The 72089-nt window shown below is 47.5% G+C and overlaps 3 non-coding genes and 3 pseudogenes across 3 annotated transcripts; 1 reads left to right on the top strand and 5 right to left on the bottom strand.

Moving 5' to 3' along the window:
- Positions 1–14697: 14697 nt before the first annotated feature.
- On the bottom strand, positions 14698–15490 carry LOC149195324 (25S ribosomal RNA; annotated as a pseudogene; the record flags this gene model as incomplete).
- Positions 15491–16401: 911 nt separating this feature from the next.
- Positions 16402–16555, bottom strand: LOC149195325 (5.8S ribosomal RNA). The gene has a single exon (XR_016255281.1). It is a non-coding gene; the product is annotated as a 5.8S ribosomal RNA (ribosomal RNA).
- Positions 16556–27619: 11064 nt separating this feature from the next.
- On the top strand, positions 27620–51758 carry LOC149195326 (uncharacterized; annotated as a pseudogene).
- On the bottom strand, positions 50746–53889 carry LOC149195327 (25S ribosomal RNA; annotated as a pseudogene).
- Positions 53890–54136: 247 nt separating this feature from the next.
- Positions 54137–54290, bottom strand: LOC149195328 (5.8S ribosomal RNA). Its single transcript, XR_016255325.1, has one exon. It is a non-coding gene; the product is annotated as a 5.8S ribosomal RNA (ribosomal RNA).
- Positions 54291–58035: 3745 nt separating this feature from the next.
- On the bottom strand, positions 58036–59848 carry LOC149195329 (18S ribosomal RNA). Its single transcript, XR_016255433.1, has one exon. It is a non-coding gene; the product is annotated as an 18S ribosomal RNA (ribosomal RNA).
- Between the last annotated feature and the right edge of the window lie 12241 nt (positions 59849–72089).

Consider the following 72089-nt stretch of genomic DNA (forward strand, 5'->3'; position numbering starts at 1 on the left):
TCGTAACAAACTTGGAAGCGACGGTGCTGTATGCACAAGTACTAGCTCTTGTCGCAGCTGTCACTTGGTCAGCTGGCACAAGACCGCTAGGGCTCAAGCCAACTTCTATATGCTCTCAGAAGAATCTTTCTAAATGATGGATGAAGACTACCTCAAAGGAAATTAACCTACTTTGCAATAATGAACTGAAAGCCAACAAAACAGGGAAACCCTAGTAAACCCTAATCTGACTAGTCTAATATCTATGATGCTATGGTGGGAGTGAAAACTTCTAGAAATGATGCCATTACTTCAAGTGATATGAGATGCATGAATTTAAGCTACTTCTACTGAAAAAGAACATTGTTTTTGTATTTTTGCTTAAGTGGTTTGCAGTTATTATGATTTTGTTTCTTATTAGGGTTTGACTGCGCAGGGGTAGTTCAAAGGGAAAGAAAGCTTGGGAAAGGTCAGGAGGGCTAGGAGAGGTTCCAGAGGATCCAAAACATCATTCCATAGAATTCCACAATGTTCAGGTGCTCGACAACCGAGGTTACAGGTTTCTACAGGATGTCTGCAGGGGATCCTACAGGAAGCTTGGGATTTCTACAGGAAGTCTGCTAACTTCTACAGGATGTTCTGTGGTTGGAGTTTTGGGTATTGGAGGAGTGGAGGAGTGGTATAGGTGGATAGGTAGGATGGGAAGGGGGCTTATGATGGCTCAGGGACAGAGATATGAGATGAGGAAAGAGTGCTTGCAGCTAGTTAGTGAATGGAAGGTTGGAAGCAATGAAAAGTCCAAAAATATGGAGCTACATGAATAGTGGAAGTGTTGGAAGGCAAACGATCTGAACAGAGGTTGGGTAGGTGGCTTTAGGCATGGTTGAGAAGAAGAAGAAGATAACAGAGTGATGCAACGCAGTGTAAAGGAAACAAATCTGCACAAAACCGAGAATTCATCAACTTATCCTAACTGTGTTATTAAATCAACGAACAACAATGTATACTTCAGAGAAAAATCGTGCATGGAGTTGGAACGAGGAAATACTACTCAAGATCAGAATGCATGGATGGATCTACAATTGAAATGACTGTGTTGCAGCTGGAATGAAAGTGTATGACTGTGTTTTTGGTGGCTGGTACGGTCTACACCCCCAATCTCTAAACAGAGATGGCAGTGAGTGCACTATCAGCCTTTTCTTGGAGCTCTAATGAATGTTGATCCTTCTACTCTAATCTAAGCAACTAAAAGCACTTGAACCATAAACTAATCCTACTCAATCACATAAAAGAAATCAAATCAGCAGACTGTAATCTCTAAATGCATGTCAAAACAGAGGAATAAAATGCTGAAAAGAAAGACAAGTAACAATACAAAGAAGAGGAGGTCTATTGCTCTCAGGTTGGGCCCTAACCTGAGAGCTATAGCTCCCTTAGAAACTCAGAATTGAATCAAAAGCTGCCTGTCTTTATTGAATAATCATGAGTCTAATGACATGCCAAAACTGGCTTACAAAGAGCAAAAAACCGAGCTGTAGCTCGTGCTTAGAAATTGCAACAGTAGTTCAAAAGTTCAAAAAGCTCCTATCAAAGGCCACGGCCTTAATATTTATACATGATGAGGATCAAGCTGGCTTCCTCAATTAATGGAGCTCGGTTGTCCAACTAAAAGTTAAACTGCTATAACTGCTATTCCTGTAGAACCTATTGGCTACCTTTAAGCTCGGCGGGGAGAGTTGTTGGAGCTCGGAGTTAGGGTGGAGATCACTAGGGAGGTTATTTAAGGTTGTAGAGAACCTCCCTATAAACCTGCAATGCCACCTTTACTGTCTCCTTGTCTCCTTCTGCGTGGTCTTTGCTCCCTTTAATGCCAAAAAACCTGAAATCATCATGTATTAGCCACATAGATATAATGCCTGCCCTTCTTCCTACAAATAACATGAATATACCAAGAAATGAATGCATAAGTGATAAAAGATGAAGGGTTGAGCAAGGTAAGTAGGAAAAATGAGCCCAATTTGTTACCAAAAATTAGGGCTCATCATCACCCCCCAGCTAAAATATTTGCTCATCCTTGAGCAATTTTGCCCCAACTCCTTGTCCTTGGCCGAGAACTAGGCTCCATAATACGCTATTTCTTCCCTACTCTTGGTGGCTCTGCCTGTTCTGCCCTTGGTGGTGATGAGGGTGCCGCTCCTTCCCTCTTCTCTGCTTCCTTGACCTTGAGCCGGGCTTTTGAAGGTGATTGGTCTATCCTTCTTTTCCAAGTAGTTGCTTTTGGGCTCCCCTTCTCGTAGGTGACCGATATCTTCGAGGGGGGGCCTCTCACTGGGTGAAGTAGGGGCATCCCCTGTAGTGACTTGGCTGCTGGATGGGGGCTGTGGCTTGCCCGTCTTTATTCTCGAACTTCTTCGAACTTCAGAGTACAGAGGGGTCTCCCTCTTCCTCTTTTCTTTTGGCTTAGGTGGCGTGCTGAGGCCAGCCAGTACAACTGCTGCCTCTCTTTCATGAATATCAACCTTCTTCTCCTTGGGGTTCACCTTTCCAAGGCTTCCTGTAGAAGACCCTGTTTTAGCCAATTCCGGGCTTCCTGTAGAATCCCTTGTTTTGGTAATTTTCGGGCTTCCTGTAGAAGCCCCTTTTTCAATAATTTTCGGGCTTCCTGTAGAAGACCCTTTTTCTATTTTCGGGCTTCCTGTAGAAGCCTGTTTCTGCTTTCCTGTAGACACAGGTGTCACCACCTTGGCTTGCTTTGCTGCATGGGTTTTGCTTTTTGGTTTGGTTGCGGGTGCTGATGAGGTACTTGTGCTGATGTGGACCTTCTCAGCTTTGTCCGTTCTGCTCTGCAACCTTTTCTCTCTTGCTGACAAAATGGGTGTGTCACCTTTTTCCTCAGCATCCTTTTTCTCGTGCTTCCTCTTTTGTTCTTTCTTTTGCACTGTGGTAGGGGTCTTCTGGCCTGTTTCTTTCTTTTCCGCGGCCACTGCTTCTTTTTCCTCACTGCTTGAGGAACCACTTTCCTCGGTCATCATCCTTATGTCTCCATATCTTGTCAAATTTCTGAATGATTCCCATGAGAGGGGAACCTTATATGAATGAAGCGCATCCTCCACGAGAAGTTTGATCAATCCATGGTGGGCTACCTGATCTGGTATGCCTTCTTTTAACTTTATGGCACACTCCATTAGAGACTGTAGCAAGAAATAAGGAATGCTCAGTTTTTTTTCTACAGGAAGATCAATCCGGTGTCTCAATTCAGTGAGCAACCTGAAGTGATACGTGTACACGATGCTAAAACGGCCTTCACATGTTATATACTTCATAATTTGCAGGCTAACTTCATTCCATGGTGGCAGCAAGCTGGTTCTTCACACCCCATTTTTGTCCTCCGTGAATTCCTCCTCAGGTGGAAAGAATTCTTTCTTTGCCTGTTGGCTCAACTTCCTTTCTTCCTTATCCCATGGCAAGCCCATTGGAAGTTCAGTAATTCGACTGATATATTGCGGGGTGAGCTTGAGGCTTAGGCCCCTGAAGTTCACGGTGGCCAGTGTTTTGGATTTCGGCCTCAAGGCTTGTAAAAATTCTTCTGCCACTTCGTCGTCATGACCCTGCAACTTGTCACAAAAGGATATCCATTGTGCCCGTGTGAAGAGCTCCACCACCTCCTGGTTTTCTCTTAATTTTGATGAATCAGTGGGTTCCCATCTAATAAACCCACCCGGCATGATAAAAACTGTTGCTAGAGGTGGCGAATGTGGAAGAAGTTTAGCTTATTGGGACAGAGCGTTGAATTACGCCTCCATCATGCAAATAATCCACAAAACTTATCCCTGAGGACCTTAACACAGTTTAATTCACTGACATCCTGTAGAACGACAGTCTATGCACAGCAGACAACACTTTCAACCATTTCCTACAACCAGACTGTAGACGACGATCCTACCACCTTTAAAAACCAATTGCATGGAGAGTTCAGGGTTACCTTTTTATCTGCCACCTTTTTACGTGAGGAACCCGCCTTCCTATAGAAACAGCTTTCCTGTAGGAGCAGATTTCCTGTAGAAGCAGCGCGTGATTCCTGGGGAAGAATACAGTTGGTCTGTGCTCTCAGTGGTGCTTCTCAGCCGTTTTGATAGCCAAAGGCTCGGAGTTTCGAACTGCAGAGAGATCTGAATGTTCACTCGAGGTTCAAACGGCGAATGATAAATGCATGCGGCCAATCTAGCCGATTAGATTTGAATCGGCAGGATCCGTGGCGTGGGGGTGAGCTGTCCCCGCCGGACCGTTGGATGACGTCGTTCCATCATTTGACTGCGCGTTCACTTACTACCGCATCATCCCTCCAACAGATCCGCCGTCGTTTCTTCTGCTAAATCAGTTTTTTTCCGACAGGGATTGTTCTCACGTGTGTGCTGATCATTCCTTTTGTCACGGCCGCCACCCAAACATCTGACTTGACCATTAACCGGTCGACGTGGCCAGTCAACTGGCCATACAGCCACTCAACCCATTCACTTTACACTTTGCAAACAATTCAAAGTAAAATTCATGCGATCTGACGGAAGAAAGGGTCGAGACACTTACCTGCACGGCTGCAACACGATTTTTCGGGTTTTGGACGATGATGAATGGATCTACCTGCTGCTGGTGAATTTGCACAGGCCCGGAGGTTCACGTTTATAGGCTGCTGACAATGGAGTTGATGCTTGGCTGCATGCGTCCGCATTCATTGCATATGGCCAGCGCTGTGAATAGTATACACTCTAGCGGGCTCAACTATTACAGGACTCCCGCGGGATGTCTTGTAATAGTTCTTCCTCCTTGGGTGCATGCTGCACGATGAAGGATCTGGCCTCTCGATCACGCTCCTAGGGCTTCTGGATGACTAGGACGGATATGGTACGAGATCTCAGAGTTTTTCATTTAGAAATTGATTTTTCTTGAGAACTCATCGATCTGCTTTGCTGGTGTAGGTAACTTCGTTGCATGTCGACAAGGATGGCAGGACGAGTTGACAACAATGTGCAAGGGAGATAACAATAGCTTGCATGCATCCAAATCGATCCTTAGTCATTAGATCTCCTCATAAAATGGATTCTGGGCCGTCCTGAACTTCTACAGGAAGTTTCCTGTAGAAATACAGAGCTTCCTGTAGAAAGGTTGCGTTTCCTATAGAGATTCTGCACCTTCCTGTAGAAAATTTGCATCTTCCTATAGAAGATCTGTGTCTTCTTGTAGAAGATCTGCGTCTTCCTGTAGAAAATCTGTGTCTTCCTGTAGAAGACTCAAGCTCTAATAAAATTGCACATACCTTGGAGAAAATGAGTATTCTTGGAGGAGGTGCTGGTGAGGTCTCCTGACAGCATGATAAGGATCCTTGGCTTTGAGTTGAGAGGCTTCCTCTCCTCCATAGAACACCTGCAACCTGCATGCAATTTTACATTATGAATCTGTTGACCTTGTTTTTTTCTTCTTTTTTTTCTCTTTTTTTCTTCTTCTTTTTTTTTTTTTTTTTGAAAGATAACAGGGGCGCCTCATTGAGGTTTTCACCCTTGCCATCTGCCTTAAGCGCCTCAGAGAGGTTTTCACTCAAGGATCTTTTTTCAAATCTCTTTCCTTTTTTTTTTTTTTTTTTTGAAAGACAATAGGGGCGCCTCAATGAGGTTTTCACCCCTACCACCTACCTTGGGCGCCTTAGAAAGGTTTTCACCCAAGGATCTTTATTATTTTTTCTTTTTTTTTTTAGATCTTTCAGGGTATGCCCAAAGGAGAGGCAGAACCCTTCTCTATGACCAATACTGATTTCTCCATAGTTTTGATGAACTCTTGTCTTGAGAGAGGCTTCCTGTAGATCTTCAATCGATGCCCATTGACAAGCATGGGGATGGCTTCCTCATCAATGGTCCGAATAAGCACAGATCCATTGTCATGACATTTTTCCACTGCATATGGTCCTAGCCATCTGGTTCTCAGCTTTCCCTTGAAATCTTTGTATCTGGAGTCATACAAAAAAGCCCAATCTCCCGGCTGGAATTGCTTGTCATGGAGATGTTGGTCATGCCACACCTTTCTCTGAAGTTGAACCACTTCTGAGTGAAGGAGGGCCTGCATTCGGTGCTCATCCAGTCCATTCAGCTGCAATAACCTTTCTTGTTGTGCATGGCTGAGATCTAGATCTAGCTGAGCTGCCATCCTCAAGGTGTTGTATTCAAACTCAATGGACATCAAAGCTTTCTTCCCATAGACCAGCTCATAAGGTGTGAAGCTGGTGGTGGTCTTCCAGGTGGTGTTGTAAGCCCATGTGGCCTCAACCAGGCGATCTGCCCAGTCCTTTCTGCTGCTGCTCACCACCTTAGTCAAGATCCCTTCAAATGCTCTATTGGTGACTTCCACCTGCCCATTTGCTTGAGGGTGATAGGGGGTGGAAGTCCTATGCTTGATCTTGTGGTGAGCTAGTAAGTCTTCAACCAGGTTGGATGTGAACTGGCTCCCTTGATCAGTGACTAGCTCTCTTGGGTAGCCAAACTTGTAGAAGATGTTTTCTCTTAAGAACTCAGCCACCTTTTCTTCTGTTGCTGCTTTGATTGCTTTAGTCTCTGCCCACTTTGTCAGGTAGTCAGTACACACAATGATGTAAGACCTTTGCCTCGAAGGAGGGTTGATTGGACCCACAAAGTCCATGCCGCACTTCTCAAATGGCTCAAGAGTCACTTGAGGGTGGAGAGGCATCTCATCCCTTTGAGTCGGTTTCCCCATTATTTGATATTGGTCACATTGGCTGATATATCTTCTGACATCTTGATGAAGTGTGGGCCAATAGTAGCCTGCCTGCAGGATCTTGAAGGCAGTTCTCTTTGCTGCAAAATGTCCTCCACAAGGGCCATCATGTTAGGTGAGGAGGATATCAAAGACTTCCTCCTCCCTTACACAATGCCTTAAGATCTGATCAGGGCCAAGCTTGAACAGATTTCCCCCGATCCAAGTAAATGAGGCACTTTTTCTGATGATTCTGCTCTTCTCTCTTGAAGATAGGTGCGGAGGGAACTGTGCTAAAACAAGGTAGTTTGCTATATCAGCAAACCATGGAGAGAGTGCTGAGATAGAAAACAGATGTTCATCGGGCATCTGGTCATCCACTGTTCCATCCTCATCTGCAGACAAATCCAATCTAGATAAAAAGTCAGCAACAACATTTTCTTTATCTGGTTTGTCAACAATGGTCAAATCAAACTGCTGCAACAAAAGTAACCATCTAATAATACGAGCATTCACATCTGGTTTATTCATTAAATATCTAATTGCAGCATGGTCTGTATGTACAAATGTTTGATAGCCAGTGATATAGTGTCGGAACTTGTTCAGTGCATGGACCACAGCCAAAAACTCTTTCTCAGTCACAGTGTAATTCAGCTCAGCTTTGGACAAGTTTTTACTAACAAAGTAAATGGCTGTTAGGCCCCTATACTACTAGTGTAACCCCTTATTGCTATTAATATAACCCACTTATTATATTGATGTACCCATGTAGTGCCCATATTGTTACTATTATGCCACATAGAAGCCCACCATTGTTACTGTTGTGCCCTACAATATTATTGTTATGTAGGCTTTGATTGTATTGGGACCACTTAGACTCCTATATATAGAAAGGAGGTATTTTCATTTGTATCATCCAAGAATTGTTCATTTATGTAATTTAAAGGAGGTTTCCCCCTTGAAGAGGCTGAATTCTAAGGTGTGGATCTCTCTTTTCTATCTTTTTGTGATCTGGTTTCATAACATTCTTGTCCCCTACACTAGTAGTATAGGGGACAAGAATTTTATATAGAAGCATCAAGAACTACTCAAGCGTTGAGGACAACGCTTTTTGAAGGAGAGGGGCATGTTAGGCCCCTATACTACTAGTGTAACCCCTTATTGTTATTAGTATAACCCACTTATTATATTGATGTACCCATGTAGTGCCCATATTGTTACTATTATGCCACATAGAAGCCCACCATTGTTACTGTTGTGCCCTACAATATTATTGTTATGTAGGCTTTGATTGTATTGGGACCACTTAGACTCCTATATATAGAAAGGAGGTATTTTCATTTGTATCATCCAAGAATTGTTCATTTATGTAATGTAAAGGAGGTTGCCACCTCGAAGAGGCTGAATTCTAAGGCGTGGATCTCTCTTTTCTATCTTTTTGTGAGCTGGTTTCATAACAATGGCATATGGAAGTTTTTGTTCAACTTGTCCTAAAGCTGCACCTATGGCTTTGTTTGAGGCATTAGTGTGGATGTGGAAAGGTAGGGCCCAGTTTGGACCTCTCAAGATTGGGGCTGACACCAACTTGTCCTTTAATTCACTCAAAGCCCTCTGACATTCATTAGTCCACTTAAACTCCACATCTTTTTCCAACAGGCCAAACAATGGCGAGGCTAGCTTGCTGAAGTCCTTAATGAATCTCCTGTAATACCCTGCTAATCCTAAGAAACTCCGAACATCCCTTACCTTTTGAGGAGGTGGAACCTTCTTGATGAGAGCAATTTTGTTAGGATCCACCTGTAACCCTTGGCAAGAAATGGTATGGCCTAACACGGTCCCTTCAGTCATCAGAAATTCACATTTTTCAGGACTAAGGGACAGGTTCATCTCAATGCATTTGGTTAGGACTTTTCCCAGATTGGACAATGCTTCCTGGAAGTTGGCCCCATAAGGAGTGAAGTCATCAATATAGATTTCCACTGCATCATGGACCAGCTCCGAGAAGATGCTCAAGACAGCTCTCTGGAAGGTAGCAGGAGCATTGCATAGCCCAAAGGGAAGAACTCGGTAGGAAAAGGTACCCCAAGGGCAAGTGAAGGTGGTCTTATCTTGGTCTTCCGGGCTGATTTGAATCTGGTTGTACCCGCTAAACCCATCCAGGAAAGAGAAGAACTTCTTTCCTGCCAGTCCATCCAACACTTGATCTATGAAAGGTAGAGGGAAATGGTATTTCTTGGTAGCTTTGTTCAGTTCTCGGTAGTCGACACAGATTCTCCACTTCCCATTCTTCTTGGGAACCAATACTAGAGGGGACACCCATTCACTATCTGAGATGGGGTAAATGAATTCGGCATCCAACAGTTTTTGCAATTCTTCCTTGATAATGTCTTAAGGGCTGGATTCATTCTCCTCTGAGGTTGCCTAACCGGTTTACAACCCTCTTTGATGTATATGTGATGGGTACAGACCAAGGGATGGACTCCTTTCATCTCCTTATAGCTCCAAGCAAAAGCATCTAGGTGACTGGCCAACAGGCTATACAGCTCCTTTTCCTGGGAAAGAGATAGGGAGGAGCTGATCTTTAATGTTCTCTCAGGGCCGAAATCCACATTCTTGACTCTAGGAGTGACAGGGTTGGTCGTACAAAGATCCACTAAGGTGCTGGCTTGGGCATCCTCCACCAATTTCTCTAAGGAGAGTGCACTGGAAGGCGGATTCTAGATCAAGGTCTCAATCAAGTCATCCTCGGTTGGGGGGTCTCTTCTGGTGGTATCTAGGGTGCACAAAGGTGCTGAGTATACTTCATCCTCTTCTCCTTCCTCCAACCAAAGTGGTAAGTCATGCTCTAAGGAAGGTTGGGCAGGAAGATATAGGACTAGCTGCTTGGACATAGGACCATTTTTTATGGTCATATTTCCTGCACGACAACTTATGTAAGCATCTGCAGTGGCTAACCAAGGCCTTCCCAAAATAAGAGGATATCCAGTAAGCTTTGCCTTGGGTTGCAGAACCAAGAAATCTGCAGGGTATTCCCAAGAGTCAACAGAGACCAAGACATCCTCCACAATCCCTTCGGGAGTCACAGTGGAGCGATCTGCAAGTTGCAGCACTGTCGAGGTCTTCCTCAAGGAACCCTGAAGATTGAGTTTGAGCATGGTATCCCTGGTCATCACATTAATGGCGGCCCCCAAATCAATCAAAGTGTGAGGTATGATGATGCCATTGATGTGGACATCTACTACAGGACTCCCAAGATCTAGATACTTTGGGCAGATGACTTGTCCTAACATAAGGTCAGACAATTGTCTTAAGACATTGATGGTTGAAGCATCTCTCTTTCGCCTGCCCGGGTGTTTGAAACACTTTTCCTTAACCAGTTTTTTGTATATTGGCACATCCTTGATGGCTTGGAGAAGTGGTATTTTTACACACAACTGCTTGAGCTCACCCAGAAGCTCATCCTCCTCTGGGTTGGGTTGTTTGGTGGCTATTAGTCTCTCAGGAAAGGGTGGAATAGCCTTTGGTTCACTTTCTTGTTTATCTTCCTCATCCTCTGGGGGAGGAGGTTGGCAATCTGGAAGAGTCTTGCCAGATCAAAGATTGATCTCCTGGATCTCCACAGCATAAGTAGGGCATGATGTTTCCCCAGTGTATACCTGCTGGGCCTATCTATTGTTGGGGTTCGGGTTCGGTTGAGCAGGTATTTGAGGTTGCCTTGGAGGAGCAGGAGGTAATGGTTGAGGTTGAACGGGTGGTGGAGGAAAAATGGCAGGAGGAGTGTTGTATTGGGGCCTCCACCCCGACTGAGGTGCATTCCACTGAGGCTGTGGCTGGGCATGTGAGTGATAAGAATGAGTAGTGGGTTGGGTAGGGTACTGAGGTGGATAAGACCATGGAGGAGGCATAGACCAGGAAGGATGAGCAGGCGGACCCCAGGAAGGCATAAGAGTCGATTGGTTGGGGCTGTAATAAGCTTGAGGTGCCCCTTGCATCCCCTGCTGGTAAGGTCTAGGTCCTTGTGGCCTCCTTTGGTTGAGGTAATAGAGAGGTTCAGTGGGAGCTTCTGTCCCTTGGTACATGGCTTTAAATCCAGGTAAGGTTGGACATTAGTTTGTGGGATGGTCCTCCTCACAAACGAAACACACTTCAAGTGAATGCAATGGACATTCGTTCTTAGGGTGTCTCCTGGTACATCTAGGACAGAAGATAGCCAAGGCTCTCTCAGCTTCTTCCTTCTTCTGCTGGATCCTGAATGTGTCCAGCTGCATGGAAATGGTCTATCTCACCTCACTCTTAAGATCTTCCAATTGATTTGCAAACTCATGTTTGGAGAAAGGGACACCAGTTGAGAGGAGGTTTCCTCTACCTTGTTTCCGAGCTGCCCTGGAGTGGTTTCTAAACACAGTCTTGATATCCTCATAAGGCAGTTGGTAAATGTCCCCCCCAGCTAACATGTGAAGGGTATCTAAGAGGTCTTCAGGGACTCCTCGGAGCAGGACCAACTTGAGGGATTCAGGGTCAAGTGTGCACCTGGGCCGCTTATAGCTAAGTTGGAACCTCTCCTCATAATCCTCTAAGGACTCCTCATTTCCCATGGTCATCTGAAAGATTTCTCCCTTGGTTTCCTTGGACCTACAGTAATCCCTGTACTTGGTATTGAAAGCTTGCTGCATCTGAGCCCAAGTGGTGATACTATTCCCAGGTAAGCCCATGAACCAGCGTAATGCTGCATCCTTAAGAGTTGAAGGGAAGAGTTTCAGCTTCTGCTCATCTTCAGTATAGTCATAGGTTCTACAAAGGACAGCAAACTCAAACAGGAAGGTATCAGGATCTTCAGTAGTCAGTCCATGGAAGTGAGGTAAAGCGGAGGGGCTAATGTTCTTCATTTTCATCTCTCCATTGGTCTCTCGGATGGGGAAGGCACCTTCTATTCTCTCATCTTCTCTTCTATTGTCAACCATAGCTTCAGATGGGATGGTCTCTAATTCTTCTTCTGCTATAGGATCTTCGTATATCTCAGGAGGTTCACCTATAGGTTCTTCTGGATCACTGGCACCGAAGAAGAGAGAAGGGTGACTCAGTGATGTGGTGGGGGTGTTGGGTAAGAATTTGTCGGTTTTATCTCGATTCCTACGAGGCATGAAATGGAAAGGCTTTTTTTTTTATTGCTTTTGCTTTTTTTTTCTGTGGTACCTGCAAAACTAAAACAGATTGATCTACAACTAACTATAAAGATGCAGAATTAAACTGAAAGAAGGAAAGAACTAATCTACTTCGCTCAAATGAAATTGCAGAAATGAAATGCTAGTCTACGCTTGCAGAAATGAAATGCTAATCTATGAAAGCAGGAAATGTCTATGCTACTTTTGCAGAATGGAAATGAAATAAACTACTTAGCAGAAGGCAAGAGTAAGAAAATAGAAGAAAAGCAACAATTACTAATACTCTGACGCTTCCCCAGCAACAGCGCCAAAAAGATGGTGGGCTCCAGTATTGTAGCAATAATGCTACAACTCCTGGAGCTTCCTATCTATAATTTTATCAACCCGGTAGTTCGTAACAAACTTGGAAGCGATGGTGTTGTATGCACAAGTACTAGCTCTTGTCGCAGCTGTCACTTGGTCAGATGGCACAAGTCCACTAGGGCTCAAGCCAACTTCTATATGCTCTCAGAAGAAGCTTTCTAAATGATGGATGAAGACTACCTCAAAGGAAATTAACCTACTTTGCAATAATGAACTGAAATCCAACAAAACAGGGAAACCCTAGTAAACCCTAATCTGACTAGTCTAATCTATATGATGCTATGGTGGGAGTGCAAACTTCTAGAAATTATGCCATTACTTCAAGTGATATGAGATGCATGAATTTAAGCTACTTCTACTGAAAAGAACATTGTTTTTTTATTTTTGCTTAAGTGGTTTGGAGTTATTATGATTTTGTTTCTTATTGGGGTTTGACTGCGCAGGGGTAGTTCGAAGGGAAAGAAAGCTTGGGAAAGGTCAGGAGTGCTAGGAGAGGTTCCTGAGGATCCAAAACATCATTCCATAGAAGTCCACAACGTTCAGGTGCTTGGCAACCGAGGTTACAGGTTTCTACAGGATGTCTGCAGGGGATCCTATAGGAAGCTTGGGATTTCTACAGGAAGTCTGCTAACTTCTACAGGATGTTCTGTGGTTGGAGTTTTGGGTGTTGGAGGAGTGGTATAGATGGATAGGTAGGATGGGAAGGGGGCTTATGATGGCTCAGGGATAGAGATATGAGATGAGGAAAGAGTGCTTGCAGCTAGTTAGTGAATGGAAGGGTGGAAGCAATGAAAAGTCCAAAAAGATGGAGCTACATGAACAGTGGAAGTTTTGGAAGGCAAACGATCTGAACAAAGGTTGGGTAGGTGGCTTTAGGCGCAGTTGAGAAGAAGAAGAAGATAACAGAGTGATGCAACGCAGTGTAAAGGAAACAAATCTGCACAAAACCGAGAATTCATCAACTTATCCTAATTGTGTTATTAAATCAACGAACAACAATGTATACTTCAGAGAAAAATCGTGCATGGAGTTGGAACGAGGAAATACTGCTCAAGATCAGAATGCATGGATGGATCTACAATTGAAATGACTGTGTTGCAGCTGGAATGAAAGTGTATGACTACGTTTTTGGTGGCTGGTACGGTCTACACCCCCAATCTCTAAACAGAGATGGCAGTGAGTGCACTATCAGCCTTTTCTTGGAGCTCTAATGAATGTTGATCCTTCTACTCTAATCTAAGCAACTAAAAGCACTTGAACCATAAACTAATCCTACTCAATCACATAAGAGAAATCAAATCAGCGGACTGTAATCTCTAAATGCATGTCAAAACAGAGGAATAAAATGCTGAAAAGAAAGACAAGTAACAATACAAAGAAGAGGAGGTCTATTGCTCTCAGGTTGGGCCCTAACCTGAGAGCTATAACTCCCTTAGAAACTCAGAATTGAATCAAAAGCTGCCTGTCTTTATTGAATAATCATGAGTCTAATGACATGCCAAAACTAGCTTACAAAGAGCAAAAAACCGAGTTGTAGCTCGTGCTTAGAAATTGCAACAGTAGTTCATAAGTTCAAAAAGCTCCTATCAAAGGCCACGGCCTTAATATTTATACATGATGAGGATCAAGCTGGCTTCCTCAATTAATGGAGCTCGGCTGTCCAACTAAAAGTTAAACTGCTGTTCCTGTAGAACCTGTTGGCTGCCTTTAAGCTCGGTGGGGAGAGCTGTTGGAGCTCAGAGTTAGGGTGGAGATCACGAGGGAGGTTATTTAAGGCTGTAGACAACCTCCCTATAAACCTGCAATGCCACCTTTGTTGTCTCCTTGTCTCCTTCTGCTTGGTCTTTGCTCCCTTTAATGCCAAAAAATCTGAAATCATCATGTATTAGCCACATAGATATAATGCCTGCCCTTCTTCCTACAAATAACACGAATATACCAAGAAATGAATGCATAAGTGATAAAAGATGAAGGGTTGAGCAAGGTAAGTAGGCCAAATGAGCCCAATTTGTTACCAAAAATTGGGGCTCATCAACTGGAGCGCTGACATCGCATCTTAATAACGGAGAAGGTTGTGTCAGAGTGACTCAATACAAACATAGGATGCGATGGCTCATGAAATTCGACCAGCGCGGAAAACACGTGTGCTTCCGCGCTGGCAGTGCATTTGTTACACTATGAGGCGCCAGTCAGCGCGGTTATTTTAATAACAGTCGCGATGATGGAAAAAACTTTGGAAAAGTGGGTCATTTGGCCAGACTAGAGAGCATGAGCATGATGGATTTGATTTCATGACACAGTAGGGAGACTGACAGAGAGACAGTGACAAATTACTGTGTAACACTTAGGATCGACTAACCCATGTCCAAGTGCTGTTCACATGGAACCTTTCCCCACTTTAGTCTTCAAAGTTCTCATTTGAATATTTGCTACTACCACCAAGATCTGCACCGGGGCCAATCCACCCAAGCTCACGCCTGAGGTTTCTCAGCAACCCTCGCGTCCTCCTACTCATCGGATCCAGGCAATTGCTCCGACAATCGAGTATAGGTTGCGCGCTTCAGTGCCATCCATTTTCGGGGCTAGTTGATTCGGCAGGTGAGTTGTTACACACTCCTTAGCGGATTTTGACTTCCATGACCACCGTCCTGCTGTCTTAATCAACCAACACCCTTTGTGGGATCTAGGTTAGTGCACAATTCGGCACCGCAACTCAACTTTTGGTTCATCCCACATCGCCAGTTCTGCTTACCAAAAATGGCCCACTTTGATCTCTCGATTCCACGGCACGGCTCAATGGAGCAGTCACACCCTCTTACGTATTTAAAGTTTGAGAATAGGTCGAGGGTGTTACGCCCCCGATGCCTCTAATAATTTGCTTTACCCGATAAAACTCGCGCGTGAGCTCCAGCTATCCTGAGGGAAACTTCAGAGGAAACCAGCTACTAGATGGTTCGATTAGTTTTTCGCCCCTATACCCAAGTCAGAAGAATGATTTGCATGTTAGTATCGCTACGAGCCTCCACCAGAGTTTCCTCTGGCTTTGCCCTGCTCAGGCATAGTTCACCATCTTTCAGGTCCCAACAGGTGTGCTCGCACTTGAACCCTTCGCATAAGCTCAAGGTCGGTCGACGATGCACCCCCCTAGAGAGGGGATCTCGCCCGTCAGCTTCCTTGCACCTCACAGGTTTTCAAACCCGCTGACTCGCACACATGTTAGACTCCTTGGTCTGTGTTTCAAGACGGGTCGAATGGAAAGCCTGCCAACCAACACCACGAGTGCGCAGGTGCACACAGCCCACCACAAGGGCGCACGCTTCGTTCCTCAACCACCGCAACGGCAAACCAACAGGCAGTAATCCGCCTGTGCTTGTGACGATGCAGTAGCCCGTGTTGGTTTGCACCTCAAGTCGAACGACGAACCAGCCTGAGCCATTCCACATCTGACCGAGACGCATCGACAGCCTCCATCCGCTTCTCTCTCGGCAATTTCAAGCACTCTTTAACTCTCTTTCCAATGTCCTTTTCATCTTTCTCTCGTGGTACTTTTTCGCTATCGGTCTCTCGCTTGTATTTAGCCTTGGACGGAGTTTACCACCCAATTAGGGCTGCATTCCCAAACAACCCGACTCGCCGACAATGCCTCGTGATGCGGCAGGGTCTCGAGCCGACGGGGCTGTCATCCTCTCAGGCACCCCCTTCCAAGGGACTTGGCCCAGGTCCGCCGCTAAGGACGCTTCTACAGACTACAATTCAGGCGGCGCCGCCGCCCGATTTTCATGTTGGGCTCTTCCCGTTTCGCTCGCTGCTACTAGGGGAATCCTTGTAAGTTTCTTTTCCTCTGCTTAATTATATGCTTAAACTCAGCGGGTGTTCTCCCCTGAGCTGAGGTCGCAAAGTTGGAGCTAAATCTGCCCTACCCCATGGGAGGACAAGGGAGAGCAAAGAAAGTTCCAGCGATGCCACACAAATCCCGCATCAGCTAACACCGACTGCCCATCCAAGGGGACAAGATCACCGCTCGCCGACGCACACCACGAAACATCGCTTGAGGTATTTCAGCCGACCGCGCCACATGGGGCACAGACGACCAGCTCCGTTGCTCCCTAGCATATTGCAGGGAGTGCGTTTGAATGGGATGCGACGCCCAGACAGAAGTGCCCTTGACCAAGGCCTCGGGTGCAAATTGCGTTCAAAAATTCGATGATTCACGGGATTCTGCAATTCAAACTAAGTATTGCATTTCGCTACGTTCTTCATCGTAACAAGAGCCGAGATATCCGTTGCCGAGAGTCGTTTCCACGTATTACCGAAAAATCACCACAAAACTGAATAGGGGCACCCCCCACAACAAATGTAAGGCCAAGAGGCCAAAGGAGGAAAAACGCACGAGAGAAAGAGAAACAAAAGTGTCTAACTCCCTCATGGGGGGAGGCTCGAACAGAGGACAATCTCCCCCCAGCCCCACGCCCTCGCAAAAAGGGGGGAAATGCGTGGGACAGCGATCGAGAAGGACTAGGGTGGCCACCCAGGGAGCTCGCACTACTTTTAGCCCTTCCCCGACACCAGGCCACAACAATTCCCCCTTTTCTCCGTAGAGCTAGGGACCGAAAGGAAGAGAACAGGGTAGAAAACAAAGCACAAACAAAGCACAAGCCTACCAAGCCCCGTGCCTTCGGCAAAAGGGGGGAATTGAAGGGGACGGCGATCAAGAAGGACGAGGGTGGCCACCCCAGGAGCTCGCACTGCATTTCGTCCTTCCAGAACACCAATCCACAACAATCCCACCTTTTCTCCGTAAAGCTAGGGGCCACGAGGAAGAAGGGAAGAGAACAACAAGAGAGAAAGGGATATATCAACCGCGGCTACCAGCTCACAAGGGGAGGAGGCTTCAAACAGAGAACAAGCTTCCCCAACCCCGTGCCTTCACCAAAAAGGGGGGAACTGCAAGCGACGATGATCGAGAAGGACTAGGGTGGCCACCCTGGGAACTCTCACTGCTTTTCATCCTTCCCGAACACCAATCCACAACAATCCCACCTTTTCTCCGTAAAGCTAGGGGCCGAAAGAAGGGAAGAAAACAACATGAAAGAAAGAGAGATATCAAACGCATCCACCGGCTCACAGGGGGAGGCTCAAACAGGGAACAAGCTTCCCCACCCCCGTGCCTTCGCAAAAAGGGGGGGAACTGCAGGGGACGGTGATCGAGAAGGACTAGGGTGGCCACCCTCGAAACTCGTACTGCTTTTTGTCCTTCCTGAACACACCAATCCACAACAATCCCACCTTTTCTCCGTAAAGCTAAGGGGCCAAAAGAAAGAAGGGAAGAAAACAACAGGAAAGCAAGAGATATCAAATGTGGCTACTGGCTCACAAGGGGAGGCTCAAACAAAGAACAAGCTTCCCAAACCCCGCGCCTTCGGAAAAATGGGGGAACTGTAGGGGACGACGATCGAGAAGGACTAGGGTGGCCACCCTTGTAACTCACACTGCTTTTCGTCCTTCCCTAACACCAATCCACAACAATCCCACCTCTCCTCCGTAAGGCTAGGGGAAAAAGGAAGAAGGGAAGAAAACAACACCAAAGAAACAAAGATCCCAAGAAAAGAGAGAAGCTCAACAGCACGCCGAGCAAGATGTCCGCTAACCAAAAAGAAATCAAACAAGGAACCCAATCAAAAAAGTATCCCACCTCTTCACACCCTCCCACATGTATTCAACACAACACCCTTTCCAGCTTTACAACATAGAAAACAACCAAGCAAATAAATCACAACCCAAAATTGACCAATAGAAAAGATGAGGGCCACGATGAGACCAGTGTCTGTAGCACGTCACTAAGAGGAAAATAGCCCCCCAACCCAGCGGCACAAGGCTTCAAATGACAAATAGACTACTGCCCATAACACAAACCCACCCCGCTATTGCACCCCTCTGTGTACAAAACACCCAACAACCTTTCCAACGAGAGAGTCAACGGGGGTCAAAGAATCAAACTCCAAGGAGGAGTTGTCACGGGCCGACACTCAACGCTGGAGAAAGCCGCGGGCCACAAATACATCGATGGTGCAAGGCCACTAGAGAGAGGGACGTTCGAAAAGCGCACACCACAAAATGAAGAAATGACGCAAGTCTCACAAAAAACCCACAATCCAAAGGGAGGAATAAAGACACAACCCGCTACTTCTTTTTCCCTCAGAAGGGGAGTGGAAAACGAGCTGCAAAAACGAGCACAAAGCCAACCTCGGGACACAACTTAGCATTTTTGATACAGGCTCGTTCGCCTAGGCACGCCCTCGCCCGAACGAGTACACACAGGCGCCCTCAAACGACCCGCCCGAACGAGTACACACGTGCGCCCTCAAACGACCCGCCCGAACGATTTTGCATCGGCGCCCGAACGACCAAAACGAAGCAACAAGGGAGAGCCGGGAAAACGAGCTGCACGAAGATGCACAAAGCTAACCTCGGGTCACAACTTAGCATTTTTTATACGGGCTCGTTCGCCTGGGCGTGCCCTCGCCCGAACGAGTTCACACAGACGCCCTCAAACGGCCCGCCCGAACGACCGAAACGAAGCGACAAGGGAGAGCCAGGCAAACGAGCTGCACAAATGTGCACAAAGCTAACCTCGGGTCACAACTTAGCATTTTGGATACGGGCTCGTTCACCCGGGCGTGCCCTCACTCGAACGAGTTCACACGGGCGCCCTCAAACAACCCGCCCGAACAATTTTGCATGGGTGCCCGAACGACCGAAACGAACCGACAAGCGAGAGCTCGGCAAACGAGCTACACGAACGTGCACAAAGCCAACCTCGGGTCACAACTTAGCATTTTTGATATGGGCTCGTTCGCTTGGGCCCACCCTCGCCCGAACGACCCGCCTGAACGACCTTGTCAAACGAGTTCACACGGGCGCCCTCAAACGACCCGCCCGAACGATTTTGCATGGGCGCCCGAACGATCGAAACGAAGCGACAAGTGAGAGCTGGGCAAACGAGCTGCACGAACGTGCACAAAGCCAACTGCGGGTCACAACTTAGCATTTTTGATATGGGCTGGTTTGCCCAGGCACGCCCTCGCCCGAACGAGTTCACAGGGGCGCCCTCAAACGACCCACCCGAACAATTTTGCATGGGCGCCCGAACGACCGAAACGAAGCGACAAGGGAGAGCCGGGCAAACGAGCTGCACGAATTTGCACAAAGCCAACCTCGGGTCACAACTTGGCATTTTTTATACAGGCTCGTTCGCCCGGGCGCGCCCTCGCCTGAACGACCCGCCCGAACGAGTTCACATGGGCGCCCTCAAACGACCCGCCCGAACGACCCTCCCGAACGAGTTCACACAGGCGCCCTCAAACAACCCACCCGAACGATTTTGCATGGGTGACCGAACGACCGAAGGAAGCGACAAGGGAGAGCCAGGCAAACGAGTTGCACGAACGTGCATAAAGCCAACCTCGGGTCACAACTTAGCATTTTTGATACGGGCTTGTTCTCCCGGGCGCGCCCTCGCCCGAACGACCCGCCTGAAAGACCCAGCGGAACGAGTTCACACAGGCACCCTCAAACGAACCTCCCGAACAACCCGCCTGAACGAGTTCACACGGGCGCCCTAAAACGACCCGCCCGAATGATTTTGCATGGGCGCCCGAACGACCGAAACGAAGCGACAAGGGAGAGCCGGGAAAATGAGCTGCACGAACGTGCACAAAGGCAACCTCGGGTCACAACTTAGCATTTTTTATACGGGTTGGTTCGCCCGGGCGCGCCCTCGCCCGAATGACCCGCCCGAACGAGTTCACACGGACGCCCTCAAATGATCTGCTTGAACGAGTTCACACGAGCGCTCTCAAATGACCCGCCTGAATGATTTTGCATGGGCGCCTGAACGACCGAAACGAAGCGACAAGGGAGAGCCAGGCAAATGAGCTGCACGAATGTGCACAAAGCCAACCTCGGGTCACAACTTAGCATTTTTGATACGGGCTCGTTCGCCCGGGCGCGCCCTCGCCTGAACGACCTGTCCGAACGAGTTCACACGAGCACCCTCAAATGACCCGCCCGAACGAGTTCACATGGGCGCCCTTAAACGACCCGCTCGAACGATTTTGCATAGGCGGCCGAACGACCGAAACGAAGTGACAAGGGAGAGCCGGGAAAATGAGCTGCACGAACATGCACAAAGCCAACCTCGGGTCACAACTTAGCATTTTTGATACGGGCTCGTTCGCCCGGGCGCACCCTCGCTCGAACGACCCGCCAGAACGAGTTCACATGGGCGCCCTCAAATGACCCGCCTGAACGACCCACCCGAACGACCCACCTGAACGACCTGCCCGAACGAGTTCACACAGGCGCCCTCAAATGACCTGCCCGAATGACTCGCCTGAACGATCCGCCCAAATGAGTTCACATGGGCGCCCTCAAACGACCTGCCCGAACGAGTTCACACGGGCGCCCTCTAACGACTCGCCCGAACAAGTTTACACGGGCGCCCTCAATCGACCCGCCCGAATGATTTTGCATGGGCGCTCGAACAATCGAAACGAAGTGACAAGGGAGATTCAGGCAAACGAGCTGCACGAACATGCACAAAGCCAACCTCGGGTCACAACTTAGCATTTTTGATACGGGCTCGTTCGCTCAAGCGCGCCCTCGCCCGAACGACCCGCCGGAACGAGTTTACACGGGCGCCCTCAAACGACCCGCCCGAACGAGTTCACACGGATGCCCTCAAATGACCCGCCCGAACGAGTTGACACGAATGCCCTTGCCCGACCCGCCCGAACGAGTTTGCACGGACGCCCTCGCCCGACCCGCCTGAACGAGTTTGCACGGACGCCCTCACTCGAATGACCCGCCCAAATGGGTTTGTACGGACGCCCTCGCCCGACCCGCCCGAATGAGTTTGCACGTTCGCCCTCGCCCGACCCACGCTCACGACTCGCCCGAACGCCCTCTCCCGACCCGCCCGAACAAATTTACATGGCAAACGACTTGCTCGAATCAGTGTTTACACGGAAAATGACCCACTCGAACGAGTTTACATGGGCTCCGACACACGACCAAAATGAAGTCACAAGGGAGATTCGGGCAAACAGGCAGCACGAATTTGCACAAAGCCCACCCCCGATCACAACTTAGCATTTTTTGTACGGCCACGTGTGCTCTGGGCACCGTCACACGACACGACACGACACGACACGACCCGACCCATTTGCACGGGCACCCACACACGACACGTCCCGACCCGCCTGAACGAAATTTTGGGGTTTCCGTGGGCACACGACCCGAACGAAATTTTGGGGTTTCCGTGGGCACACGACCCGAACGGAATTTTGGGGTTTTTGTGGGCGCACGACCCGAACGAAATTTTGGGGTTTCCGTGGGTGCACGACCCGAACGAAGGCACGGGGGAGCATCAGGCAAACAGGCCACACGAACGTGAAGAAGACACACGGGCGGTCACGACTTAGCATTTTTGGCACGGCCACATGTGCCTAGGCACCCACACACGGCACGACATGGCCCAACCGGCCTTGTGCGAGCCGACCCGACCCGCCCGAACGCATTTGCACGGGCACCCACACACGACACGACATGATCCGACCCGAACAAAATTTGGGGTTTCCTTGTATGCACAACCCGAACGAAATTTCGGGTTTCCATGGGTGCATGACCCGAACGAAGGCACAAGGCAGCGTCGGGAAAACGGGCCGCACGAACGTGTAGAAGGCACACGGGGGGTCATGACTTAGTATTTTTGGCACTGCCACGTGTGCCCGAGCAGCCATGCACGACACGACCAGACCCGCCCGAATGAAGGCACAACGAAGCGTTGGGCAAACGGATCGCGCGAACGTGCAGGAGGCACATAGGTGGTCACGCCCTAACATTTTTTGAAGGGCCACATGTTCCCGAGCACCCATGCACATCACGGCACGACCCGACCTGACTCGAATCACCCGAACGCATTTGCACAGGCACCCACACACGACACGACCTGACCCACCCGAACAGAATTTGGGGTTTCCATGTGTGCACAGCCCGAATGAAATTTGGGGTTTCCATGGGTGCACGACCCGAACGAAGCCCCGAGGGAGCGTCAGGAAAACGGGCCACACGAATGTGTAGAAGGCACACGGGCGGTGATGACTTGGAATTTTTGGCACGGCCATGTGTGCCGGGCACCCACACAAGGCACGGCACGACTCGACTCGCCCTGGGCGAGCCGACCCGAATCGCTCGAACAAAATTTGGGGTTTCCATGGGTGCACGACTCAAACAAAGAAGGCACACGGGCGGTCATGACTTAGCATTTTCGGCACGCCCACGTGTGCCCGCGCACCCCAACACACGGTACGACACGGGATGACCCGGCCAGCCCGAAGGAAATTTGGGGTTTGAACGGGCGCATGACCTGAACAAAGGCACGAGGGTAGGAATATCTTTGACTCTAATACATAAATATACCTGGGGTAACATGCCCTTAAGGTCTTCAACATTTTCTTTTGACTCTTTATAACACTTTAACATGTGATAGGCCTATTTCAATGAGCAAGAAACTCAATGACAAATATAATATATATATATATATATATATATATATATATTCTTGAAAAAATACAAATATCAAAAGTACATTTATGAGGACCGAACCCAGTTACACTTTCTTCAACACCCCCTCTTAACTAGGGAGGTATTCATAAATCATTACAAGGTGTTTGGCTATTTTTCAATCTTGAATAATTCACATAAGCAAAACTGGATTGGCAACCCATCTGTAATAGCATCATATTAGCCAACATTGTTCACAACAAGGCCTTGACTAACAACTTTATCTCTCATAAGACTAGAGCACAATGTTGGTGAGGCCAATGGCTTATAAACACCTTGGTCATTGTCTCTAAAGGTACATGCCCACCCAGGTGTTCCCTGAGTATGACCTTCCAGGAAAATTCTTGTCTTGGGTTCCCAGCCCTCAAAGAATGTCGCTCCTCTTGCCTACTCTTGTCTTGGGTGCCCTACACATCCTCAAAGAGAATCAGATGCCAAATGATTGCCCAACCTCCAGTTATTTCTTTCCAGGTGAAGACAAGAATGTTGTGTCTATCTCTTCCCCTCGATTGGGGAAGACATGCCCAAGTTTCCTCTGACAAGGAACTTGACCAAGCTCCTTTGTAGTTGGGAACTTATTAGAACTCCCTCTTAGATAGGGACTTGTCCATTCATCAACAACATCTTCTTCGTGGGTCCTTCAGTCGCTTGATCTCCTTCTTTCCTTCGATGTCATGAAGTCTTTGTTTGAACTTCTTCTTGGCAGGGTACCGGCCATCGATCACTTTCCCCCCTGGTTTGTCATGTCATTGCTCCCTTCATGGAAAGTGGCCTTCTTGATATATATGAGGTCCTTTTTGTCATCTAGCTACTCCTTTGTCACCTTGTCTATCCTTCATAACACTTATCACATGGATGCTTAGTTGTACTCGCTTGTTCCCGTACTTTGATTTAGTGGCCCTTCATGACTTCATCGTGATATTGCTCTTCATCATGACATATTTGTAGACTTGAATCGGTTATCTGCACCTTAATATATCCAAGGCCTTCGTAGGTGTCAAGGGTCCTTTATCTTTTTCTTCCTTTGTCAGAGTTGCCATGCCTTCTTTCGAGAGATGTTGAGGAATTTTGTCAAATAATTATTCCTTGTGACTGCGATGTTCTTCATTCGCTTCTTATTGGATTGATTGACCTTTACTCCACTGTAGCACATGCCTCCGAGCATGTCGTTGGCGAAAGAGATCCTTTTATTCTAGAATTTTTCCCATGACCCAATCAATATATATGATGACATGACTTAAACTTTGATGCATACGTACCTCATCGTGATTATGCTTTTATCATCGCGGCTTTATTTGATAGTTCTCCTTGATTGGTGTAGCCTTTCTTGCTTCATCTGCTCTAGCCTGTATATCATCCTCTCTTGAATCCCATAAATGGGACCCCCAATGAGACCTCTACCCCCTTTGAAAGAAGACTTTAAGCAAAGAGGTTGACTTAGTCATAGGAGGATCTTCCTTCTTTTGCTTCTTGTCGTCTTCTTTCACTTCTTGAGTTACATGAACTTCTTCCCTTTTTCTCTTGTTGTTGTTGTCCTTCTTAAGTTTAGGACAATCCCTTTTGTAGCGTCCATAATCTTGGCATCCAAACCGTTGGACTTTGGGCATGTAGTGGTCCCAACCAATTTGTTACTTTCCTTGCAAAAAGACACTGAGGTATACTCAGAAGGGGACATATACTTACTTGATAGAGTTTGAGATGACTTGATGGCTTGCCTTCCTTAGATCTTGATGTTGTTTAAGTTGCTTTCTTCAAATGGACTTGCTTGATGACTTGACTCGTAGTGCCTTTCATTCTTCAAGATGGTGTAGCTTGATGTAGGTCCCTCTTTGATTTGTTCTTCTTGTAGGTGCCTTTATACAAGGCGTTTCTTCTTGCTTTGTAGTCTTCCATGATGAATGATAGATGGTAGACCTTCTTGTCCTTGATGTGATTGAGACTTCTTGCCTTGACGCTTCAACCTTGCGGATGTTCTTGAGATTCCCTTTCCTTGATGTGTCACCTTAGCTCCGATACCGCGATGAACAATCTGGGGCAATGGATATAGCGGAATTCTTCTAGACTTGATAACAATTTGTGAAGCTCTTTTGCAATTTATCGTGTTATCTTAATCTTCTTCTCTTCTTATTAATGCATGTGTGTTTACTTTCATCAAACTGGTGCCAAAAACATAAGAACAAGAACACAAGATGTTGGCTATCTTCCAGGGAAAAACCTCTCTCTCTCTCTCAGAGGAAAACCCTTTCATAAGCTTCTTGTTGGTCATTGCGAAGCCCTAGACCCTTGACAATAATATCCCCCAAGCACAAGTCGAGTCCTTCCTCCTCTCTGCACTTTGTATCTTCGGCGCTTCGTTCCCCGACACTCTGTCCTTCTTTCAACTTTTGATAGTCCATGGTGGACTAGCTCTAGAAGAGACTCCAACCTTTGATCCTTAGCGAGATCCTTTACCAATGAAGAAACCTTCATTCTCTTGACCAATTGAGCCTTTTTCTTGATATGAGGTTGCAGGCTCGATGTACACCAAGTTTACTGCAGCTGGGGCGATTTCCATCACGACGAGACGTGGAAACCTCAAATTTCCCGCACTTGGGATGCTTTCGACAAGGCTGGACATGGAATCCCCGGGTTCCCCGCAATTTGGTGACCTTTGTCGAGGAGGGACTGGGAGACCCCATGTCATGCTCCTATCCTAGTGGTAGTATTTAAACCACGCATAAGCAGGTGTGGCACCATCATATTTTTTCCTTTTACCAATACTTGAGTACACGGTCTGTGCCTACTTCAACACTCAGTCAATTTTCCAATAAGTGTTCTTAACAATGCAGCGAAAATAAATTGCCATAAATTTATCTTCTTCAATTATTCTTTCAACCTGTCGTGTCGTGTGGTCGTTCTGCACTGGCCCGCGGCCTGCATGACACAACTCCACACCTGAACTGTGAACCTGTCTGCCGAACTTTCCCTTCCGCGGCGCCCAAACTCTGCCCGTCGGTGAGGTCCCTAGTGAGGGCGCATGGCCCACATGCAGTGTGGCCTACCTGCCCAGATGGTAACCTGCCCCACTCTGCCTGTCCGCGCTACCAAGCCCGACCCACCCTCTGTAATCCACCCACCGGTGCAACCCTCTTACCCGCGTCCTTCTCATCCTTCCGTTTTCGCCAAACTCCTTCCTTCGCACTTGTTCTATGATGTGGAAGTCTGAGTTCGATGTCCCTTCGTCGAACGCCATCCTCCTTACTTATACACATCCTTTCGCCCAAGGGCCGTGTCTCTTGAGGATAACAAGGGTCGGCTCCATCAACATGCATGCCCGGCTGACCTGCCACATAACCTCGACACGCCCCATTCCAACGAACCGCCGCGTCCCTTCGTGTGCACCGTCGCACCCATGGGTCGGCTCCAACACCTCGCCGATTACACCCGTCGCCGCATGTCGCACACCTGCCCGCATCTTGACTCGTCCGCACATGGTCACCTCTTTCATCCGGGCATGCAACAAGGGTCACGTGCACGCCTTCCGTCGGTGGCTCGCCCATCATGCAGGTATCAAGGGGCGTGCGCCATCCCCAACATGGCACGAGTGACATGGGAACCCCGCATGTCACGCCCCCAGGCCTATAGTACTCTTCCAGCCGTACTTGGCGAGGTGCGGCGCCTCCAAACACTTTCTTTTCACCAATACTTATGTTCATGGACTACGCCTAACCATTATTCTACTTAGTTTTTTTTTCGCAACCAAGTATTATTATGTTTCCTTTATGCCAATGAACACCCATACACATTCATTATCATCAACAATTATACATGAAGAACACAATTGCACAGTGTAAAGGGAGGGGCAACTCCGTGAACAATGAGTCTGCCTGAATACAATATATTATTCAACTATACAATGTTTACGAGGCTTTACAAGTATACTTGGGAAACACCAAGTTTCATACTTAGCCAATTTTACAAATAGGAAACACCTCCGCGTGCCAACCGAGTTCCTTGCCCGAGCTGGGCGGGCGCACCCTCATGCGAGCTGCCAACCGTACTCATTGACCGAACCTCATTTGCCACTGCACGATGGGCGGGCGACCTCACCCGAGTCACCCAGCGTTTCCTGTTGCACAATGGGCGGGCAACTTACCCGAGTCACCTGAGACACCTCCGCGTTTCTTCTTCCACGACGGGTGGGCGACCTACCCGAGACACCCCGTGTCACACTGAACGGCGAGTGCCTTCCTTACCCGTGCCCTCACCTGATAACCGAACCCTGTGCGTATCATGTGTGCTTGCCCAAGAGCGGGTGCATATATGCCCGCGCCTCTTTTGCGACCTGCTTTTTTCTTGATCACCGAATGCTCATGTTGGAATGTCCATCTTCGAATGAATGCCAAATGCTACAACGCCTTGCCATATTTATACGAGCGGTTGGGCGAGTTGCTGCCCAGGCCGAATCAACCACTACTTTCCAAAACGCCCTTACACGTCGCAAACTTGGCATCCGATTGGTCGGCAAACAATCCTTCGTTCAAGTCGCCCCAACATGTGAGTCAGCTCGTGGGTTATGCCAAACGCTCCCACGCTATAAACCAACCATCGCTCCACATCTAATGCGCATTATACTTATGTCCCTTCCCACATTTCGGTTGTAGAGTTCACACTTCGCACCGAAGGGGAGAAACCGAACCGCAGGTCCTTACGCCGCATTTCCCAGACTTGGGTAGCAATTTTTGTTGTGACGCGAAATGGAAACCCACTGTGTGTCCACTGACTTGGGTAGCAGTTTTCATCGCGCCGCGAAATGGACACCCCGAGTTCCCCAGACTTTGGCGGCTCTTCGTGGTCCCATGACATGGAAATCCAAAGTTCCACAGACTCTCGGGCGATTCAAGGTGTACTGCGACATGGAAACAGCGATTTCCCTAGACTTGGGCAGCGGTTTCGAAACACCCCAAGTTCCCGAGACTTCTGAGCTGGTTTGCATCATCATGGAAAACCCAAGTTCCTCGCATTTCCCTCGTGCCATAAAATGTGGAAACCCGTGGTTCCAACAAGGGCGCGACATGGAAACCCCAAGCTTCCCAGGCTTGGGCGCTAGGGCGCGACATGGAAAACCCCGAGTCCCCACAGGCATGGGTGTCGCTGGCTTCGGTCGTGGCGCGACATCGAAACCCCAAGTTTCCCCAGGCCTCGATGCCGGGGCGTGACATAGAAACCCACAATTTTCCCAGGCTTGGGCACCGCCGATTTCGGTCGTGGCGCGACTCGGAAACCCCAAGTTTCCTAAGGCTTGCACGCTGCCAGTTTCGGTCGGGGCGCGACATGGAAACCCAAGTTTCCCCCGGCTTGGGCACCGGGGCATGACATAGAAACCCCACGTTTCCCAGGCTTTGGCGCGACGTGTAAACCCCAAAAAATTTTGCGCCGGGTGGAAACCCCAAATCTTGGGTGCCGCACGGAAACCCCACATTTTGGGCGCCGCACAGAAACCCCAAATTTTGGGTGCCGCACGGCAACCCCAAATCTTGGGCACCGCACGAAAACCCCACATTTTGGGCGCCGCACGGAAACCCCAAATTTTGGGCGCTGCACGGAAACCCCGCGTTTTGGGCACCGCAAGGAAACCCTAAATTTTGGGCGCCGCATGGAAACCACACGTTTTGGGCGCCGCACGGAAACCCCAAATTTTGGGCACCGCACGGAAACCCCACATTTTGGGCGCCGCACGGAAACCCCAAATTTTTGGTGCCGCACGGAAACCCCATGTTTTGGGCACCACACGGAAACCCCACGTGTTTTGGGCGCTGCACGGAAACCCCAAATTTTGGGCGCCGCACGGAAACCCCAAATCCTGGGCATCGCACGAAAACCCCACATCTTGGGTGCCGTAGGCAAACACCAAATTTTGGGCGCCGCACGGAAACCCTAAATCCTGGGCACCGGACGGAAACCCCACCTCTTGGGTGCCGCATGGAAACCCCAAATTTTGGGCGCCGCATGGAAACCCCACATCTAGGGTGCCGCACGAAAACCCCACATTTTGGGCGCCGCATGGAAACCCCACATTTTGGGCACCGCACAGAAACCCCAAATCCTGGGTGCCACACGGAAACCCCACATCTTGGGCGCCGCACGGAAACCCCAAATTTTGGGCGCTGCATGGAAACCCCACATATAGGGCGTGTTAACACCCAGGTTGTTCCCTATGACTCCCAAGGGAATACGGCCGGGGTAACCACTAACCAATCTTTGGATCACAGTTTCTAGCCAAACTGTAATCAGAGAGGGCTCTCTCTTTCTGATTTGTCTCTGTTATGATGGTGTTTTTAGGCTAGCTATTATGCTCAGGTTTTGGTTTATGTTTTGGTTGAAGGATTTCTTTCAGGTCTTATGATATATTGTTTAAAGAGTAAAATACCATTGGGCAATGGAGTCTGGAGTTGTGAAATGATTTGATATGCAGGATTGGTGGTGTTCAAACTGCAGGGCCTATTGTGTATCTTAGACAAACAAAGTTAGGTTAAATGGTGATGTATGTCAACCAACAGAAAGCAATTAAGAATTTTCTATTAAGCTGGTGAGGCGAAAGTGAACACGCTGCACAGGAGCAAACTTGAATTCCTGTGACAAAGGCCACTGTGAAAGGTGTATTCTGAAAGTGCAGCAATTAAGAATTACACTTATCTAGATTATAGATGAAGAAAACATTCATTAACAACACAGATTGAACTCAGGGTACTCAGTGAATAAATACTGAAAGTTATTCTTTTTCCTTGTTGCTTAATATCGAAAATCAGATAACATGTATGGAATTTAACAAAACAAACAAATAACAGAGAGAGTTACAGAGACTTATTGTATGGTGAAATACACAGGAATCCAACAGTTATCAACAGACACCAGAACGCATTCAGCACTTCAGAAATCCGAGAAATTCCATCACTTTCTTTATTAAACTTCTGAAAGGATTACAACATAAGAATTTCTTCAGGAGAAATCAACAACAACCCTTGCAAGCTCATGCGAAGGGGACTTTATAGGAATGCTTATACAAAATATCTCAGGCATTGAGTCATCTGAGAGAGAAAATATCTTCATAAATTCATACAAAAAGTAGAAAAGAAGTTATTATAACTTTGAATGCAGCATAAATGCTCTTTATGTCTGTCAGAGGATAATTTGACCTTTGGAGGTCATTGAGTCGGTTGAGCCGCTTTGCTTTAATGCTGAATAATGTGTCTTTATTTCTTGCTGCGCTGTATTTTCTTGGCCCTGCCACCTGTAGTTTTCTATTTCTGCTTTGTTGGCCGATACATCTGCTGAGTTGGCTCAGCTTTAATCCACCATGCATGCTGATTTTGTCACATGTGCTCTGCATGACAACTGATATTTTTTAAGAAACAAAATTGGTGAGTGGCTCCCTGTTTACAAAATCTTCTGTATTGCATTTGTCCACCAGTCTTGCGTAGGGAGTTGATGCCTGAGAATGGCATCCATTGTCTCCTCTGTCTCTGTATACTTGAAGAAATTGGGAGCCACCCCAAACAGGTGATTGATCTCATTGATTATAAAAAACAGATTCTCTACTCTGTTATAGAGAGTCTGTCTTGTGGCTGGCCCTGTCTCCTCTGAGGTATTGGGCTTCTCGTTGATCTGACTGGTGGCAAATGTGTTGACCCTTTTAGCATATTGGTCATGTGTGAATAATCTCCCTGGGTTGTTCAGTAAGCCAAGGAGACCTCTGCTTTCTAACACCTGAAATTTTTCCAAAAACTTGTTCACCTCAGTCTGCATATCCTGGGTTCTTCTTTCCAATGTCTGCACTAAGTTTCTCAGTGTGAGAACCCTTTTGACCATTTGGATAGTCTCAGTTCTGTTTGTAATTCCCATGGTAGCTAACTGAGAACTTGTTTTATGGTTAAGTACATTGATCATTCTGGTGGCCACTTCAAGCATATTGCTCAATAAAGCTCTTGATCTGTGAACCTCCCTTTGTGCCTTTGGGATGAGCTCTAGTTGCTCATGGATAGTTTCAATATACTGCCATTGCTCATTGATAGATTGAAAAATGTTAGCCCACAGCACTATTTTAAGTTCAGCCACCACTTTATCTAACTTGAGCTCATTCTCTAGCTCTTTGATCTTGTCTTTAAGGGCTTTGATTTCCCTGCTCTTTTCTGCCACTTCTCTCTTTGATTTATCATGCCTGTCATTGATCTTGGCTAACTTTTCCCTGGTCTCATTTAACTCTGTCATTTGAGCCTCCAGGATTTGGATTTCATTCTTCAGCTTTTGCATATCCAGGCTTTGGGCCTGCTCTGTAGTAGTTGGCGCTGCTGAAGTAGATGTTGTTGTCTATTTAGTCTGTTAAGGAGGAGGAGCAGTGATAGGAGCAATTTCCTCAAGATTTATGATCTGAGGAGGAGGCTGAGAGGTCTGACCCTCTTCTCTTTGTTTTAATGCTGCTTGCAAGGCTGCTTGTGTAGCCTCAGATTCTCCCAATTTTTCTTGTGCCTGAACAAGCTGTTTATAAATGGAGATCAACAAATCTGTGGTGTCCTTCTCATGCCTTTGTTGGGCTACCTCATCTGTCTGAGGGTGAATGGTAGCTGGGATTTTGATTTTCTTCCTCATGGCAGCCATGTCAGCATCCCTCAGCTTCAAGACTTCCTATATTCCTGAAATATCTTTGGGATCATGCCCAATTTCAATGATTATGTCTTCCAGGGACCTTATTCTGTTGTCCTTCGCCTGGGATGACGCCTTCTCCAATTCCATTTGAGAGGCTGTGGCATTAAGGCTGCGTTTTAGTTTGTAATTTTCTAATGTTTCATCTGCCAAGGAGGCATACACCATCTCACCAGTCTGTTTGTGCAGTTCAATTTTGTCCATTGGGTGTATGTCTTTGGCCAGGACTTCCAGGTTGGTCCTGAGGTAATCCGAGGTAGATTGGGGATGCAGTGCTGTGGGCATAAAATGACTCATGATCATTTTGCCTTCACCTACATCAAAGGCAGACATAAGTCTTTGTTGATTGGTAGGAGCCATGTTTAGCAGGTGATTGTACAGCTGTATTTTGATAGGATCACTCCTCCTTTTGATGTCTATAAATTGTTGTTTGATGCTTACTTGTCCTTCTTTCTGTTGGTTGGAGGAGCTGACCTCCCCTCCCATAGTCCTATCCTGTTCCTGCTGGAAGGAACTTGCTGAAGCTTCTTTGTTGGGTGGGCCCATGCCCAATGCTTGTCTTATTGCTATGTCATCCTCCGAGAAGTCATTCAATCTTTGTCTTTTCTCTCCCTGGTTGATAGATGAAGTCAGAGGAGTCTCTCTATCCCTTTTTCTGCTTAAGTCCTCCTTCTGTGGAGTTTGGAGGACCGAGGCATCAGTGGTGACTTCTGGCCTAGGAGGCACTATGTTCTGAGCCTGTTGCTCAGTGGAAGTTGGAGTATCAATTACTCTTTCCTGCTGTAAGGGCTGCTGTCTGTCATGTTTCCCTTCTTCTTGCTGCAATCCTTGTTGTTGTTGTTGCTCTGCCTGCTGCTTTTCTTTATCTGCCTGCTCTTGAGTCACTGGAGGTGACTTCTTCTTCTCTTGATGTGGTTGCTCTGTCTCCATTTCCTTTTCTTTGCCTTTGCTGGTACTTTCAGTGGCCTTGGTAGTTTGTTGTTTGGCAGTTGAGGAGGATGCAGCTACTCCCGCTTGTGTGCTTGGAAGTGTGAATACCTGTGAACAAAGTTCAAGGTCAGCCATCTTCCTTAGATTCCTTAGTGCCCTCTTATTTAGCTCTTCTTGTGACATGGGCTCTTCTAAGGTCCCTCTCCTCCATTTGTCTTGGTTTGCATATTTTTCAATGTGAGGGATACTATGGTGATCATAGGCAGATAACTTATATTTGAGCCTCCTCATAGATATGAAATGATTAGGGTCATAGGGAGCCCATAGGAAACTGGTTTGCAGGCCAAGGGCCTCAAGCATTCTCTCTGCTTCCCTCCATCCTTGCTCCCTCTCGTTATAGATAAAATGGCCAAGTTGGCTTTTGACCTTCAACTGTGCTTTTTTGCCTTTTCCTGAAAAGTGAAGCACATCAACTCTGCCAAATTGCCTAAAGTACTCTAGGGCAAATAGCCTCATAGGCACATACTTAGGTAGTTTGAATGGAGGTAGATCACACCCATATATCCTGATGACAGTGTGGTTTTGGTAGAAGTACCAATCCCCAATGCTGTAAGCTTTGGACAGCTGAAGAATTCTCTGCATGTCATCAGTGAGTCTCGGAGGAGGTGAGCTCATTAGCATTGCCATAGCTGGATGGATGAACAGATCCATGAATTCACAGTAAGTGTATGGAGACTCAGGTCTAATGTGGAAGACAGAAGACCAATAGACCACTGATCTGGGATTGCCTTGGGCATCCATTCTTTTGATTGAAAAATGAAATTTCTCATGTTGATGGTACAAGATCAAATGGTAAATGTAGGAGGTGTATCTGAACATCCTATCTCTCCTCAAATTCATCAATTGCTCATGAATCTTGTCTGATATGTAGGTGGCATAGTCATAGCAGATTGGTGACTTGCCAGGAGCAAACATAAGCATCATTACCAGCACAGTTGCATCAATATGCTCAATTGAACTATATCCCAAGATGGGAGAAATCATATCTGCAAGGTCTCTGCCCAACTCATTGAGATATACATGAACAATTGGAGGGTACATCACAATGTCAGTTTTAATGTATAATTGATTAAATTTGATAATTTGAGCATCTGTCAATTTATCCCCTTGTTTAATCAGGTTCACTAGTGACAAAGGGACCAACTTCTTCTGAGGGTTGAAGCAAAGCATGTCTCTGATAGCTTGAGGGGTAACATAAAAAAGTACTGAACCAGATGGGTCAACAACAGCCCTCTGAGAAACATCATATTGTTCAGCACACAGGTGGATTAGTTCAGGGAACTGGTTGACCTGAGGGAGCTTGAAAATAGGGAGAAAAGAGTCCCATAAGCCCAATATATCTGTCCCATTTTCATGCTTGGCTTTCAACTCATTCAACAGATGAATGTGGAATTTGTTGCTCATAAGATTTTCTTCTGTAATTTGGTAATCCATATCTGCCAAGGTTTGCCATTTCAAGTTCTTTTGAGGGGCATTCAGAGGTTGAACATTTAGTACTACAGGTGTCTTCATTGCACAAGAGGATTATGAATTGAGTGCAAAGTGGTTTTGATTGAGCAGGACAGTACAGAGGAATGCCTCTTTTTCATGGAGGTGAATTTATCAGGAACAGAGAGTGGTTCTAGTAAATAGCAATTGAAATACTATTTGTAGTGCAACTAGGACAAATGTTTGGCCTCACTCTGTCTCTCTTCAGTAGTTAAATTCGGTTTGAATGAGCCTGCCGCGATTGCGCAGACAGAGCTTAGTTTTTTCAATGAAAAGCAGGTAAAACAAGGCTTGGCTATTAGTTTTCGAGTTCACAATTGTCAAAGGGGCAGGTGCAGGGATTTCTGCCGGTCAATTCAAGAGTTTTCTCTGTTCTAAGCTCTTTCGAGGGACATAACAGATAAAGCAGGTACGTGAAGGATTTATGGCGGAAAATACCTGGTGAGGAGTAGGCAATGGTCACGGATGACTGTGGAAATTGCGCCCCTCTGGTCTCCTGGTCGGGTTCTGCAGGTTGGTGGACTTCGGATGTGAAAATCGCATGCAGGAGCAACAAAGTCTTTTGTGAGAAAAATGTGAAAAAACATGAAATTTCACCATATAATTGGTTTTTTGGACTTTTGGCGCGTTTTTCTGGTGACATCAGCATGATGTCATAGGTGGGGTCAGGGCCGGCTGACGTCATAGGTGAGGTGGTGGGATCTGATTGGTCCACGGGGATGGTGAAGTGGCAGGACAGGTCAGCAGACGGTCGGGCGCAAGGGTTGACGTGACGGCATGGTGGCAGTGACGTGGGATGATGTGGAGGTGACGTAGCATAGGCAGAAAAGCCGAAACCGGAAACAGCCAGCGGTTTCATATCGCACCGCTTATGGTACGGGAGGGAATCTGTCAGACGTACCTCCGACGAGCTGTGGCGAGGACGCGTGGCTGCCGAGTGACGTAACCTTTTTACGGACATCGGACGATATCCGCCGGATGTGAGACCCACTCCGATATCAACGATGACCGTCGGATCTGGAGGGCTCGATCCAACGGCTGTCGGGGGAGTGACGTGACCGGTAGATACGGCGGGTAAACGGCGGACGTCGGAGCCGCTCCGATGTGATAAGAGCCGTTGGATGCTCAAGATCCGATCGGACGGCTGTCGGGGGGGATGACATGCACTGTGGATAGGGCCTGCGGGCGGAGGAATAAATATATATTTTTTAATGTCTTTTCAATATATCCCGAAAAATCGAATATATGCGCAAACTTTGGTTACGCAGCGGAAAGTGGGTTTTTTCGGGGTTTTTGGTAGTTTCAAAGGGGTTATGGGTAAAAAGGGGCTTGTATAGGGTTTTTCTTGGCAAATAATGGTTTAGTGAGTGGAATGACTTGAGGCAAGGGGGGAAGATGAGGTATAGGTTCATCCAAGTGGCCAGATGTCACTTTAATCCCTGACATAGGACTTATTGGCTATAATGCCAAGGGGAGGGGTATTTATACAAAATTTGGGGTTTATACACCATGGTGTTTAATATTAGTAGGGGAAAGGTGATATAGGGATTTACATAGTAAAGTTAGAGTTAATATGGATGGGGGGTGAATAGAGGGAGAAAACACTGAGTTTGTTTGTGAAACACTTGGTTTAAAGAGTAGATCAAAATGAAAAGATTTTTAGACAAGAGATGTGGCTTTTGAACGAACAAGAACCACCATGAAACCATGATCTTCTTCCATGAATCTCACCTGATGAGGGGATGTTAGTAATGAAATGGAAGGGGGAAGGAGGGAGGTTAGTCATGCTCCCTGTTGCAACTTGATGAAGATGAACACCTTGTCAATTGATTGACTTTGCTTTGGTAAACACAGTTAACACATCTGCAATGGTAAAGATACTCTTTCTGCAACCCCAACTACTTACCCAGCTACTTGCCTAGCATTTTTTATTCCTTCTTGGAGGGTGCATTTGGACTTGCAGACCCTTACTTGCCTTTTCTTTTCTTTGGCTTTCTTCTTTTGTTTTTCCTATCTACTTCTACCCTTATTTCTTCCAAGGTCCCAGATTAAGCTGTTGGGAGCCTTTTCTTCTCTACCTGGACTACTTGTCTGCCAAGATTAAACAGTTTGGACAGACTTTCTTCTCTAATCTACAACTGCAAATTTAAACCATGGAATGATCCAGATTAGACTGTTGGACCATCCATCAAAATTTTAAGTCCATACCAAGCTATAAACATAGATTGGATTCTCTTGGAAATATGTGATCTTTGAGTCATCAAAGCAGAGCATATTTGGTCCTTTCATAGCCAATCATGAAATATGAAACCTATTGGTATAGGTAGCTAATAGTGGCTCCACATGGGGATGGTTTTTCATTTGAAATACCAAGAACAGCAGGTCAGAATGCCTTGGCCTTTTACTACTTTTATGAACTTGCAGTTTTGCTGCCTTGAGATGCCAAAATTGTGTACTTGTCTTCTTGGTAAACCTCTGATTCTTTTCACCTTTTGCTGACAACTAATAACATTTGAGAAACTGCATTTTACAATTTTAACAGAAAGTAATATATACATTTGGGTATGTACAATGGAGGCTCATGCTGCACTTAGGGGTGGTATTCAAAATAGTGCTTCAGCATCCTGCCATTTACAGGACCTTCATCCAAGTCAGTTTCACTAAGACTTTTGAGGAAGTAAGTATTGTTTCCTTGCACTGCTTGGACAGCAAATGGTCCTCTCCATAAGGAATCAAATTTTCCATGTTTTCCTTTGTCCTCTCTCCTTGCATCCCACTTGAGGACTTTATCACCAACATTAAAATCTTCTGCTTTGGTTCTTCTGTCAAAGGCTTTCTTTAGTTTTTCTTGTAATACCTGAACTCTGCTGAAAACTTGATCTCTGGTTTGCTGCAGACATATGATTTGATTTATCCTTCTTTGCATATCATTTGGTTCAGCTTGGCTTTCTTGGAGAAGCTTCATAACAGGCACTCCTAAGGATGAGGGGAATTTGGCCTCTAATCCATAAACCAATTCATATGGGCTGGTCCCAATTGATCTCTTGGTTGTTAGTCTATCTGCCCATAAGGCATTCACAAGCTTCTTATGCCAATTCTTTTTGTTCTCTTCAAGTACCTTCTTTATAATATTTACAAGGATTTTGCTTGATGATTCAGCAAGGCCATTTCCTTGGGGATAGTACGCAGTAGAATGGCCCAAAGTAATATGAAATTTGTGGCAGAAGTTCACCATCTTCTTGGATCTGAAAGCAGCAGCATTATCCGTGATTATTTTGTCAGGACAGCCAAATCTAGCCAGTATGTTGTTTTCCAAGAACTGAATGATTACTGAATCATTTGCTTGTCTGCATGGGGCAGCTTCAATCCACTTATTAAAGTAGTCTGTGGCTGTTAAGATCCATCTATGTTGGCCTGAAGACGAGGGATGAATTTCCCCAATGAAGTCCAATCCCCATTGTTGAAAAGGCCTCTCTGTTGCAATAGGTCTTAAAGGAAGTGGCAGCAGTTGTCTCTTTCCCTCAAACACTTGGCATTTATGACATGATGTGATGAATTTCTTGACATCAGAGAACATGGTGGGCCATTAGTACCCAGCCCTTAGTATTTTATCCACAGTGGACTTCCAGTACAAGTGTCCAACACAGTCTCCTGCATGAAACTCTTGCATGATATTGTTAATTTCATTCTCAATTAAACAGTGCAGCAATATACCTTCATGGTTTTTCCAAAGCAAATTGCCATCCATCACACAAAATCTTGATGTTTTCATTTTTAAGAACCTACACTTAGTTTTGGACAGTCCTGGGGGAGCACACAGGTTTTGTAACACATAACAGATATCAGAATACCAGGGGGATTGTTCAAAGGATACCTTGATCTTTGGAGTCGCCAACTCTGTTTCACTGTCCAGCTGATTGATGTCTAAGGCTTGAAAATTTGTTTCTGTCATTAATTTGGCCAAGCCTTGCCCTTTTATTAGTTTTGTAGGTTTTATCTCAATGTCAAATTCCAAAATGCTGGCAATCCATTTTCCTCTTCTGCCTTCTAAATTCTCTTGGGTGAGAATGTCTTTGACAATAGGACTTGGCACATATGCTTTAACATGGGAATAAAGGATATAAATCCTAAAGTCTTTAATTGCTTTGACTAAAGCATAAGCTTGTTTTTCCATGATTTGATACTTCAAAGGTGCATCTCTGAGAGCTTTGCTAAAGAAAGCAATTGGCTTCTCATTTCCTTGGTCATCCTTTTGTAATAGAACAGCAGCAATAGTATGTTGGGAGGCAAAAGAGAAAATGATAAATTCTCTGTCAAACTGAGGATTGGTCAAGACTGGGGTTTGGGTAAGGGCCAATTTTATACCTTCAAATGCTTGATTGGCTTCAACAGTCCACTTCACTTTTGAATCCTTCTTCAGCATGTTATTTAATAATCTGATTAGCTCTGCTAGGTTTGGGATAAACCTTCTCAAGAAATTGATTTTTCCCAAGAATCCTTGTAATTCTTTGACATTCCTTGGGTGAGGCATTTGCAGGATAGCTTGTATCCTATCTGGATCAATTCTAATGCCATCTTTTGAGATGATGTGTCCTAAGAGCTTACCTTCTTCTAAACCAAAGAGGGACTTCTTAGGATTCAAGGAGATTCCATATTTTCTGCATTTTAGGAAGATCTGTCTTAGATGTTTTATATGTTCTTGGTCTGATTTTGAGAAAGGTGTTAGGTCATCTAGATAAATGACTAAAAATTCATGAATCTCTTTTGCAAAAGCAATGTCCATTGCTCTTTGAAATGTTTCCCCTGCATTTTTCAATCCAAAAGGCATCTTTACATATTTGAAAGTTCCCCATGGGGTTGTAAATGCTGTTTTGTCCTGATCATCAGGGTGAACTAAGATCTGGTTGAAACCTGAGAATCCATCCAGTAATGAGATCCTTGAGGCCCCTACCACCCTTTGAAGAATGTGATCCATCTTGGGTAAGGGGTAGTTGTCTTTTAAGGATACTTGGTTTAGATTCCTTAAGTCCACACACAGCCTAATCTCACCAGTCTTCTTTCTTGTAGGGACTAAGTTGGAGATCCATTCAGAGAATCTGATTGGTGCTATGATGCCTGCCTTGAACATTTTTTGTACCTCTTGTTCCATTGCTGGGAGAAGCATAGGATTGATTCTCCTCAGTTTTTGTTTAAAGGGCTTTTGATCTGCTTTGAGAGGGATAGTGTGTTGGATTACAGAGGTGTCATAGGACTTTAGGTCCTCATAGCTCCATGCAAAAACATCCTGGAACTCTTTGAAGAGGTCAATGTATTTTGGCTTTTGGTCAGGAGGTAAGGAAGCAGATAATTTAATTATCTTGGGTTTGTCAATTGTACCTATGTTACATTCTTCAATGGCTGCATTTAGGGGCTGCATTTTTGGTTTTCTGGGAATATCATTTGAATTGAAGATGTCCTCTAGTGGGGTTAGGCCTGTTGGTAGAAAATTGTCTTTTAGCTCAATGATTTCAGTTTCAGCATTGGACACTCCCTCTTCCCAGTCAACTTGTTGAACTTGCTGGATGTTTTCTATATTGAAAATAGTTGGATTCAACATTTGTTTTGCAGTTCTAGGTGATATTGGGTGAGTAATCTGTTGAAACTGTATTTGTGATGGACTTGCTCCATCAAGTATTTGTGATTGACTTGCTGTCTCAAGTATTTGTGATTGACTTGCTGTCTCAAGTATTTGTGATTGACTTGCTGTCTCATTGTCTATATTTAGTCCTGCAAATTCTTGCTGTAGAGTTAAAAAATGGTTTATTTGCTTGTCATCCTCAAATACTTGTCAATCATTGATGTTGTTTGGAATGGAGGGTCTGTGTTTTACCTCAGCTGTAAAACAATGGTGGGGCTCAAAGGGCAACTTGCAGGTGCTTGCAAAGGTGGCTAAACTATGAGCATGTAGATTTTGGGTTCTGGGAATCTTCGTAATTTGGAACTCAGAGAAAAAGTTTAGTACCTCAGCAACAGCAGACCTGTAAGTCCTTAGTCTTTTGTCATTGGTGACAAAGTTTCCTTTCACTTGTTGGATAACTAAATCTGAATCACCCATGATTGAAACCCTGGCAGCTTGTAAGAGTTTTGCCAACTTGAGTCCAAGTAAAAGAGCCTCATATTCTGCCATGTTATTAGTACATCTGAAATTCAATCTATAGGCTCTGCCTTCTGCATGACTATTTTCTTTATTGTGTACCCAAACTCCAGCTCCTGCCCCCAATTTTTTGACTGAGCCATCAAATTCAAGGAACCATAGAATATCTTGTTTGGAAGGGGATTTTATGATCTGTTCATGGGCTGGTAATGTAAGTAGCAATTGTGGTTTTTTTTCTAGCTTGTCTTCTAGGACAGTCTCCTTGTTTGATTGGATTTTCTTGACAACTAAGGCAGCAACACTATCTAATGTTTGATTGGCTGTTGTTTCATGAGTGATACTACTTTCATTTGCATCTTCCTCTTGTATGAATATCTTGGTTTCAACTTCACCTTTTGAGGGAGTATTGGTATCATTGAAGAGAATGTATGAGTCTATGTCTGAGTGGACAACATATATTGGAAAATTTTGAGGTTTTTCTTCACTGCTGACCATGTACTTCATTAGTGTTTCTCTGTACAGTCTTTTGGGTTGCCCAAACACAGAGATGGTGGCATATGACATGTCTAATTGTAGGGAACCTTGGAGTTTGGCCCCCCATGATCTTGATAGCAGCATCCCATACTTAGGTGGGATATCAGCAACCACCACATCCATTAGGATTGTCTTATTTGGGTATTGAACTAGAGACACACATAAGTCCTTTATGAGACCTAGACACTTGACTTGGCTGGAGTCAAATGAAAACGGATCCTTGTATGGTCTTGTTATGTCTAAATTCAACCTCTCCATGACTGCTTTTGGCATGAGATTGTGAGAGGCACCTAAGTCAAACATTGCATTATGTAATATTTTGTCATGAATATGTAAATAGACATAGAAAGGCAGTACCCCTGTGACTACTATTTTTCCATCCACTTCTGGGCCAAATAGGAGTTCTGGGGTGTCATCCAGCACATTGACATCATCTTTGTTGCTAGTGAGTTGAAGGGACCTTTTGATTTGCAATTTATAGATGTCATGCTTGGCTAGTTCCAAGAGAGGAATAGCTATTTTTATTTTGCCAATTTCTGTTTCAAGATCAAAAGGTTTTTCAGATTGGGTCTTGGGGTTATAGGTGACAGTTCTTTCCTTGTTCATTACATCTTCTTCTTGATTTTTGTTTTGACTTTGGGACTTGTCCTTTTTACTCATCTCTTGAGGAGTAATGTTTAAATTAGGATGAGAAGATGAAGTGTCCAGAGACTGCTGTCTGAAGGACAGTGGCTCAGTGATTTCTTCAACAATCACTTCTTCTGTTGGTGAATTTAGTTTGTCATTAGGTTGTGTGACTATAACTCTTTCAGGCTGCTGATTATCCTTTTTCTTTTCAGGCTGGTTAACATTCACAGTTCTGCTCCTTAGCTTGTATTTTTTATGGACTTCATAAACAGCAGTGTCATAGCCTTGTTTAAAGTCAAAGGATTCCCCTGATTTAGTTTGGAACAGTTTAATTTCCTCATCCTCATGATCTTCTTGTGTTAAGAAAACTTGACTTTCACCATCTAGCCCTATTAAATTAATCTCAGGATCTTCATTGGGCTCTGCTGAAGTGGAGGTTTCAGCATAATTTTCTTGGAAAGGGGGTCTTATTTCTTGATCAACACTGGTTTTGCCAATGCCTGGGTTTTGAGTTCTCCTAAAATTTGGATTCCTAGGAGGGTTGTTTTGTGGTGCTTCCCATGATGATTTTCTTTCAACCGATTCCACTCTATCACCTAATCTTTTCATTCCATTTAATATGGCATCAAGCTTTTGATCAAAGGCAGAGGGTTCCTCTTTGAAAACAGTCCTCTTTTCCAACCTTGCACTGTTTCTTTTGGCAATTAGGTTGGCTTCCACTGTGACAGCAACCCTTTGGGCCTCTTCCAGGGATTGACAGTCTCTTTCTTTCAACTGATAGGCCATGTCAGGGTCAAAACCATCAGGGAATTTGTACAAGGCTAAATCAGGAGGAGGCCTTAAATTTTGTGGAATGGAGTTATATACATTGTTAAATCTTGCACAATACTCCAAAACAGTCTCTTGGGGACCTCTTTTTATAGTATCATATTCCCCAAGTATGTGTAGAGGATCTTTCTTCTTCTCCCATCTACTAGTAAAGGCTTGATACAGTCCAGCAGGAGTTGTAATGGAGTTTGCATTCAGGGATCTGAACCAAGTTCTTACATCCCCAGTTAGGATTTGAACAAACATTCTCATTCTGACACTGTCATCATCTATTTCATAGGTCTCAAAATGGTCTTGCATCCTTTTGGCATGCTGGGCAGCTGTCAGAGGGCCATTGGAGTCAAAATATGAAATTTTGGTTTGGTAATCTTGGGGTAGGGCTGCAGCATTAGCTGGGATCTGCAAGGGTGCATATCTGTTAGCCATATTTACAGGGTTTAGAGGATTAACAGGGGCAGCTGGGATAATAGGAACAGTGGGTATCACAGGGGTAACAAATAGGGGTGAACCTAGAAGGTTGGTCAAGGGGATATGTGCAGTGGATGAAGATATGAGAGGGGGACTTTGAGATGTGGATGGTGAGCTAGGGGAACTAGGGGTAGACCGGAAAAGGACCTTGCATGGAGTGGGTATAAGGCTAGGATGATCTGGCTCTGAAGTCACATCAGCAGGCTGCTCCTGCTTTTGCTGCCTCCTAATGTTTCTTGGGATGGTATTTGGATTATTGACAATGATAGGTGGATTTGGGTCAGGATTTTCCCTAGTATGCCGTGGATTTTTCTTAGGAGCCAGTTTCTAACTATTTTTAGGATTTTGTGGGAAATTTTTATATCTGAAGGACTGGATGAAGATTTTGGAATGGCTATATATTCTCAGAGCTAAGATGAAGATTCCCTAAACAAGCTCCTCCCTAAAACTGTTAATGTAATACAGAAACAGATTAAAGGCCTCTTGACTTATCTCAGGCTTGATAGTAGCTATGGAAAATATATAGTAATTGAAAAAGCTCAAGCACTCCCCAGTGGAGTCGCCAATTATGTTAACACCCAGGTTGTTCCCTATGACTCCCAAGGGAATACGGCCGGGGTAACCACTAACCAATCTTTGGATCACAGTTTCTAGCCAAACTGTAATCAGAGAGGGCTCTCTCTTTCTGATTTGTCTCTGTTATGATGGTGTTTTTAGGCTAGCTATTATGCTCAGGTTTTGGTTTATGTTTTGGTTGAAGGATTTCTTTCAGGTCTTATGATATATTGTTTAAAGAGTAAAATACCATTGGGCAATGGAGTCTGGAGTTGTGAAATGATTTGATATGCAGGATTGGTGGTGTTCAAACTGCAGGGCCTATTGTGTATCTTAGACAAACAAAGTTAGGTTAAATGGTGATGTATGTCAACCAACAGAAAGCAATTAAGAATTTTCTATTAAGCTGGTGAGGCGAAAGTGAACATGTTGCACAGGAGCAAACTTGAATTCCTGTGACAAAGGCCACTGTGAAAGGTGTATTCTGAAAGTGCAGCAATTAAGAATTACACTTATCTAGATTACAGATGAAGAAAACATTCATTAACAACACAGATTGAACTCAGGGTACTCAGTGAATAAATCCTGAAAGTTATTCTTTTTCCTTATTGCTTAATATCGAAAATCAGATAACATGTATGGAATTTAACAAAACAAACAAATAACAAAGAGAGTTACAGAGACTTATTGTATGGTGAAATACACAGGAATCCAACAGTTATCAACAGACACCAGAACGCATTCAGCACTTCAGAAATCCGAGAAATTCCATCACTTTCTTTATTAAACTTCTGAAAGGATTACAGCATAAGAATTTCTTCAGGAGAAATCAACAACAACCCTTGCAAGCTCATGCGAAGGGGACTTTATAGGAATGCTTATACAAAATATCTCAGGCATTGAGTCATCTGAGAGAGAAAATATCTTCATAAATTCGTACAGAAAGTAGAAAAGAAGTTATTACAACTTTGAATGCAGCATAAATGCTCTTTATGTCTGTCAGAGGATAATTTGACCTTTGGAGGTCATTGAGTCGGTTGAGCCGCTTTGCTTTAATGCTGAATAATGTGTCTTTATTTCTTGCTGCGCTGTATTTTCTCGGCCCTGCCACCTGTAGTTTTCTATTTCTGCTTTGTTGGCCGATACATCTGCTGAGTTGGCTCAGCTTTAATCCACCATGCATGCTGATTTTGTCACATGTGCTCTGCATGACAACTGATATTTTTTAAGAAACAAAATTGGTGAGTGGCTCCCTGTTTACAAAATCTTCTGTATTGCATTTGTCCACCAGTCTTGCGTAGGGAGTTGATGCCTGAGAATGGCATCCATTGTCTCCTCTGCCTCTGTATACTTGAAGAAATTGGGAGCCACCCCAAATAGGTGATTGATCTCATTCATTATAAAAAACAGATTCTCTACTCTGTTATAGAGAGTCTGTCCTGTGGCTGGCCCTGTCTCCTCTGAGGTACTGGGCTTCTCGTTGATCTGACTGGTGGCAAATGTGTTGACCCTTTTAGCATATTGGTCATGTGTGAATAATCTCCCTGCGCTGTTCAGTAAGCCAGGGAGACCTCTGCTTTCTAACACCTAAAATTTTTCCAAAAACTTGTTCACCTCAGTTTGGATATCCTGGGTTCTTCTTTCCAATGTCTGCACTAAGTTTCTCAGTGTGAGAACCCTTTTGACCATTTGGATAGTCTCAGTTCTGTTTGTAATTCCCATGGTAGCTAACTGAGAACTTGTTTTATGGTTAAGTACATTGATCATTCTGGTGGCCACTTCAGGCATATTGCTCAATAAAGCTCTTGATCTGTGAACCTCCCTCTGTGCCATTGGGATGAGCTCTAGTTGCTCATGGATAGTTTCAATATACTGCCATTGCTCATTGATAGATTGACCAATGTTAGCCCACAGCACTATTTTAAGTTCAGCCACCACTTTATCTAACTTGAGCTCATTCTCTAGCTCTTTGATCTTGTCTTTAAGGGCTTTGATTTCCCTGCTCTTTTCTGCCACTTCTCTCTTTGATTTATCATGCCTGTCATTGATCTTGGCTAACTTTTCCCTGGTCTCATTTAATTCTGTCATTTGAGCCTCCAGGGTTTGGATTTCATTCTTCAGCTTTTGCATATCCAGGCTTTGGGCCTGCTCTGTAGTAGTTGGCGCTGCTGAAGTAGATGTTGCTGTCTGTTCAGTCTGTTGAGGAGGAGGAGCAGTGATAGGAGCAGTTTCCTCAAGATTTATGATCTGAGGAGGAGGCTAAGAGGTTTGACCCTCTTCTCTTTGTTTTAATGCTGCTTGCAAGGCCGCTTGTGTAGCCTCAGATTCTCCCAATTTTTCTTGTGCCTGAACAAGTTGTTTATAAATGGAGATCAACAAATCTGTGGTGTCCTTCTCATGCCTTTGTTGGGCTACCTCATCTGTCTGAGGGTGAATGGTAGCTGGGATTTTGATTTTCTTCCTCATGGCAGCCATGTCAGCATCCCTCAGCTTCAAGATTTCCTGTATTCCTGAAATATCTTTGGGATCATGCCCAATTTCAATGATTATGTCTTCCAGGGACCTTATTCTGTTGTCCTTCGCCTGGGATGACACCTTCTCCAATTCCAGTTGAGAGGCTGTGGCATTAAGGCTGCTTTTTAATTTGTAATTTTCTAATGTTTCATCTGCCAAGGAGGCATACACCATCTCACCAGTCTGTTTGTGCAGTTCAATTTTGTCCATTGGGTGTATGTCTTTGGCCAGGACTTCCAGGTTGGTCCTGAGGTAATCCGAGGTAGATTGGGGATGCAGTGCTGTGGGCATAAAATGACTCATGATCATTTTGCCTTCACCTACATCAAAGGCAGACATAAGTCTTTGCTGATTGGTAGGATCCATGTTTAGCAGGTGATTGTACAGCTGTATTTTGATAGGATCACTCCTTTTGATGTCTATAAATTGTTGTTTTATGCTTACTTGTCCTTCTTTCTGTTGGCTGGAGGAGCTGACCTCCCCTCCCATAGTCCTGTCCTGTTCCTGCTGGAAGGAACTTGCTGAAGCTTCTCTGCTGGGTGGGCCCATGCCCAATGCTTGTCTTATTGCTATGTCATCCTCTGAGAAGTCATTCAATCTTTGTCTTTTCTCTCCCTGGTTGATAGATGAAGTCAGAGGAGTCTCTCTATCCCTTTTTCTGCTTAAGTCCTCCTTCTGTGGAGTTTGGAGGACCGAGGCATCAGTGGTGACTTCTGGCCTAGGAGGCACTATGTTCTGAGCCTGTTGCTCAGTGGAAGTTGGAGTATCAATTACTCTTTCCTGCTGTAAGGGCTGCTATCTGTCATGTTTCCCTTCTTCTTGCTGCAATCCTTGTTGCTGTTGTTGCTCTGCCTACTGCTTTTCTTTATCTTCCTGCTCTTGAGTCACTGGAGGTGACTTCTCCTTCTCTTGATGTGGTTGCTCTGTCTCCATTTCCTTTTCTTTGCCTTTGCTGGATGTACTTTCAGTGGCCTTGGTAGTTTGTTGTTTGGCAGTTGAGGAGGATGCAGCTGCTCCCGCTTGTGTGCTTGGAAGTGTGAATACCTGTGAACAAAGTTCAAGGTCAGCCATCTTCCTTAGATTCCTTAGTGCCCTCTTATTTAGCTCTTCTTGTGACATGGGCTCTTCTAAGGTCCCTCTCCTCCATTTGTCTTGGTTTGCATATTTTTCAATGTGAGGGATACTATGGTGATCATAGGCAGATAACTTATATTTGAGCCTCCTCATAGATATGAAATGATTAGGGTCATAGGGAGCCCATAGGAAACTGGTTTGCAGGCCAAGGGCCTCAAGCATTCTCTCTGCTTCCCTCCATCCTTGCTCCCTCTCATTATAGATAAAATGGCCAAGTTGGCTTTTGACCTTCAACTGTGCTTTTTTGCCTTTTCCTGAAAAGTGAAGCACATCAACTCTGCCAAATTGCCTAAAGTACTCTAGGGCAAATAGCCTCATAGGCACATACTTAGGTAGTTTGAATGGAGGTAGATCACACCCATATATCCTGATGACAGTGTGGTTTTGGTAGAAGTACCAATCCCCAATGTTGTAAGCTTTGGACAGCTGAAGAATTCTCTGCATGTCATCAGTGAGTCTCGGAGGAGGTGAGCTCATCAGCATTGCCATAGCTGGATGGATGAACAGATCCATGAATTCACAGTAAGTGTATGGAGACTCAGGTCTAATGTGGAAGACAGAAGACCAATAGACCACTGATCTGGGATTGCCTTGGGCATCCATTCTTTTGATTGAAAAATGAAATTTCTCATGTTGATGGTACAAGATCAAATGGTAAATGTAGGAGGTGTATCTGAACATCCTATCTCTCCTCAAATTCATCAATTTCTCATGAATCTTGTCTGATATGTAGGTGGCATAGTCATAGCAGATTGGTGACTTGCCAGGAGCAAACATAAGCATCATTACCAGCACAGTTGCATCAATATGCTCAATTGAACTATATCCCAAGATGGGAGAAATCATATCTGCAAGGTCTCTGCCCAACTCATTGAGATATACATGAACAATTGGAGGGTACATCACAATGTCAGTTTTAATGTATAATTGATTAAATTTGATAATTTGAGCATCTGTCAGTTTATCCCCTTGTTTAATCAGGTTCACTAGTGACAAAGGGACCAACTTCTTCTGAGGGTTGAAGCAAAGCATGTCTCTGATAGCTTGAGGGGTAACATAAAAAAGTGCTGAACTAGATGGGTCAACAACAGCCCTCTGAGAAACATCATATTGTTCAGCACACAGGTGGATTAGTTCAGGGAACTGGTTGACCTGAGGGAGCTTGAAAATAGGGAGAAAAGAGTCCCATAAGCCCAATATATCTGTCCCATTTTCATGCTTGGCTTTCAACTCATTCAACAGATGAATGTGGAATTTGCTGCTCATAAGCTTTTCTTCTGTAATTTGGTAATCCATATCTGCCAAGGTTTGCCATTTCAAGTTCTTTTGAGGGGCATTCAGAGGTTGAACATTTAGTATTACAGGTGTCTCCATTACACAAGAGGATTATGAATTGAGTGCAAAGTGGTTTTGATTGAGCAGGACAGTACAGAGGAATGCCTCTTTTTCAGGGAGGTGAATTTATCAGGAACAGAGAGTGGTTCTAGTAAATAGCAATTGAAATACTATTTGTAGTGCAACTAGGACAAATGTTTGGCCTCACTCTGTCTCTCTTCAGTAGTTAAATTCGGTTTGAATGAGCCTGCCGCGATTGCGCAAACAGAGCTTAGTTTTTTCAATGAAAAGCAGGTAAAACAAGGCTCGGCTATTAGTTTTCGAGTTCACAACTGTCAAAGGGGCAGGTGCAGGGATTTCTGCCGGTCAATTCAAGAGTTTTCTCTGTTCTAAGCTCTTTCGAGGGACATAACAGATAAAGCAGGTACGTGAAGGATTTATGGCGGAAAATACCTAGTGAGGAGTAGGCAATGGTCACGGATGACTGTGGAAATGGCGCTCCTCTGGTCTCCTGGTCAGGTTCTGCAGGTTGGTGGACTTCGGACGTGAAAATCGCATGCAGGAGCAACAAAGTCTTTTGTGAGAAAAGTGTGAAAAAACACGAAATTTCACCATATAATGGTTTTTTGGACTTTTGGCACGTTTTTCTGCTGACGTCAGCATGATGTCATAGGTGGGGTCAGGGCTGGCTGACGTCATAGGTGAGGTGGCGGGATCTGATTGGTCCACGGGGATGGTGAAGTGGCAGGACAGGTCAGCAGACGGTCGGGCGCAAGGGTTGACGTGACGGCATGGTGGCAGTGACGTGGGATGATGTGGAGGTGACGTAGCATAGGCGGAAAAGCCGAAATTGGAAACAGCCAGCAGTTTCATATCTCACCGCTTATGGTACGGGAGGGAATCTGTCAAACGTACCTCCGACGAGCTGTGGCGAGGACGCGTGGCTGCCGAGTGACGTAACCTTTTTACGGACATCGGACGATATCCGCCGGATGTGAGACCCACTTCGATATCAATGATGACCGTCGGATCTAGAGGGCTTGATCCAACGGCTGTCGGGGGAGTGACGTGACCGTTAGATACGGCGGGTAAACGACGGACGTCAGAGCCGCTCCGATGTGATAAGAGTCGTTGGATGCTCAAGATCCGATCGGACGGCTGTCGGGGGGGGATGACATGCACTGTGGATAGGGCCTATGGGCGGAGGAATAAATATATATATTTTTAATGTCTTTTCAATATATCCCGAAAAATCAAATATATGCGCAAACTTTGGTTACGCAGCGGAAAGTGGGTTTTTTCGGGGTTTTTGGTAGTTTCAAAGGGGTTATGGGTAAAAAGGGGCTTGTATAGGGTTTTTCTTGGCAAATAATGGTTTAGTGAGTGGAATGACTTGAGGCAAGGGGGGAAGATGAGGTATAGGTTCATCCAAGTGGCCAGATGTCACTTTAATCCCTGACATAGGACTTATTGGCTATAATGCCAAGGGGAGGGGTATTTATACAAAATTTGGGGTTTATACACCATGGTGTTTAATATTAGTAGGGGAAAGGTGATATAGGGATTTACATAGTAAAGTTAGAGTTAATATGGATGGGGGGTGAATAGAGGGAGAAAACACTGAGTTTGTTTGTGAAATACTTGGTTTAAAGAGTAGATCAAAATGAAAAGATTTTTAGACAAGAGATGTGGCTTTTGAACGAACAAGAACCACCATGAAACCATGATCTTCTACCATGAATCTCACCTGATGAGGGGATGTTAGTAATGAAATGGAAGGGGGAAGGAGGGAGGTTAGTCATGCTCCCTGTTGCAACTTGATGAAGATGAACACCTTGTCAATTGATTGACTTTGCTTTGGTAAACACAGTTAACACATCTGCAATGGTAAAGATACTCTTTCTGCAACCCCAACTACTTACCCATCTACATGCCTAGCATTTTTTATTCCTTCTTGGAGGGTGCATTTGGACTTGCAGACCCTTACTTGCCTTTTCTTTTCTTTGGCTTTCTTCTTTTGTTTTTCCTATCTACTTCTACCCTTATTTCTTCCAAGGTCCCAGATTAAGCTGTTGGGAGCCTTTTCTTCTCTACCTGGACTACTTGTCTGCCAAGATTAAACAGTTTGGATAGACTTTCTTCTCTAATCTACAACTGCAAATTTAAACCATGGAATGATCCAGATTAGACTGTTGGACCATCCATCAAAATTTTAAGTCCATACCAAGCTATAAACATAGATTGGATTCTCTTGGAAATATGTGATCTTTGAGTCATCAAAGCAGAGCATATTTGGTCCTTTCATAGCCAATCATGAAATATGAAACCTATTGGTATAGGTAGCTAATAGGGCGCCGCACGGAAACCCCACTTTTTGGGAGCCACATGGAAACCCAAAATTTAGGGTGCCGGGGCGCGACATGGAAACCCCAGTTTTCTCAGGCTTCGGCACCTTTTCCGTCGCGGTGTGGAAACCCCAAATTTCCCGCCCCCAAGCAATGAAAAATTGTCGTCTGGAGGAAAGAGGCAGAGGGGCGAGAGGGTTGCTCGGATTTTGTTTGTGACAAGAGCGAAGCTCTGAATCGAGGCGACCAAGGGCTGAATCTCAGTGGATTGTGGCAGCAAGGCCACTCTGCCACTTACAATACCCCGTCGTGTATTTAATTCGTCTGCAAAGGATTCTTCTCAACGACCGTTTGGAATTGAACTTCAAAGCTGCCCCGACCGAGATGCTTCACGGTCGCGGTTTGAAAATGCCACGGGCCCCTGGGGGCGATAAAGAAATGCCCCTATTGCGGGTTGAGATATAGTCGAAGAGTGACATGCACCGCTTCTAGCGTGGATTCTGACTTAGAGGCGTTCAGTCATAATCCGACACACGGTAGCTTCGCGCCACTGGCTTTTCAACCAAGCGCAATGACCAATTGTGTGAATCAACGGCTCCTCTCGTACTAAGTTGAATTACTATTGCGGTGTGGTTCATCAGTAGGGTAAAACTAACCTCTCTCACGACGGTCTAAACCTAGCTCACGTTCCCTATTGGTGGGTGAACAATCCAACACTTGGTGAATTCTGCTTCACAATGATAGGAAGAGCCGACATCGAAGGATCAAAAATCAATGTCGCTATGAACGCTTGGCTGCCACAAGCCAGTTATCCTTGTGGTAACTTTTCTGACACCTCTAGCTTCAAATTCTGAAAATCTAAAGGATCGATAGGCCACGCTTTCACGGTTTGTATTCGTACTGAAAATCAAAATCAAATGAGCTTTCACCCTTTTGTTCCACACGAGATTTCTGTTTTCGTTGAGCTAATCTTAGGACACCTGCGTTATCTTTTAACATATGTGCCGCCCCAGCCAAACTCCCCACCTGACAATGTCTTCCGCCCGGATCGACCCGCCGAAACGTGCCTTAAGGCCAAAAACAGGGGTAGTGCCCCATCTCTGGCCCACGGAATAAGTAAAATAACGTTAAAAGTAGTGGTATTTCACTTGCGCCGAAAATGGCTCCCACTTATTCTACACCTCTCAAGTCATTTCACAAAGTCAGATGAGAGTCAAGCTCAACAGGGTCTTCTTTCCCCGCTGATTCTGCCAAGCCCGTTCCCTTGGCTGTGGTTTCGCTAGATAGTAGATAGGGACAGGGGGCATTCTACGCCCGTAGCCCAATCGGCACGTGACTGCCTGCCCTCACCGTGAGAGCAGCTTGGGCAGACTGCCGACAGCCCACGAGTTGAGGGCGCAGACCCCTAGGCCCAGCCCTCAGAGCCAATCCTTTTCCAGAAGTTACGCATCCGTTTTGCCGACTTCCCTTACCTACATTGTTCTATTAACCAGAGGTTGTTCACCTTGGAGACCTGATGCAGTTATGAGTACGACCGGGCATGAACGGTACTCGGTCCTCCAGATTTTCAAGGGCTGCCGAGGGCGCACTAGACACCACAAGATGTGCGGTGCTCTTCCAGCTGCTGGACCCTATCTCCGAGTGAACCAATTCCAGGGTGGGCAAGCTGTTAAAAAGAAAAGATAACTCTTCCCGGGGCCCCCGATGATGTCTCCGGATTTCCTAACGTTGCCGCCCGCCGCCATGTCCTGGTTCAGGAATATTAACCCGATTCCCTTTCGATGCTCATGCAGAGTGCACCCTTGATACAAGGCTTCCCCATCTCTTAGGATCAACTAACCCATGTCCAAGTGTTGTTCACATGGAACCTTTCCCCACTTCAGTCTTCAAAGTTCTCATTTGAATATTTGCTACTACCACCAACATCTGCACCTGGGGCCGATCCACCCAAGCTCACGCCCGAGGTTTCTTAGCGATCCCCGCGTCCTCCTACTCATCGGAGCCAGGAAATTGCTCCGACGGTCGAGTATAGATTGCACGCTTCAGCGCCATCCATTTTCGGCGCTAGTTGATTCAGCAGGTGAGTTGTTACACAATCCTTAGCGGATTTTGACTTCCATGACCACCATCCTGTTGTCTTAATCAACCAACACCCTTTGTGGGATCTAGGTTAGTGCACAATTCGACACCATAACTCGAATTTCGGTTCATCCCGCATCGCCAGTTCTGCTTACCGAAAATGGCCCACTTGGAGCTCTCGATTCCATGGCGCGGCTCAATGGAGCAGCCACACCCTCTTACCTATTTAAAGTTTTAGAATAGGTCAAGTGCGTTACGCCCCCGATGCCTCTAATCCTTTGTTTTACTCGATAAAACTCACGCGTGAGCTCCAGCTATCCTGAGGGAAACTTCGGAGGAAACCAGCTACTAGATGGTTCGATTAGTCTTTTGCCCCTATACCCAAGTCAGACGAACAATTTTCACGTCAGTATCGCTACGAGCCTCCACCAGAGTTTCCTCTCGCTTCACCCTGCTCAAGCATAGTTCACCATCTTTTGGGTCCCAACAGGTGTGCTCGCACTCGAACCCTTCACATAAGCTCAAGGTCGGTCGATGATGCACCCCCCTAGAGAGGGGATCTCGCTCGTCAGCTTCCTTGCGCCTCGCAGGTTTTCAAACCCGCCGACTCACACACATGTTAGACTCCTTGGTTCGTGTTTCAAGACGGGTCGAATGGAAAGCCCGCCAACCAACACCACGAGCGCGCAGGTGCACACGGCCCGCCACAAGGGCGCACGCTTCATTCCTCGACCATCGCAATGGCAAACCGACAGGCAGTAATCCACCCGCGCTTGTGACGATGCAGTAGCCCGTGTTGGTTTGCACCTCAAGTCGAGCGGCAGACCAGCCTGAGTCGTTCCACATCCGACCGAGACGCATTGACAGCCTCCATCCGCTTCCCTCACAGCAATTTCAAGCACTCTTTAACTCTCTTTTCAAAGTCCTTTTCATATTTCCCTCGCGGTACTTGTTCGCTATCGGTCTCTCACCCTTATTTAGCCTTGGACGGAATTTACCACCCAATTAGGGCTGCATTCCCAAACAACCCAACTCGCCGACAACGCCTCGTGATACGGCAGGGTCCCGGGCCGATGGGGCTGTCACCCTCTCAGGCGCCTCCTTCCAAGGGACTTGGCCTAGGTCCACTGCTGAGGACGCTTCTACAGACTACAATTCAGGCGGCGTCGCCGCTCTATTTTCATGCTGGGCTCTTCCCGATTCGCTCGCCGCTACTAGGGGAATCCTTGTAAGTTTCTTTTCCTCCACTTAATTATATGCTTGCACTCAGCGGGTGTTCTTGCCTGAGCTGAGGTCGCAAAGTTGGAGCTAAATCCGCCCTACCCCATGGGAGGACAAGAGAGAGCAAAGCAAGTTCGAGCGATGCCACACAAAGCCCGCATCAGCTAATGCCGACAGCCCATCCAAGGGGACAAGATCACCGCTCACCGACGCACGCCACGAAACATCGCTTGAGGTATTTCAGCCGACCGCATCGCATGGGGCACGGACAACCAACTCCACTGCTCCATATTATATTGCAAGGAGCATGTTTGAATGGGATGCGATGCCCAGATAGACGTGCCCTCGCCCGAGGCCTCGGGTGCAAATTGTGTTCAAAAACTCTATGATTCACGGGATTCTACAATTCACACTAAGTATCGCATTTCACTACGTTCTTTATCGTAACAAGAGCTGAGATATCCGTTGCGGAGAGTCGTTTCCATGTATGTTATAGACATTTTTGCGCCTTACAACATGAAGCATGAAATGTCCATAATCTAAGGGATCCAAAGTCCCTAAACATGTTGTTCCTACCCCTAGAGGAACAAGGTCAGCAAACCACAGCACTGAATAACAGTTCTCCACCTGAAAACACTCAAAAACAAGGCAATTCTAGATCATGTCAACTGCTCCACTGAGCATCTCCGCTGAATGTCAACTGCTCCACTGTCTACCTGCGCTGAATGTCAACTGAAAATAAGGCTACCTGCGCTGGGTGAGTTGGGACATGTGGCACAGTCATTCCTCAAGGTGTCAATGCCCAAGGAAGCTTCCAGAATGACACTTGGATCAGAGAATTCGACTGGTGATGAGTAAGAGGGTCTAGATCTCCAAGTGGAAGCAAGAACCTCCAAGTGGACTCAAGAACTGAAGAATAACTGAAGTGGGAGAGGACACTAGTCAGCTTCATGCCAGCCTCAAGCTGACTCATCCTTTCTCCAATACTCCTATATATAGATCTCTCTCATGAGGTCTAAGGAGGCTGGAATCTTGTGAACGTAAGGAAGTGCTGTTGGTTTGAGTGTAGAACTATTGGGTGATTTGCTTTGAAGGAGGTGAAGAGGAGATTTCTTTCTGCTGGGAGGTGATGCTGGATTGGGCCTTTTATGGTTGTATCACTTCCTGAACTTTACTTCTTCCATTAATAAAGCATTTGAGGTTCTTCTATATGCATGTGTCTCAATGGTGTATTGTTATACTTGTGTATTTTATTTATTCTAATCCTTGAATCAATTATGAATGTATGCTTCTTGTAGTTTCCCTCTCTTGCCATTTTGCAGGATCTTGGTGTAGCTGGGCCAGTGAAAGAGCAAGGAGCTGGGAGCAAGCAGCAAGGAGAGAAGATTGGATCAATCATTAGCGGAAGACATCAGTTAGTGGATCTCTTTCTCCCCTATTTTTCTTTCATAAAGAAGAAATCTTAGATAGCTTTGCTTCGATTGTTGCTGAGGTACTATCACCCTTAGAGTGGGATAGGGTCATTCCGTATTAGATACTTTTCCCAACAACAACATATTACTGAAAAATCAGCCACAAAACTGGATAGGGGCACCCACCACAACAAATGTAAGGCCAAGGGGAAAAAGGAGGAAAAACACATGAGAGAAAGAGAAACAAAGGTGTCTAACCCCCTCATGGGGGGAGGCTTGAACAGAGGACAATCTACCCCCAGCCCCATGCCCTCGCAAAAAGGGGGGAAATGCATGGGACAGCGATCGAGAAGGACTAGGGTGGCCACCCAGGGAGCTTACACTGCGTTTAGCCCTTCCCCAACACCAGCCCACAACAATTCCCCCTTTTCTCCGTAGAGCTAGGGACCGAAAGGAAGAGAAAAAGGTAGAAAACAAAGCACAAACAAAGCAGAAGCCTCCCAAGCCCTGTGCCTTCAGCAAAAGGGGTGAATTGAAGGGGACGATGATCAAGAAGGACGAGGGTGGCCACCCTGGGAGCTCACACTGCGTTTCGTCCTTCCGGAACACCAATCCACAACAATCCCACCTTTTCTCTGTAAAGCTAGGGGCCACGAGGAAGAAGGGAAGAGAACAAGAGAGAAAGGGATATATCAACCGCGGCTACCGGCTCACAAGGGGAGGAGGCTTCAAACAGAGAATAAGCTTCCCCAACCCCATGCCTTCGCCGAAAAGGGGGGAACTGCAGGGGACAACGATCGAGAAGGACTAGGGTGGCCACCCTGGGAACTCTCTCTGCTTTTCATCCTTCCCGAACACCAATCCACAACAATCCCACCTTTTCTCCGTAAAGCTAGGGGCCGAAAGAAGGGAAGAAAACAACATGAAAGAAAGAGAGATAACAAACACGTCCATCGGCTCACAGTGGGAGGCTCAAACAGGGAATAAGCTTCCCCACCCCCATGCCTTCACAAAAAGGGGGGGAACTGCAGGGGACAGTGATCGAGAAGGACTAGGGTCTTCACCCTCGGAACTCGTACTGCTTTTCGTCCTTCCTGAACACACCAATCCACAACAATCCCACCTTTTCTCTATAAAGCTAAGGGGCCAAAAGCAATATGGGAAGAAAACAATAGGAAAGCAAGAGATATCAAACGTGGCTACTGGCTCACAAGGGGAGGCTCAAACAGAGAACAAGCTTCCCAAACCCCGCGCCTTCGGAAAAAGGGGGGAACTGCAGGGGACGACGATTAAGAAGGACTAGGGTGGCCACCCTTGGAACTCAGCACTGCTTTTCGTCCTTCCCGAACACCCATCCACAACAATCCCACCTCTCCTTCGTAAGGCTAGGGGCAAAAGGAAGAAGGGAAGAAAACAACACCAAAGAAACAAAGATCCCAAGAAAAGAGAGAAGCTCAACAGCACGCCGAGCAAGATGTCCGCTAACCAAAAAGAAATCAAACAAGGCACCCAATCAGAAAATCGTCCCACCTCTTCACACCCTCCCACATGCATTCAGCACAACACCCTTTCCAGCTTTACATCATAGCAAAAACAACCAAGCAAATAAATCAAAACCCAAAATTGACCAACAAAAAATACGAGAGCCATGATGAGACCAGTGTCTGTAGCACGTCACTGAGAGGTAAACAGCCCCCCAACCCAGTGGCACAAGGCTTCAAACGACAAATAGACTGCTGCCCATAACACAAACCCACCCCGCTATTGCACCCCTCCATGTACAAAACACCCAACAACCTTTCCAGCGAGAGAGTCAACGGGGGTCAAAGAATCAAACTCCAAAGAGGAGTTGTCACGGGCCGACACTCAACGCTGGAGAAAGCCGCGGGCCACAAATACATCGACGGTGCAAGGCCACTAGAGAGAGGGACGTTCGCAAAGCGCACACCACGAAACAAAGAAATGACGCAAGTCCCACAAAAAACCCACAATCCAAAGGGAGGAACAAAGACACAACCTGCTACTTCTTTTTCCCTCAGAAGGGGAGTGGCTCATGAGAGGACGAGGAATTCCCTCGATGGCAAAGGCACGAGATAAGATTGCCACCCTCATGCCCGTCGGTGGGGAAAATTGCGATCTCGATGGAGCTTAGATCGAGGGATGGGTTTTTCCTTACCTAGACACCCAACCCTTCCGCGAGGGCATGTCGAGGAACAGTCGGGAGGGACTAGGGTGGCTAGCCCAATGGGTTGAACCGCTCTTCATCCATCCCATACTTGAACGCACCCCGACAATCTTGCCTCACAGAAGGTTTGAGCTACCAGGCGCGCACGCAACCACACCCTCGACCCAACCACCAGCGAAAAAGCTCACCCAAGAAACACATCAACTGCCGCCACCTTTTCAAGAGAACCAACTATGGAAGCCCACACCCTTGGCCCATGCCTTCCAACGAACAAAAGACCGAGCACTGCCGCTACGAATGAGTCCGAATTTATCCATCGTTTTTACCAAGCACCTCAACTCTGCAGCAACCATGCCTGGCCGCACAGATCGTCAGAAGGGCTCCGAAGAAACAAGCTTCCGAACCCCCTGCAGAAACACATTGGGGGGAAGAAAAACAAAGGATGGGTGGGAAAAGCACAAGCATGGCTTGCAAGCACACACGAAAAAACAACCATTACCTCGAGACAAGCAACCAACGATGTTCACGCCAAACACCAAACCAGCTCCCATAGAGACGCACCACAAAGTCCCACATTGCAATCAACACCCAACCAACCCGAACCAAAAAAGAAAACCCCTGCTATCAATGATCCTACCGCAGGTTCACCTACGGTAACCTTGTTACAACTTCTCCTTCCTCTAAATGATAAGGTTCAATGAAATTCTCATGACGTCGACGGCGGCGAATCGCCATCGTCGACGCAATCCGAACACTTCAACGGATCATTCAATCGGTAGGAGCAACGGGCGGTGTGTACAAAGGGTAGGGACGTAGTCAACACGAGTTGATGACACGCACTTACTAGGAATTCCTCGTTGAAGACCAATAATTGCAATGGTCTATCCCCATCATGATGCAATTTGAGAAGATTTTCCGATCCTCTCGAACCAGGAATAAAAACTCGTTGGCTGCATCAATGTAGCGCGCGTGCGGCCCAGAACATCTAAGGGCATCACAAAACTGTTATTACCTCAAACTTCCATGGCCTAAACGACCATAGTCCCTCTAAGAAGCTGGTCGCGAAGGGGAACCTCCACGTAGCTAGTTAGCAGGCTGAGGTCTTGTTCGTTATCGGAATTAACTAGACAAATCGCTCCACCAACTAAGAATGGCCATGCACCACCACCCATAGAATCAAGAAAGAGCTCTCAATCTGTCAATCCTTACTATGTCTGGACCTGGTAAGTTTCCCCGTGTTGAGTCAAATTAAGTCGCAGGCTCTACTCCTGGTGGTGCCCTTCCGTCAATTCCTTTAAGTTTCAGCCTTGCGACCATATTCCCCCCGGAACCCAAACACTCTGATTTCTCAAAAGGTGCTGGCAGAGTCCTTAGAGCAACATTCGCTGATCCATGGTCGGCATCGTTTATGGTTGAGACTAGGATGATATCTGATCGTCTTCGAGCCCCAAACTTTCGTTCTTGATTAATGAAAACATCCTTGGTAAATGCTTTCGTAGTGGTCCATCTTTCATAAATCCAAGAATTTCACCTCTGACAATGAAATACGAATGCCCCCGACAATCCCTATTAATCATTACTCCGGTCTCGAAGGCCAACACAATAGGACCAGACTCCTATCACGTTATTCCATGCTAATGTCTTCAGAGCATAAGCTTGCTTTTAGCACTCTAATTTTTTCAAAGTAATAGCGCCGGAACCGCGACCCAGCCAATTAAGGCCAGGAGCACGCCGCCGACAAAAGGGACGGAAGGGCAGGTGCACACCGAGTAGGCGGACCGACCTTGACGACCCAAGATCCAACTACGAGCTTTTTAACTGCAACAACTTAAATATATGCTATTGGAGCTGGAATTACCGTGGCTGCTGGCACCAGACTTGCCCTCCAATGGATCCTCATTAAGGGATTTAGATTGTACTCATTCCAAATACCAGACTCGATGAGCCTAGTATTTTTATTTATTTTCACTACCTCCCCATGTTAGGATTGGGTAATTTGCGCATCTGCTGCCTTCCTTGGATGTGGTATCCGTTTCTTAGGCTCCCTCTCTGGAATCGAACCCTAATTCTCTGTCACCCGTCACCACCATGGTAGGCCTCTATCCTACCATCAAAAGTTGATAGGGAAGAAATTTGAATGAAGCATCGCCAGCACAAGGGTTGTGTGATCCATCGAGTTATCATGATTCACCGGAGAAGCGGGCAAGACTGCGCTGGACTTTTATCTAAAAAATGTATCCCTTCCAAAGAGTCGGGACTTGGTTCATGTATTAGCTCTAGAATTACTACAGTTATCCGAGTAGTATGGTACCATCAAAAAAACTATAACTGATTTAATGAGCCATCTGCAGTTTCACAGTCTGAATTAGTTCATATATAGACATGCATGGCTTAATCTTTGAGACAAGCATATGACTACTGGCAGGATCAACCAGGTAGCACCCTCCCACTTCAAAGGGCATTCCGGGCGCTCTCTTACCGAGAACCAACCTGAACACCCATCAAGTCAAAGAGACGTCAAAATATCATGTAAAACTTTTATGCCTTGCACCTCTTGCATCCAAAGAAGGAAGCACATGCAACATGCCAAGGACATGGCAAACAAATGGGCAGATCTGCCGAGCCACAACGCACCAAGGCCACTCCCCGCCCCACACCGATGCCACCTAGGAGTCCACCCTGATAGCAGCAACAGTGGACCTCGATCAGATAATCGCCTGCGGCAACCTCGACACAAAGGCAAGGGAAGGAAATCATTCAAGACAAACCGAGCCTGCAACCTCTCTTAGAAATGCGCCCCAACCCACCCCTCCCCTCCCCACACAGGGGCCACCTAGGAGTCCACCCGAATAGCAACAACGATGGACCTCGATCGCATGATCGCCTGCGGCAGCCTAAATGCAAAGAGGAAACGGAAGGAAATAAAACAAGACCAACCGAGCCCACAACCTCTCTTAGAAATGTCCCCCGACCCTCCACACCACACACCGAGGCCACCTAGGAGTCCACCCGCGCCAGCAGAAATGGTGGACCTCGATCACTTGACCGCCTGTGGCAACCAGGATGCAAAGGCAAAGGAAGGAAGCAAATGCAAATCAAGAGGGTAGCTACACAATACAAGGACACATATCCGAGAAGGAGGAGGGATCGGGCAGCTCCGCACCCCATGCGCCCTACGTACAGGCAACCTAGGAGATTTCCCATAGCTTTACTGACCGGACAATGAATAATTTTCCCCTACAACCACCTCCACGCAAAGGAGGGAGGTCGAAGCGTTCCACCTCGAAATCCTTCTTCCAGATAGCCCCCACCATCGATGACTATAGTAGCAAGCCTCCTCCCCATTGGACCACGAGCACATACACAATTGAAACAACAAGTGCCCCCCAACCCTCCCCACAGAGAGGCCACCTAGGAGTCCACCCGGACAACAGCAATGATGGACCTCGATCGCATGATCGCCTGCGGCAGCCTCAATGCAAAGGAAACGGAAGGAAACGGAAGGTCATGTGCTACCGAGCAGGGATGGAGAGAAGACAAAAATTGGCCTCCTTACAAATGACCCAAGGCCATCGTTCAGGCAAACCGGACAAAGCAACTCGATTACCAACCCACCTTTCACACGGAAAGAAAACCTGTCACCGGTATCTTCTGGAGGGGCACGAGGGGGACCAAGACGAGCCAAGGAGCCACACCACAACAACCCATACAGCGCCAAGAACTTGGAGCGCAGAAGGGGAATTGTTCACGTATGCCTCCCGGGACGAGCATGGCCAACATTACCGCTCATGCGCTACCGAGTGGGGATGGAGAGATGATGAAAATCGGACACCCTACAAACGACCCAGGGCCATCATTCAGGAAAACCCGAAAACACAACTCGATTACCAACCCACCTTTCACCCGGAAAGAAAACCTATCAATGGTATCATCTAGAGGGGCACAAGGGGACCAAGACGAGCCAGGGAGCAAAACCACAACAGCCCCTACAGCTCCAAGAACTTGGAGAGCGGAAGGGGAATTGTTCACATATGCCTCCCAGGATGAGCATGGCCAACATTACCGCTCATGTGCTACAGAGTGGGGATGGAGAGAAGATGAAAATCAGCCACCCTACAAACGACCCAAGGCCATTGTTCAGGCAAACGCGAAAACACAACTCGATTACCAACCCACCTTTCACACGGAAAGAAAACCTGTCGCTGGTATCATCAGGAGGGGCACGAGGGGACCAAGATGAGCCAGGGAGCCACACCACAACAGCCCCTATAGCTTCAAGAACTTGGAGAGTGGAAGGCGAATTGTTCACATATGCCTCCCAGGCCGAGCCTGGCCAACATTACCGCTCATGCGCTACCGAGTGGGGATGGAGAGAAGATGAAAAGCGGTCGCCCTACAAATGACCGAAGGCCATCATTCAGGCAAACCCGAAAACACAACTTGATTACCAACCCACCTTTCACACGGAAAGAAAACCTCTTGCTGGTATCATCTGGAGGGGCACGCGGGGACCAGGGCGACAACTCGATTACCAACCCACCTTTCACACGGAAAGAAAACCTGCCACTGGTATCGTCAGGAGGGGTATGAGGGGACCAGGACGAGCTAGGGAGCCACACCACAACAGCCCCTACAGCTCCAAGAACTTGGAGAGCGGAAGGGGAATTGTTCACATATGCCTCCCAGGACGAGCATGGCCAACATTACCGCTCATGCACTACTGAGTGGGGATGGAGAGAAGATGAAAATCGGAAGCCCTACAAACGACCCAAGGCCATCGTTCAGGCAAACCCGAAAACACAACTCGGTTTCCAACCCACCTTTCACACGGAAAGAAAACCTCTTGCGGGGACCAAGACGACAACTCGATTACAAACCCACCCTTTCACACGGAAATAAAACATGTCGCTAGTATCATCTGGAGGGGGACGAGGGGACCAGGATGAGCCAGGGAGCCACACCACAATAGCCCATACAGCTCCAAGAACTTGGAGAGCAGAAGGGGAATTGTTCACATATTCTTCCCAAGATGAGCATGGCCAACATTACCGCTCATGCGCTACCGAGTGGGGATGGAGAGAAGATGAAAATCGGAATCCCTACAAACGACCCAAGGCCATCGTTCAAGCAAACCCGAAAAGACAACTCGATTACCAACCCACCTTTCACACGGAAAGAAAACTTCTCGCTGGTATCATCTGGAGGGGCACGCGGGGACCAAGACAAGCCAGGGAGCCACACCACAACAGCCCATACAGCTCCAAGAACTTGGAGAGCGGAAGGGGAATTGTTCACATATGCCTCCCAAGACAAGCGTGGCCAACATTACCACTCATGCGCTACCAAGTGGGGATGGAGAGAAGATGAAAATCGGCAACCCTACAAATGACCCAAGGCCATCGTTCAGGCACACGCGAAAACACAACTCAATTACCAACCCACCTTTCAGACGGAAAGAAAACCTATCGCTGGTATCATCTGGAGGGGCATGAGGGGGACCAGGACGAGCCAGGGAGCCACACCACAACAACCCACACAGCTCCAAGAACTTGGAGAGCAGAAGGGGAATTGTTCACATATGCCTCCCAAGACGAGCGTGGCCAACATTACCGCTCATGCGCTACCGAGTGGGGATGGAGAGAAGATGAAAATCGGCCACCCTACAAATGACCCAAGGCCATCGTTCAGGCAAATGCGAAAACACAACTCAATTACCAACCCACCTTTCACACGGAAAGAAAACTTGTCGCTCAGATGATCTGGAATTTGCATGGCCCCCCACACGACCGAAACGAAGCGACAAGGGAGAGTCAGGCAAACGAGCAGCACGAACATGCACAAAGCCAACCTCAGGTCACAACTTAGCATTTTTGATAAGGGCTCATTGGCCCGTGTGCGCACTCACCCGAATAAATTTTCATGGGTGCCCCGCACAACCGAAACAAAGCGACAAGGGAGAGCCGGGCAAACGAGCTGCACGAACGTGCACAAAGCCGACCTCGGGTCACAACTTAGCATTTTTTGATACGGGCTCGTTAGCCCGGGCGCGCCCTCTCTCAAACGAGTTCACAAGTACGCCCTCACATGACCCGCCCGAACGACCGAAACGAAGCGACAAGGGAGAGCCGGGCAAATGAGCTGCACGAACGTGCCCAAAGCCAACCTCGGGTCACAACTTAGCATATTTGATACGGGCTCGTTTGCCCGGGCACGCCCTCGCCCGAAGAACCTGCTCGAATGGGTTCACAGGGACACCCTCAACCGACCCGCATGAACGATCTTGCATGGGCACTCGAACGATCGAAACGAAGCGACAAGGGAGAGTCGGGAAAATGAGCTGCACGAACGTGAAAAAAGCCAATCGAGTCACAACTTAGCATTTTTTATACGGGCTCGTTCGCCCGGGCGCTCCCTCACCCGAACGCATTCACATGGGCGCCCTCAAACGACCCGCCCGAACAATCTCGCATGGGCGCCCGAACGACCGAAATGAAGCGACAAGGGAGAGCCGGGCAAACGAGCTGCACGAACGTGCAAAAAGCCAACCTCAGGTCACAACTTAGCATTTTTGATATGGGCTCGTTCGCCCGGGTGCGCCCTCACCCGAATGACCCGCCCGAACGAGTTCACACAGGCGCCCTCAAATGACCCGCCTGAACAATTTTGCATGGGCGCCCGAACGACCAAAACGAAGCAACAAGGGAGAGCTGGGAAAACAAACGAAGCGACAAGGGAGAGCCGGGCAAACGAGCTGCACGAATGCGCACAAAGTTAACCTCGGGTCACAACTTATTATTTTTTATACGGGCTCGTTCGCCCGGGTGCGCCCTCGCCGAACAAGTTCACACGGGCACCCTCAAATGACCGACCCGAACGATTTTGCATGGGCGCCCGACAAGAGAGAGCCGGGAAAATGAGCTACACGAACATGCACAAAGCCAACCTCAGGTCACAACTTAGCATTTTTGATACGGGCTCGTTTGACCGGGCGTGCCCTCGCCCGAACGAGTTCACACGGGTGCCCTACAACGACCCGCCCGAACGACCGAAACGAAGCAACAAGGGAGAGCCAGGCAAACGAGTTGCACGAACGTTCACAAAGAAAACTGTGGGTCACAACTTAGCATTTTTGATACGGGCTCGTTCACCCGGGCGTGCCCTCGCCCGAACGACCCGCCCGAACGAGTTCACATGGGCGCCCACAAACGAAACGAAGCAACAAGGGAGAGCTGGGAAAACGAGTTGCACGAACGTGCACAAAGCCAACCTCAGGTCACAACTTAGCATTTTTGATATGGGCTCGTTCACCCTGGCGCGCCCTCACCCGAACGAGTTCACACGGGTGCCCTCAAACGACCCGCCCGAACGATTTTGCATGAGCGCTCGAAACACCGAAACGAAGAGATAAGGGAGAGTCGGGCAAACGAGTTGCACGAACGAGCACAAAGCCAATATCGCATCACAACTTAGCATTTTTGATACGGGCACGTTCACCTGGGTGCACCCTCGCCTGAACGAGTACACACGGGTGCCCTCAAACGACCCGCCCGAATGAGTACACACGGGTGCCCTCAAACGACCCGCCCGAACGACCGAAACGAAGCGACAAGGGAGAGCCGGGAAAACGAGCTGCACGAACGTGCAAAAAGCCAAACTCGGGTCACAACTTAGCATTTTTGATATGGGCTCGTTCGCCCGGGTGCGCCCTCACCCGAACGACCCACCCGAACGAGTTCACACGGGCGCCCTCAAATGACCCGCCCGAACGATTTTGCATGGGCGCCCGAACGACCAAAACGAAGCGACAAGGGAGAGCTGGTCAAAAAAACGAAGCGACAAGGGAGAGCCGGGAAAATGAGCTGCACGAATGCGCACAAAGCCAACCTCGGCTCACAACTTAGTATTTTTGATACGGGCTCGTTCGCCTGGGTGTGCCCTTGCCGAACGAGTTCACACGGGCGCCCTCAAAAGACCCGACCGAACGATTTTGCATGGGCGACCGAACGACCGAAACAAAGCGATAAGAGAGAGACGGGAAAATGAGCTACACGAACGTGCACAAAGCCAACCTCGGGTCACAACTTAGCATTTTTGATACGGGCTCGTTTTCCCGGGCGTGCCCTCGCCCAAACGAGTTCACACGGGCGCCCTCAAACGACCCGCCCGAACGACCGAAACGAAGCGACAAGGGAGAGTCGGGCAAACGAGTTGCACGAACGTTCCCAAAGCAAACCTCGGGTCACAACTTGTCATTTTTGATACGGGCTCATTCGCCCGAGCGCGTCCTCGCCCGAACGACCCACCCGAACGAGTTCACATGGGTGCCCTCAAACGAAACGAAGTGACAAGGGAGAGCTGGGAAAACGAGCTGCACGAACATGCACAAAGCCAACCTCGGGTCACAACTTATCATTTTCGATACGGGCTTGTTCACCCTGGCGCACCCTCGCCCGAACGAGTTCACACGGGCGCCCTCAAACAACCCACCCGAACGATTTTTCATGAGCGCCTGAAACACCGAAACGAAGCGACAAGCGAGAGCCGGGAAAACGCGTTGCACGAATGAGCACAAAGCCAACCTCGCGTCACAACTTAGCATTTTTTATACGGGCTCGTTTGCCTGGGTGCACCCTCGCCCGAATGACCCGCCCGAACGAGTACACACGGGTGCCCTCAAACGACCCGCCCGAACGATTTTACATGGTCGCCCGAACGACCGAAACGAAGCGACAAGGGAGAGCCGGGAAAACGAGCTGCACAAACGTGTACAAAGCCAACCTCGGGTCACAACTTAGCATTTTTGATACGGGCTCGTTTGCCCGGGCGCACCCTCGCCCGAACGACCCGCCCGAACGAGTTCACACGGGCGCCCTCAAACGACCCACCCGAACGATTTTGCATGGGCGCCTGAACGACCGAAACTAAGCGACAAGGGAGAGCCGGGCAAACAAGCTGAACGAACGTGCAAAAATCCAACCTCGGGTCACAAGTTAGCATTTTTAATACGGGCTCATTTGCTCGGGCGCGCCCTCGCCCGAACGACCCGCCCGAACGAGTTCACACGGACGCCCTCAAACGAACCGCCCAAACGATCGAAACAAAGCGACAAGGGAGATACAGGAAAACGAGCTACACGAACGTGCAAAAAGCCAACCTCGGGTCACAACTTAGCATTTTTGATATGGGCTCGTTCGCCCGGGCGCGCCCTCGCCCGAATGACCCACCTGAATGAGTTCACACGGGCGCCCTCAAACGACCCGCCCAAACGATTTTGCAAGGGTGCTCGAATGACCGAAACGAACCGACAAGCAAGAGCCGGGCAAACGAGCTGCACGAAAATCGACAAAGCCAACCTCGAGTTACAACTTAGCATTTTTGATATGGGTTCGTTCGCTCGGGAGCACCCTCGCTTGAACAACCCGCCCGAACGACCCTGTCGAACGAGTTCACACGGGCGCCCTCAAACGACCCACCTGAACGAGTTCACACGGGCGCCCTCAAACGACCCGCCCGAACGACCCGCCAGAACGAGTTCACACAGGCGCCCTCAAACGACCCACCCGAACGATTTTTCATGGCTGCCCGAACGATCGAAACGAAGCGACTAGGGAGAGCCAGGCAAACGAGCTGCAGGAACGTGCACAAAGCCAACCTCGGGTCACAACTTAGCATTTTTGATACGGGTTGGTTTGCCTGGGCGCGCCCTCGCCCGAACGACCCGCCCGAACGAGTTCACACGAGCGCCCTGAAACGACCCGCCCGAACGATTTTGCATGGACGCCCGAACGACTGAAATGAAGCGACAAGGGAGAGTCGGGAAAACGAGTTGCACGAACGTGCACAAAGCCAACCTCAGGTCACAGCTTAGCATTTTTGATATGGGTTCGTTTCCCCGGGCACGCCCTCACCTGAACGACCCGCCCGAATGAGTTCACACGGGCTCCCTCAAATGACCCGCCCGAACGATTTTGCATGGGCGCCCGAATGACTGAAACGAAGCGACAAGGGGGAGCTAGGCAAACGAGCTGGACGAACGTGCACAAAGCCAACATCGGGTCACAACTTAGCATTTTTGATACGGGCTCGTTCGCCCGAGCACGCCCTCGCCCGAACGACTCGCCCGAACGAGTTCACACGGGCGCCCTCAAATGACCCGCCCGAACGACCCGCCCGAACGAGTTCACACGGGCGCCCTTAAACGACCTGCCCGAACAATTTTGCATGGATGCCCGAACGACCGAAATGAAGCGACAAGGGAGAGCCGGGCAAACGAGCTGCACGAACGTGCAAAAAGCCAACCTCGGGTCACAACTTAGCATTTTTGATACGGGCTCGTTTTCCCGGGCGCACCCTCGCCCGAACGACCCGCCCGAACGAGTTCACACGGGCGCCCTCAAATGACCCACCCGAACGACTCGGCCGAACGAGTTCACACGGGCGCCCTCAAACGACCTGCCCGAACAATTTTGCATAGGTAGCTGAACAACCGAAACCAAGCGACAAGGGAGAGCCGGGCAAACGAGCTGCACGAACGTGCACAAAGCCAACCTCGGATCACAACTTAGCATTTTTGATACAGGCCCGTTTGCCCGGGCGCGCCCTCGCCCGAACGACCTACCCGAAGGAGTTCACGCGGGCACAAACGACCCACCTGAATGACCCACCCGAACTAGTTCACACGGGTGCCCTCAAACGACCCCCCAAATGAGTTCACACGGGCGCCCTCAAACGACCCGCCTAAACGAGTTCACACGGGCGCCCTCAAATGACCCGTCCGAACGATTTTGCATGGGCGCCCGAACAACCGAAACGAAGCGACAAGGGAGAGCCGGGCAAACGAGCTGCACAAACGTGCACAAAGCCAACCTCGGGTCACAACTTAGCATTTTTGATACAGGCTCATTCGCCCGGGCGTGCCCTCGTCCGAACGACCCACTCGAACGAGTTCAGATGGGCACCCTCAAACGACCCGCCCGAACGAGTTCACACAGGCGCCCTCAAACGACCCACTCGAACGATTTTGCATGGGCACCCGAATGACCGAAACGAAGCGACAAGGGAGAGCCGGGAAAATGAGCTACATGAACGTGCACAAAGCCAACCTCGGGTCACAACTTAGCATTTTTTATACGGGCTCGTTCGCCTGGGCGCGCCCTTCCCCGAACAACCCGCCCGAACGGCCTGCCCGAACGAGTTCACACGGGCGCCCTCAAACGACCCGCCCGAACGAGTTCACACGGGCGCCCTCAAACGACCCGCCCGAACGAGTTCACACGGGCGCCCTCAAACGACCCACCCAAATGATTTTGCATGGGCGCTCGAACGACCGAAACGAAGCGACAAGGGAGAGCCGGGCAACCGAGCTGCACGAACATGCACAAAGCCAACCTCGGGTCACAACTTAGCATTTTTTATACGGGTTCATTCGCCCGAGCATGCCCTTGCCCAAACGAGTTCACACAGGCGCCCTCAAATGACCCGCCTGAACGAGTTCACACGGGCGCCCTCAAATGACCCACCCGAACGATTTTGCATAGGCGGTTGAACAACCGAAATGAAGCAACAAAGGAGAGCTGGGCAAACGAGGTGCACGAATGTGCACAAAGCCAACCTCGGGTCAAAACTTAGCATTTTTGATACGGGCTCGTTCGCACAGGCGCGCCCTCGCCCGAACGACCCACCCGAATGAGTTCACATGGGCGCCCTCAAACGACCCGCCCGAACGAGTTCACACGGGCGCCCTCAAACGACCCGCCTGAACGACCCGCCCGAACGAGTTCACACGGGCGCCCTCAAACGACCCGCCCGAACGACCCGCCTGAATGACCCGCCCGAACGAGTTCACACGGGCGCCCTCAAATGACCCACCCGAACGAGTTCATACGGGCCCCCTCAAACAACCCACCCGAACGATTTTGCATGGGTGCCCGAACGACCAAAACGAAGCGACAAGGGAGAGCCGGGCAAACGAGCTGCACGAACATGCACAAAGCCAACCTCGGGTCACAACTTAGCATTTTTGACACGGGTTCGTTCGCCTAGGTGTGCCCTCGCCTGAACAACCCGCCTAAATGAGTTCACATGGGCGCCCTCAAACAACCCACCCGAACGCCCCCCCTGAACGAGTTCACACGGGTGCCCTCAAACGACCCGTCCGAATGAGTTCACATGGGTGCCCTCAAACGACCCGCCCGAACGAGTTCACACGGATGCCCTCAAACAACCCACCCGAACGAGTTCACACAGACGCCCTCGCCTGACCCGCCTGAATGAGTTTGCACGGACGCCCTCGCCCGACCTGCCCAAACCAGTTTTCACGGATGCCCTTGCCTAAACGACCCGCCTGAACAGGTTTGCACGGACGCCCTCGCCTGACCGGCCCGAACGAGTTTGCACGGACGCCCTCGCCCGACCCGCCCGAACAGGTTTGCACGGACGCCCTCGCTCGACCCACCCGAACGAATTTACATGGCAAAAGACCCGCCCGAATGAGTGTTTACATGGAAAACGACCCGCTCGAACGAGTTTACATGGGCTCCGACACACGAGCAAAACGAAGTCACAAGGGAGATTCGGGCAAACAGGCACCCACACACGACACGTCCCGACCTTCCTGAACGAAATTTTGGGGTTTCCGTGGGCGCACGACCCGAACGAAATTTTGGGGTTTCCGTGGGCGCACGACCCGAACGAAGGCACGGGGGAGCATCAGGCAAACGGGCCACACGAACGTGCAGAAGACACACGGGCGGTCACGACTTAGCATTTTCGGCACGGCCACGTGTTCCTAGGCACCCACACACGGCACAACATGGCCCGACCGGCCTTGTGCGAGCCGACCCGACCCGCCCGAATGTGTTTGCACGGGCACCCACACACGACACGACACGACCCGACCCGAACAAAATTTGGGGTTTCCTTGTATGCACAACTCGAACGAAATTTCGGGTTTCCATGGGTGCGCCACCCGAACGAAGGCACAAGGCAGCGTCAGGCAAATGGGCCACAAGAACGTGTAGAAGGCACACGGGGGGTCATGACTTAGTGTTGTGGAGGTAAATCCTCTCTGCGGACAGAGACGATCCCTACTAGCCCAGACCGGGTCTAGCAACAATCACGCAATGCTATCACGCAAGTTCCTAATTGCAAATAAAAAGTGGATGGTGAGAACCTACTTGGATTCCAACGCTAGTGTTCGTAGAAGAGATGTTGCCCTCGTTCCTTTGCCTCGGCCAGTCACGATCCCCACGATCTCCGTGATTGGACACCTGCACATGCATAGAACAACACGAATACAAGCATAAAATCTAGTAGATGCAATTATATATTAGTCAGAAAAGATATAACTCAACATCAAACATAAGACAATGAGAGTGGAACCATAATGATAGTCATCTATTATTAATAAATAACAAAGAAGAATACAACCATTGTTCTGACGTCAAATCCTCCTTTGGCTGGGTAGTCAGCTACACAAGTCTTGCAAAGCTTGTTGGGATGAGGAACAAGCCTCTCTCTCTTTGGGTGACAAGAATCTCCTTACTTAGATTTGGCCTTATGGGTGAAAATAAGGCTCTTGCAGCTTCAAACTCTCTATCACTATGTTGGAACTAGAACTACTGTAACTATCACTACTAGCTTGCTCAAGGCATAGAGACAAGCTTTTATAGCTAGAGAGGAAAGAGATAGGATCAACCAAATTATTCATGGGATTGGCTTTATTACTTGGAAACTTCCATGAAAGGTGGCAAACCAGTTTCCCTTCTATGGAGATTCGAAGCCAAACCATCCTAGCTCAACATAGATTCAGTTGGTGAATGGGTTGAAGAGAACCTTCGGAAGCTTGTTGGTTAAAAACTTTACTCAATTCGGTTGGCACGAGTGCGACTCTGAGACAGAGTGCCAATGGCATGCCCTTTTTAGAGGATTTCCCTCATTGGCGCGGGCAGTGAACTGTGGACCCGCGCTAATGCAAAAAGAGTTGTTTTCATGGATATTTTACAGGAGATGTCTTCAGGGAAAATGAAGCTCATACTTATAGGAATATGATGCAAGTGGTTTTAGGTCATGTCACTTCTCACAGGTCCGGGAATGAGTCCTCCAGTGTGCGGGTGAGTGGTAATAGGGACAGTGACAAATGGTGACAAATTGTTGTGTAATAGATGACCCCTAAAGCATGAGGCCTGAGAGAGAGAGAGGGGTGAAATGCTTTACAAGAACATGCGTGACTGAAAACACGGCTGCTGGAGAACCTGCAAAAATAAGTACAACTGATATCTCAAGTACATGATATATGTGGTATGGGCGCAACCATCCATAACAGAGTACATAATAATCTAGATCCAAGGCATGGATGCAGCCATCCAGTGAGGATTGATATAGAGACTCAGGCATGGTCGCAGCCATCCAGTGAATGCGTCATGTAAGGATCATAATAATCCACAAATCGCAACCTGGATTTCAACAGACAAAATCCATGGTCTTGCGCTCCATCTCGACCCGAACAGAGTACAATTCCAAGAATGTGAATATAGGAGTTGAAGTCGAACATGCATGAACATCGTCTGATTAGCAGCCAATGATGAAAACTATTAACAGACGCGAGAGGTACCACAAATAATGCCAATGGCCCTCAAGGTACTATAGGTACAATCTATGGCATGCGAATAAGTGAGCTGG

This window comes from Pinus tabuliformis, chromosome 2_2 (genome assembly GCF_031772625.1).
Source record: "Pinus tabuliformis cultivar Carrire ecotype Pingquan chromosome 2_2, CPIR1, whole genome shotgun sequence".
Taxonomy (NCBI): Eukaryota; Viridiplantae; Streptophyta; class Pinopsida; order Pinales; family Pinaceae; genus Pinus; species Pinus tabuliformis.